Source organism: Piliocolobus tephrosceles, chromosome 17 (assembly GCF_002776525.5).
Source record: "Piliocolobus tephrosceles isolate RC106 chromosome 17, ASM277652v3, whole genome shotgun sequence".
NCBI lineage: Eukaryota > Metazoa > Chordata > Mammalia > Primates > Cercopithecidae > Piliocolobus > Piliocolobus tephrosceles.
In genome coordinates this window covers 31754462-31824075 of record NC_045450.1, presented here as the reverse complement: position 1 = coordinate 31824075, position 69614 = coordinate 31754462, and the positions used below count along the sequence as shown (strand labels likewise).

The following is a 69614-nucleotide window of genomic DNA, read 5'->3' as shown; positions in this document are numbered from 1 at the left end:
TTTTTTGAGACAGAGTATCGTTCTGTTGCCCAGGCTGGAGTGCAGTGGTGCCATCTCAGCTCACTGCAAGCTCCACCTCCTGGGTTCACGCCATTCTCCTGCCTCAGTCTCCTGAGTAGCTGGAACTACAGGCGCCCACCACCACGCCTGGCTATTTTTTATATTTTCAGTAGAGACGGGGTTTCACCGTTTTAGCCAGGATGGTCTCGATCTCCTGACCTCGTGATCCGCCAGCCTCAACCTCCCAAAGTGCTGGGATTACAGGTGTGAGCCACCACGCCCAGCCAATTTTTCTGATTTTTAGTAAAGAGGAGGTCTCACTATGTTGCCAGGCTGGCCTTGAACTCCTGAGCTCAAAATTGGCCTACCAAAATGCTAGGATTACAGGCATAAGCTACTGTACCCAGGCCATAGTGTGTGTGTGTGTGTATACACACACACACACATATACATATACACACACACACACATATATGTGTGTGTGTATATATATATATATATGTATTTTTTTTTTAAGACAGAGTCTTGCTCTGTCATCCAGGCTGGAATGCAGTACAATGATCATAGCTCACTTCAGTCTCCTGGGCTCAAGCGATCCTCCCACCTCAGCCTCTCAAGTAGACAGGATTACAGGCATGAGCCACCACACTTTAATTGATACATTCTTATAGACCGACTTTCATTTCGACAAACATTGCTAAACCATTTTTTTTTTTAAAACGGAATCTTGCTCTGCCCCCCAGGCTGGAGTGCAATAGCAGGATCTTGGCTCACCGAAACCTCCGTCTCCCGGGTTCACGTGATTCTTATGCCTCAGCCTCCGGAGTAGCTGAGATTACAGGCACCCACCACTACTGCCGACTAAGATTTTAGTAGAGACAGATTTTCACCATGTTGGCCAGGCTGGTTTTGAACTCCTGACCTCAAGTGATCTGCCTGCCTCAACCTCCCAAAGTGCTAGGATTACATGCTAAGCCTATTTTTAAATAATCCCTTTAGTGTCTCTGAGTTGGCTATATTGCCACAATAATTCAACTTCAGACTTGCAACATCCAGAATCATCAGACTCACGTGGGTCACATTCTGGAGCTTCCGGAATCCAGAGGATGTTTCATGCAAATAACATGCATCAAACCCAGCTAGTGAACTTTTAAAAGGCTTTCAAAATACTTTAATAGTGGATGTGCATATGGCAAAACACACGCAATTGCCTGAAGGTCTGTGCCCCACCCAAACTCATATGTGGAAACCTAATCACCAGTGCAATAGTATTAGGAGGTGGGGCCTTTGGGAGGTGCTGAGGTCATAAAGGTTCTGCTCTCATTAATGGGAATCATGCCCCCACCCCTTTTTTTTTTTTTTTTTTGAGACGGAGTCTCGCTCTGTCACCCAGGCTGGAGTGCAGTGGCCGGATCTCAGCTCACTGCAAGCTCCGCCTCCCGGGTTCACGCCATTCTCCAGCCTCAGCCTCCCGAGTAGCTGGGACTACAGGCGCCCGCCATCTCGCCCGGGTATTTTTTAGTAGAGACGGGGTTTCCCTGTTTTAGCCAGGATGGTCTCGATCTCCTAACCTTGTGATCCGCCCGTCTCGGCCTCCCAAAGTGCTGGGATTACAGGCTTGAGCCACCGCGCCTGGCCAATCATGCCCTTTTATAAAAGAGGTTTGAGAACTGTTTGTTCCTTCCATTATGGGAGAACACATAAAAGGCACCATCTTGGGCCGGGCGCGGTGGCTCAAGCTTGTAATCCCAGCACTTTGGGAGGCCGAGACGGGCGGATCACGAGGTCAGGATATCGAGACCATCCTGGCTAACATGGTGAAACCCTGTCTCTACTAAAAAATACAAAAAACTAGCCAGGCGCGGTGGCGGGCGCCTGTAGTCCCAGCTACTCGGGAGGCTGAGGCAGGAGAATGGCGTGAACCCAGGAGGCGGAGCTTGCAGTGAGCTTAGATCCGGCCACTGCACTCCAGCCCGGCGACAGAGTCTCAAAAAAAAAAAAAAAAAAAAAGGCACCATCTAGGAGAAACAGAAACTAGCCCTCACCAGACACCAAATCTGCCAGCACCTTGACCTTGGACTTCCCAGCCTCTAGGGCTGACAGCACATTTCTATTGTTTATAAATTATCCAGACTATGACTGGGCATGGTGGCTCATGCCTGTAATCCCAGCTTTTTGGGAGGCCAAGGCAGGTGGATTGTCGGAAGTCAGGAATTCGAGACCACCCTGGCCAACCTGGCGAAACCCCATCTCTACTAAAAAAACACACACACAAAATTAGCCAGGCATGGTAGCGCACACCTGTAGTCCCAGCTATTTGGGAGGCTGAGGCAGGAGAATCGCTTGAACCCGGGAGGTGGAGGTTGCAGTGAGCTGAGATCAGGTCACTGCACTCCAGCCTGTGTGGCAGAGGAAAAAAATAAAAATAAATTACCCAGTCTAAAGTATCTTGTTATAGTAACCCAAACAGACTAAGACAATATAGATATAATATAAAGAATATAATGCCTTTAACAGACAAAATTATATTTGTGGAGAATGGTCAGAAGGATACACACCAAACTGCTGAAAGTAGTTATCTCAGGAATTAGTCACAGTGTGATAAGAAGCTGGAGGCAGAGGCCAGGGAGTGGGGAAAAGGGAACTTCCACTGTTAGGATTATTCGTTTATTTATTTATTTGAGACAAGGTCTCACTCTGTCATTCAGGTTGGAGTACAGTTATGCAATCTCAGCTCACCACATCCTTGGCTTCCCAGGCTCAGGTGATTCTCCCCTCCCAAATAGCTGGGACTACAGGTGTGCACCACCACACTCAGCTAAATTTTTGTATTTCTTATAGAGACAAGATCTCACCATGTTGCCCAGGCTGGTCTCGAACTCCTAGACTCAAGTGATCCTCCTGCCTCAGCTTCCCAAAGTGCTGGGATTACAGGTGTGAGCCATTGCACCCAGCCAGGGCTCTAAAAATTTTGTACTATTTGAATTATTTACAACAATATTATAATTTATAATACTTGTGTATTATTTATTAAAAGGCAAAAAGTATAAATAATGTTCATCGCTTACAATCCTTTGAATCAAAACAGTCTTCTAATGTCTACTCTAATTTCCTAGTCTAGAAATGCATCCATTTCTTCCACATAGGTCCTGACATATAGGCCATTTCTTCCACATAGGTCCTGAATTGAAGCCAGGGTCATGCAGATTTGTGATGTTTTTATGTTGCTTGTTTTATTTTGTAAGAAAGAGTCTGACTTCACTTTTTGTGTTTGGCTGCTGCTATCTTTTGCTCCTACCCCACATCTGAGCAAGCTAAGAAAGCAGGTGCTCCCTCCCTTGGTTCAAACACCACAGGGAGACACCCTGGCCCCACTCCATAACCATTAAAAAATCCCCAAGCCACCCTCCTGCCACTGATCTCTCAGGTCATTTTCAGACCATCTTGGGAAGCCTGCCCTGCTCTCTTCAGAAACACTATGTGAGCAATAAAATGTTCATACCCTCTTGTGGTGTGTGTGCGTGTGTGTGTGATATCATCAGTCATGATATCCAAAGCAAATTTAGGGTAGGGGGCCGTTCTGCCTTTTTGAAATTGCCACAACATGTTTTAAGGCCAATTTTCCTATACATTTAAAAGAAAAAGCAAACTCGTGCTTCCTCTCTATTCTACCACCATTCTCAACACTTTCGGAATTTCCATTCCGACGCCAGTTGTGTGCTGGTTTTCCCATCCCAACCAGTTCCCCAACTCTCTGGACACAGGTGACCAAGGATACAATTATGATACTAACTACCTGCAGTTAGCAGATCCCATGGGGCAAGGGCTCAGTCCCACAAGACTGCCCTCACATACATCAGTTCCCAGTTACCCACACTTCTGTCCAATTTGGCTACAAATCAGAGATTCCCAACAGCCCCCCTCGGGTTTTACCATTTGCTACTGTAGCCTCCTGGGCTCAAGCGATCTTCCCAACTCAGCCTCCCAAGTAACTGGGACTACAGGTGCCCGCTACCATACCCAGCTAATTTTTTGTAGACATGGCATCTCACTTTGTTGCCCAGGCTGGTCTCAAACTCCTGGCCTCAAGCGATGCACCCACCTCTGCCTCCCAAAGTACTGGGATTACAGGTGTGAGCCAGTAACCCTAGCTGACACACTTATGTAATGTTTACTAGTTTATTATAAAGGCTATGATAAAGGACACAGAGGACCAGCCAGCTGAAGAGGTACAGGGGACAAGGTCCAGAAGGGTCTGGGGTGCAGGAGCTTCTGTCCCCGTGGAGCTGCTGTGCGCCACCTTCCCATAACTTGGATGTGTTCACTGACTAGGAACTCTCTAAACCCTGTTTTACCCTTTGAGACTGGCTTCTTTCCATATACAAAACCAGCATGTTTTTACTTTCATAATGCGTTTGGATTCACTCGTGCTGTGTGTGTCCCTAGTTGTTGTTGTTTTATTGTTGAGCAGTATTCTATAGTATGGTTGTGCCATATAGTTAGTTTAACCATTCATCTGTTAAAGTCCTTTGGGGTATGTATGGAGGCTTCATTGCACAGGCATGATTGATTAAATCATTGGCCACTGGTGGTCAACTCAACTTTCATCCCCCTCCCCTCTACAGAGATGGGGATGCTGAAAGTTCCCACACTCTAATCACATGGTTGGTTCCCTGAACACCAGCCCCAATGTTGAGGCTCTCCAGGAACTTCAGGCCACCAGTCATCTCACTAGCATACAAAGGCCCTTCTCACTTTAGAGATTCCAAGGGTTTTAGGAGCAGTGTGCCAGGAAAGGTGGGCAGAGACCAAATATTTATTTCTTATTATGTCACACACCAATTGCAGGTTTTTTTAAAAAAAGGCATATAGGCCAGATGCGGTGGCTCATGTCTGTAATCCCAACACTTTGGGAGGCCAAGGTGGGAGGTTCACCTGAGGTCAGGAGTTCAAGACTAGCCTGGCCAACGTGGTGAAACCCCATCTCTACTAAAAAATACAAAATTAGCTAGGCATGGTAGAGGGTGCCTGTAATCCCAGTTACTCAGGAGGCTGAGGCAGGAGAATCACTTGAACCCAGAGGCAGAGGTTGCAGTGAGCAAGATTGCACCATTGCACTCCAGCGTGGGCGACAGAGTGAGACTTGGTCTCAAAAAAAAATTTTTTTTAAATTCGTGTGTACTATAATTGACTCGTTTGGTGTACAGTTCTATACATTCCAAAGCAGGTGTAGATTCATGTCAGCACAGTAGCAATCGAGATGTAGAAAGGTCCATCACCCCCCAAATTCCCTCAGGCTGCCCCTTTGTAGCCAAACCCTCCCTGCCACCTTAACCACTGGCAAACACTGATCCACCCTTCATCTCTATACTGTTGCCTTTTCCAGAATAACATATGGAATTATGCAGCATTTAACCCTTTGCGACTGGCTTTCAGTAAAGAAAAACAGCATGTTTTTATTTTCATAATGCATTTCCGATTCACTCATGCTGTGTGTGTCAGGAGGTTGTTTTTATTGTTGAGCAGTATTCTATTGCATGGTTGTGCCACAGTTAGCTTATTCATTCATCTGTTAAAGGATATGTGGATTATTTCCAGTTTTGAGCAGTTATGTTAGAAACACTTGTATTTGCTGTTTAAACAATAAACTTCTTTTTAAGAGATTGGAGTCTCATGATGTTGCCCAGGCTAATCTCAAACTCCTAGCCTTGAGCAATCCTCTTGCCTTGACCTCCCGAAGTGCTTTGGGATTCTAGGTGTGAGCCACAGCACCCAGCCATAAGATATCAACTTCTATAAGCACCTGTGTTACCAGCTGAGGGTGTCCAGGTTCTTGGCATTTTGAAGAAAGAATTGGACAAAACATACAAACAAAGCAAGGAAAGAATGAAGCCACAAAAGCAGAGATTTATTGAAAATGAAAGCACACTCCACAGGGTGGGAGCGGCCCGAGCAAGCGGCTCAAGGGCCCGGTTACAGAATTTTCTGGGGTTTAAATACCCTCTAGAGGTTTCCATTGGTTACTATGTAAATGAAGACAATGAAGTTACAAAGTTATTTACTCTGTGCCCGCCCTATTTAAATGAAGAGAATATTTCCTGTCACAGCTGAAGTGTTTCCATTTGATCTAGTTCTAGGAAGTCCTTAGGTTTGCTGACTCCAGACCCTATTTTCCTGCCTTACTTGTATACAGGTTTTTATGGTCAATATGAGCTTTTATTTCTGTAGGGTTGAAGTTGCTGGGTCATATGATTAAGTATGTGTTTAACTTAATAAAAGCTATCAAGCCATTATGCAAAGAGTTTATACCATTTTGTACTTTCACCAGCAATGTATGAGAGTCTAGTTGGACCATATCCTTGCCAGCACTTGGTGTTGTCACTCTTTTTATTTTATTTCATTTCATTTCATTTTTGAGACTGGGTCTTACTCTGTCACCCAGGATGGAGTACAGGGGCATGACCACAACTCACTGCAGCCTCAATCTCCTAGGTTCAAGTGATCCTCCTACCTCTGCTTCCCGAGCAGCTGGGACTACAGGTACACCCACACCATGCCTGGCTAATTTTTGTATTTTTAGTAGAGACTGGGTCTCACTATGTTGCCCAGCCTGGTCTCAAACTCCTGGACTCAAGCAATCCTCTTGCCTCAGCCTCTCAAAGTGCTAGGATTACAGGCGTGAGCTACTGTGCCTGGCCAAGGTGTTGTCACTCTTTTACCTTTTTTGCTTTGGGGATTTTCTTGGGAGACGGTTTTGGTTTTGGTGTGTACTAGTATCTCATTGTGGTTTTACCTTGTATTTTTCTACTTTTTTCTTTTTTTTTTTTAAGACAGGATATCACTCTGTTGCCCAGGCTGGAGTGCAGTGGTGTGATCAAGGCATATTGTAGCCTTGACTTCAGCCTCAGATGATCCTCCCACCTCAGTCTCTCAAGTAGCTGGGATTACAGGTGTACACTACCACACTTAGCTTTTTTTTTTCGTACAGACAGGGTTTCACCATTTTGCCCAGGCTGGTCTCCAACTCCTGGGCTCAAGTGATCCCCTTGCTTTGGCCTCCCAAAGTGCTGTTGATGGCAGTGGCTTCTGCCATCACGCTGGCTGCAGCAGGAAGGCATAGCTGGGGCTGCACACTCCCTGGAGCCGGTGGGAGCCCCACCCCTTCTAAGGTGTAATGGGAGCTCCCTGGGTGCGGCTGCAGCCACCCAAATGGAGGCTGCAGACCTAGTCCTCCTGCTCTACTCCCACAATCCTAGGTGTGGCTACAGCCAACCAAACTGTGGCTGTGGATCCGAGCCTCCTTGTGTTCTTGGAGGGGGCCGGGAGCATGCAGGGTCTACCCTCCTCTGTGCAGCTGCAATACCTGACCCTCGGCTGCAGACCTGTGCCTCCCACTCCACGGAGCAGGCAGGAGCTGAGGAAAAGCAGGAATCCCCCCCCCACTTCCAAGTTGGCAGGCGGGAGCTCCCAGGGTGCAGCTGCAGCCACTCTCCCAGGTGCAGGACCGGGGAGTCTCTGCAGCCTGCGCCCTTGGGCTGGGAAGGTCCCCCACCCCCTTCTCTGCAGGTTCTGGCTGTCTGCTTCCACTGCCTGGCCCTTTTCCTTTTAGGCACCTGCTCTGATCAGGGAGTGGGGTTGGGGTGGAGCCCTGAATAGCAAAGGTAGGCCTGGGTGGAAGGAGGCGGATCCAAGGTAAGGCCCAATCTTCAGACCAGGGAGGGCCTGAAGGCTGGGAATGGGGCTGCCAGTTTCTTTGACCAGAGTGGGGACTCGGTGTGCCTCTTCTGGGCCCGCCCATGGCCGCCTATGGACCAATCAGCATGCACTGCCTCCCTTCTGAGGTCCATAAAAGCCCTGGGCTCAGCCAAAAGCAGGGCAGAGGAGAGCCAGCAGAGGAAAAGGAAGGGGAGGGGTACCATATCTGCTGAGAGCTGTAGAGCAGACCTGCCGTCAGAGAGTCACTCTCGCCAGGGCCTGCTGCAGAGAGGAGCAGAGATCACCTGCCAGCAGAGAGGAGCCACTCTTTCCAGGGCCTTCTCTCCCCAAGGGCGGCATTGAGACAACCACTTGCAGAGAGGAGCTACCCTCTCCAGATCCTCCTCCCTGCTGAGAACTGAACACTCCACAGATGATCTACCTACGGAGAGGAGCTATACACACTGCGGGTCTCCTCTGAGCTGTTATAACACTTAATAAAGTTCATCTTCGTCTTGTTCACTCTTCACTTGTCTGTGTACCTCATTCTTTCTGGAAACCTGACTACCAAGTCCAAAATCAACACCCTAAATTGACACCCCAAAGATCTTGAAACACTGGATATGAGGCATGAGCCATCAAGCCCAGTCTTGTATCTGTCTAATGACAAAGGATGTAAGCATCTTTTTATGCACTTATTTGGACATTCGTATACTCTCTCTGGTTAAGGATCTGTTCAAATTTCTTACCCATTTTTAATTGGGTTATTTGTGTTCTGATTTGTTAATTAGAGGTCTTTATATATTTGGATGCAAGTTCTCCAGAGATTTTGCCTTTTGAAATGGGAAGAAATCTAAAGTCAAGAGCTTTGGGAAAGGGATGGTAGTTCCAAATAAATCTACATTATTTCTGATGAGGCTTAAAAAAATTGTGACTCCATAATCATAGATCAAAAGAACTATTATAACACAGGTATTAGAAAGCAATATTTGAATCTGAACTATAAGCTTCCAGCATCACCATATACAGTATAGATTACCATATACAGTAGATTACAGTATAATTACCAGTATACAGTATCTACTGTATACAGTAGATTAAAGTATAATCTATACTGAGCATAGAAAGATCCATTATGACCTTTTTACTATAACTTAAGTGATCAAATTTGCATTCTATTTTGACATATATGCTTGAAGACTTTCAAATAAAGGACCACATTTTTTAAAAAGAAAATAAATACAAGCCGGGTGTGGTGGCTCACGCCTGTAATCCCAACACTTTGGGAGGCCAAGGTGGGCGGACCACCTGAGGTCAGGAGTTCAAAACTAGCCTGGCCAACATGGTGGATCCCCATCTTTACCAAAAATACAGAATTTGCCAGGTGTGGTGGTGTTCGCCTGTCGTCCCGGCTACTCAGGAGGCTGAGACAGGAGAATTGTTGAACCCAGGAGGCAGAGGTTGCAGTGAGCCGAGACTGCACCACCACACTCCAGCCTGGGTGACACAGAAAGACTCTTTGTCTCAAATAAATAAATAAATAGAAATCATTATTGAATTATAATATGTATTTAAAAAGCACAAGAAAAAAATAAAAAGCACAGAAGCAGATGTTTTTGAGTAGAACTCTATTATCACTTGCAGTGTGTGTGTGTGTGTGTGTGTGTTTAAACATTAAAAACCTTCCTGTTTTTAATCCTTGTTAAAAAACAAGGATTTTTAAATAAACTGATATGGAAAATGCTTGGGAACATAATATATTCAGAAAACTTCATTTATTCAGCAAACATGTATTCAGTGTCTACTCTGTGTCAGGTTCTTTGCTAGGAGATAGAGAAATAAAGACGAAAGCCACAAACCCTACTCAAGGAGCCTGAAGTTGCACATATTCCAGTGTGGGAAGTGCTAAGCTGCACAAGTACAAAAGTCAAGACATTGAACAGGGCATGCTAGTTTGCACTTTTTCCAGGAAGTCTTATATTTTTGCTTTGCATATATGAACACTGTTTCAATACAACATACTGAGTATGTTTGCAGATACAACTCAATATCAACCGTACATGCATTTGCCCACACTCACCCTTCAACTCCTGTGTTTCTTTCACATCAGATCTATAAGCTGTTATGTTCTGTGTTGCATCCAGAATACATACAGAATCCAGCCACTGCTAAATATGTCTAAATATGTTGTACCACTACCACCCTGGACATCTCTTGCCTGGATGATTGTAGTAGCTTCCTAACTTCTGCACTTACTGCTCTTCAATCTATTCTCAAAGCAGCAGTCAGAGAAACCTTTGAAAATGTCTATCCTGTCACATTACTTCACTGCTCAAAATTCTAGAAATGTCTTCCCATCTCACCCTGGGTAAAAGACAAAGTCTGTACAATGCACAGAAAGCTCTACATGGCCAGGCATGGTGGCTCACACCTTCTAGCACTTTGGGAGGCTGAGGCAGGCAGATCACTTGAGGTCAGGGGTTCAAGACCAACCTGGCCAACATAACAAAACCTCATTTCCACTAAAAATACAAAAAATTAGCTGGGTGTGGTGGCACGCACCTGTAGTCCTAGCTACTGGGGAGGCTGAGGCAGGAAAATCGCTTGAGCCATGGAGGCAGAGGTTGCAAGGAGCCCAGATCATGCCACTGACCTCCAGCCAGAGTGACAGAGCGAGACTGTCTCAGATAAAAGAAAAAGAAAGCTCTACATGACCTGCCTTAACTTACCTTTCTGTCCTCGTCTCCTGCTCTACTTACAAGAGGCCTGCTTCTGTCTCAGTGTCTGCTCACCTGTTGTTCCTTCTGCTCAGACTGGCATGCTCTTTCCCCAGATATGTTATAGCTCCCTCCTTCACTTCCTCCACGACTTTACTCAAACGTCACCATCTTAGAGAGATCTCTGGCCACCATATCTAAAATTTTAATAGCATGGATAAACTTGTATATCCCTCCGCCAATGTTTCCTATTCTTTCCTGATATTTTTCCCCTTAGCATTGATCACTATCTCATTATATACTTATTGTTTACCAATAAACTCCATGAGGGCAGAGATCAAATACAGATGTGTTTCACTGATATGTCCACCAAGTGCCTAAAACTATATATTTAACTTAATAAATTTCATAGGCCAGGCAAGGTGGCTCACACTTGTAATCCCAGCACTCTGGGAAACCGAGGCAGGCGGATTGCCTGAGCTCAGGAGTTCGAGACCATCCCGGGTAACATGGTGAAACTCTGTCTCTACTAAAATACAAGAAATTAGCCGGGCATGGTGGCAGGTGACTGTAATCCCAGCTATTCGGGAGGCTGAGGCAGGAGAATCACTTGAACCCAGGAGACGGAGGTTGCAGTGAGCCGAGATCGTGCCACTGTACTCCAGGTTGGGCAACAGAGTGAGACTCCATCTCAAAATTAATTAATTAATTAATTCTGTGGAATGAAAAAATGGAAGAACACAAAAATACTTTATACAAGGAATTTGTTTATTCAATCCATAGATATTTACTGACTGCTTATTATGTACAAAGCACTTTTTAAAGGAGAGGAAATAAGAAAGAAATAGTTTGCACTTCCATGAAACTTACAGAAAAGTGAGAATGAATCTTTAAACAATTTTCACACTCAGAAAATTTACTGCACAACAGGACATAAAAACCTAAGTTCTTTAGCCAGGCATGGTGGTACATGCCTGTAGTCCTAGCTACTTGGGGGGCTGAGGCAGGACGATCACGTGAATCCAGGTGTTTGAGGTTGCAGTGAGTTATGACTGTGCTACTGCATGTCAGCCTGGGTGACAGAGCTAAGACTGCCTCTTAAAAAAAAAACACCTAAATTCTGCACACATCTATATACCCTTACAGACTGTCTTGAAACCTAACAATTTATGTAGTATTGTTTATCACCTATCTCTAAAGAGCAATGAAATCTTATTAGTGGTAAACCACACTTACTTCTCAATGTCTATCCAAATCTGGAATCCAATCGCTGTAAAACACTGGCAGTGTTGAAAGTTGCCTTCACTGTGCATGGGGCTTGGAGGAAAGAGACCATGCCTATTCTACAGTGCCTGGCAAATAGGGAATTTATTATTGTATAATAAATGTGAGTTGTTGACTTGCTCAGCAAAGGAGAAGAGCCACAACATGTGGCCTTCCCCAGAGTGGCATTTAAAAGAGTAGTCACAACTAATACTTAGAACTTCATTAGCCCTGCTGAGAAGAGAGATACAAAAACTCATAAAGAGTTCTTGCAGAAGTTGAGGCATGCTGCTTCACTTAAGGCCACCATTAAACGATGGTTTTCTAGATAAGGAGGGCTATTCATTCCTCTTAGTCAGTCCACCAATCTGGCAGGAAAAGAGTATGTAAATGGTTTAGCTTTAGTTTGCTGAAAGAAAATTTCAGAATGCGATCTTTTTCCCAAGGAGAGACAGACTTACACTACAATCATTTCACTGTGCTTCATTCCTCATGGAGATCTTTTTTTTTTTTTTTTTTTTTAAGACAGGGTCTCACTTTGTCAACCAGGCTGGAGTGCAGTGGCATGATTACATCTCACTGCAGCCTTGACCTCCCGGGCTCATGTGATCCTCTCACCTCAGCCTCCCAAATAACTGGGACTATAGGCGTGCACCATCATGCCTGGCTAATTTTTTGTATTTTTTGAAGAGACAGGGTTTCACTGTGTTGCCCAGGCCGGTCTTAAACTCCTGGACTCAAGTGAAGCGATCCGCGCACTTTAGCATCCCAAAGTGCTGGGATTACAGGTGTGAATTACCACGCCCAGCTGAGATCTGTCTAAAGACTATTTTACTGTTCTTTCTTTCAGAAGAAAATAGGGCTTCCATTGCCAAGGCCAACAGTCTGGATTTCTGTGTATTTTTCCAGCTGGACCTGAGTAGCTTGTTTCTTTAGTAGGGAAAATCTGCCAGCCAAGTTCACAGCTAACCACAGCTAAAGTAATGTCTCCATTACTTTGACCTAGAAACTGTAATTCAATGCTACTGTTCTTACGATTTTGAGGTATCTTTTCCTGAATCATAGAAGAAAGCTAATGACTTCGAGCTCAAATGGCAAGTACTGATGCTGATGGCTGCTGACTAGATAGTCCACCGGGAGCTCTTTAGTTCTGCAATAATTTGAAATTAATTCCTTCTGTTCTAAAGAAAATTCAAAATTTTTTGATTAAAGCAACTTTCTTTAAAAATTAAATTATTAAAAATAAATTCAGAATTTGATTCAGCTTTGCAGAAGACCCCAGTGAATTAGATCCTGTTTCTAAAAGCTGGGAGATAAAGAATAACTTCTAAGGGATTTTCATCTCTGGAACAGATACATATCTTAATTACCAGATAGCAAGCTAAGTGCCTAGCAATAAAGAATGGATTAAATAAACCATGGTACATCTTCACAATGCATGTTGCTATTTTTTTTTTTTTTTTTTGAGATGGAGTCTCTCTCTGTCGCCCAGGCTGGAGTGCAATGGCGCCATCTCCGCTCACTGCAACCTCCGCCTCCTGGGTTCATGCCATTCTCCTGCCTCAGCCTCCCGAGTAGTTAGGACTACAGGCGCTCGCCACTACACTCGGCTAATTTTTTGTATTCTTTAGTAGAGACAGGGTTTCACTGTGTTAGCCAGGATGGTCTTGATCTCCTGACCTCGTAATCCGCCTGCCTCAGCCTCCCAAAGTGCTCGGATTACAGGCGTGAGCCACCGTGCCCGGCTTGCTATTTTTTTTTTGAGTGAATAACAACAAAAAAGAATGAGAAAAACTTCGATGTACTAATATGAAAAGATTTTCAAGATTCATTAAGTGAACGAAGCCAGAACAGAACAGTGTATATGCTACTTTTGTATTGGGGATAAGAATATAAATGTTAAGGCTGGGCACTGTGGCTCACGCTGGTAATCCCAGCACTCTGGGAGGCCAAGGCGGACAGATCACCTGAGGTCGGGAGTTAGAAACTAGCCTGGCCAACATGGTGAAACCCCGTCTCTACTAAAAATACAAAAATTAGCTGGTCGTGGTAGCAGGCACCTGTAATCCCAGCTACTCAAGAGTCCGAGGCAGGAAAATCGCTTGAACCCGGGAGGCGAAGGTTACAGTGAGCTGAGATCACGCCACTGCACTCCAGCCTAGGCAATAGAGGGAGACTCCATCCCCACCCCCTATCCCCCAAAAAGAAACAATGGAAGAATAAATAAGAACTATGCAAAAACTATAAGGGTTAGGGTGAGGTCAACAGGGGTGGAGAAGACAGGGGTGGGATCAAGATTTATCTTTGTATAATTTTTATATAGTTTAGACTTTTGAATCATATAAATGTGTTAAATAATTTTTAAAATCTTAATTTCCTTTGAAAGCAAGATGTCTGGATTCTTATGGTCATAGGTCTAGGAAATATTCAACATGAGATAAAACTATGAAAAATAAGTTGATCTTGAAAGTCATTTAGTGTCATTTTTCTAATGTAGATTAAATCAAGATATTTTGTTTGCTTTCCTTTTCCATTTAACTGATAAATCCTTCAGATCCAGAAATTTAGAGAGAAAGTATTGGGACAAGACTAGATTAGAACTGGAAAAATATCTGATATATTTTAATATAATTCAAGTTTTGTAATAAATCATCCTTAGGGTTTGTGCAGCCAGATCACACTAGATTTGAAACTGTTTCAAAGCAATATTGACTGGTACTAGCACAAGCTATAGTCCTTATGGACTGGGTCCAAAATTATCACAAGCCTGAAAATCTTGCTCCATGTCCTCTGGAATTCACTGTCTATCAAAATCCTAATAGCTTTAATTTCTCTGTTCAAATGGAAACCTACAGCCTTCTCAAATTGTGACTGTTTTCCCTTCAGAGAATTAGGGTGACTTCAACCAGTCCCCAGGCCTTGAATGCCACCCTAGAGTAAGTGCTGCAAAACCTATCTCCCGGCCCTGACCTCTTCCCTGAGCTCCAAGTGATTAGGTCCAATTCCTTAATCTACATCTCTACTTAGACATCTAAATTTCAAATGTAACTCAGCCAACATAGACTTTTTTTTTTTTTTTTTTTTTGAGACAGGGTCTTGCTGTTACCCAGGCTGAAGTGCAGTGGTGCCACCATGGCTCACTGCAGCCTCAACCTCCTGGGCTCAAGCGATCCTCCCACCTCAGCCTCCTCAGTAGCTGGGACTATAGGCATGTACCACTACACCCACTAATTTTTTATTTTTTGTTGATACGGGGTCTCCCTATGTTGCCCAGGCTGGTCTCAAACTCCTGGTCTCAAGAGATCCTCCCACCTTGGCCTCCCAAAGTGTTGGTATTACAGGCATCAACCACCACACCCGGCCCCAAAATAGAATTCTTGATTCACACAACCACCAAATCTGCTCCTCCTCCAATCTTTTTCAACTCTATAAATGACTCTACCACTGGCCTGCTACCTCAAGTGAAAAATCTGGAAGTTATCATGATTTTTCTCCTTTCCAACACCCACATCAAATCCATCAGCAAGTCCTATAGGATCAAGACCCATAATCTATTGATAGTACCACATTCTCACTAAAATCCCACTGTCAAACATTATCATCTCTTCCCTTCGCACTCTCAAAAGTACTTGCTCTCATTCTCACCAATGGCCTCCACTTTGCTAAGTCCAATCCTGATGTAGTTGAAGGATTGCTGGAGTCACAATATTAGAGGGAGTGGAAAGGTAAGAGGTAGAAGTCAGATAATGAGATTAAGGAGGGTTTGACAATGACAAAATTATATGATCACGGAAATGAATAGCTGAGGAGTGTAGGACGAGATCACTGGATATGAGTTGAAGGAAGAGAGAGGTAAGAGTGTTGGAAGGACCATTTACATATATACTGAAAAAGCCAAGAATTAAAACAGGAATGGAGTTGGACAGACAGTGAGGCAGAAACCAGTATTTCTGAGAAAGCAGGAGTGACTTTGGGGGAGTTGAAAAATTGACAATGCAACAAGAGATAGTCGGTGGTATATTCTAGTGACCTGAGAGTAAAAGCTATACGTTTTTAGAAATGTGAGAGGGTGAAATATCTGAAAACAGCAATAAGGATCAGATATCTCATCTCCAGGCTTTAATAGACTTCTAAAATATAGTCCAAATCCATCGATTCCTCCTCATTTTCATGTTTGCTATCCTAGTCTAAGCTGTATATCTTCATCTGTCTCTCTTGTCTTCATCTGGACCCCTGCAATCGAGCTTCCTAATTGTTTCCTTGATGGTTGATTTACCAACATTTTATTTTGTGTCTCTTTGATACTGTGATTTGTTTTAACCCAATAAAATCCACTAAGGAAAAAGTGCCTGATACAAAAAAACTAAACTCCAGATTGTGACTACCTTCACGACTAATTCAGAGGTGAAGGAGCTTTCTGTATTTCATTCATTTTTTTCTCTTTCTTAGCTATGATTTCTTTCCTTTTTTTCTGATTAAGCGATATTGAGACCTCTTAGTGTTAGAGCTAGGAGAAAGATTTGGCACTGAAAATGTCACTGCAGAGTTAGATGATTGTTCTAATGCTTAAGGCATGGAAATTTTATTAAGCAAGTTTATTCTGACTTTTTTTTTTTTTTTTTTTTTTGAGACAGGGTCTCACTCTGTTGCCCAGACTGGAGTACAGTGGCACAATCTCGGCTCAATGTAACCTCCACCTCTCAGGTTCAAGTGATTCTTATACCTCAGTCTCCTGAGCAGCTGGGATTACAGGTGCGCACCACCACGCCCGGCTAATTTTTGTATTTTTAGTAGAGACAGGGTTTCTCCATGTTGACTACATTGGTCTTGAACTCCTGGCCTCAAGTGATCTGCCTGCCTCAGCCTCCCAAAGTGCTCAGATTACAGGCGTGTGTCACCATGCCCAGCCTATTCTGACTTTAAAACAAATATTTTAGGCAGGGCATGGTGGCTCATGCCTGTAATCCCAGCTCTTTGGAGGCCAAGGCAGGTGGATCACCTGAGGTCAGGAGTTTGAGACCAGCCTGACCAAGTGGAGAAACCCCATCTCTACTAAAAATACAAAATTAGCAGGGCGTGGTGGCACATGCCTGTGAATGTGGCGGCACATTCAATGGATGAATGGAAAAGAAAACGTGATACACACACACACATACACACACACACACACACTGGAATACCATTCAGTTATTAATAAGAGGGAAATTCTGCCTTGTTTTTGAGATGGAGTCTTGCTCTGTTGCCCAAGCTGGAGTGCAGTGATGCAATCTTGGGTCGCTGCAACCTCTGCCTCCCAGATTCAAGCAATTCTCCTGCCTCAGCCTACCAAATAGCTGGATTTACAGGCACGTGCCACCACAACCAGATAATTTTTTTGTTTTGTTTTTCCTAAGATGGAGTCTTGCTCTGTCACCCAGGCTGGAGTGCAGTGGCGTGATCTCCGCTCACTGCAACCTCCGCCTCCCGGGTTCAAGCGATTCTCCTGCCTCAGCCTTCCGAGTAGCTGAGATTACAGACGTGTGCCACCATGCCCAGCTAATTTTTGTATTTTTAGCAGAGACAGGGTTTCACCATGTTGGCCAGGCTGGTCACGAACTCCTGACTTCAGGTGATCCACATGCCTTAGCCACCCAAAGTGCTGGGATTACAGGCCTGAGCCACTACACCCGGCCTAATTTTTTTATTTTTAGTAGATATGGGGTTTCACTGTGTTGGCCAGGCTAGTCTTAAACTCCTGACCTCAGGTGATCGGCTTCCTTGGCCTCCCAAAGTGCTGGGATTATAGGTGTGAGCCACCATACCCGGCCAAAAAGGGAAATTCAGTCATTTGCAACAAAAGAATTGAACCTGGAGAACATTATGCCAAGTGAAATAAGCCAGGCATAGAAAGACAAATACCACATGATCTTGCTTACATACGGGATCTAAAAATCTTATGGAAGTAGAGTATAGTTGTGGTTATCAGAGGCTGTGAGGAGAGGAGGAATGAGGAGATGTTGACCAAAGTGTACAGTTTCAGTTTGACAGGAAGATACGTTTTAAGATCTGTTGTACAACATGGTACCGTAGTCAACAATAATATATTGTATATTTCAAAATTGCTAAAAGAACAGATTTTAAATGTTCTCACTACAAAAAAAATAAGTATGTAAGGTGATGGATATGTTAGTTTGGTATAATCATTCCACAATGTATATTATATATATATTAAAACATTGGACTGGGCACAGTGGCTCACACCTGTATCCTAGCACTTTGGGAGGCTGAAGTGAGCACATCACCTGGAGGTCAGGAGTTCAAGACCAGCCTGGCCAACATAGTGAAACCCTGTCTCTACTAAGAAATTACAAAAATTAGCCAGGCATGATGGCAGGCGCCTGTAATCCCATTACTTGGGAGGCTGAGGCAGGAGAATCCCTTGAGCCCAGGAGGCGGAGGTTGCAGTGAGCTGAGACCACACCATTGCATTCCAGCCTGGGTGACAAGAGTGAAACTCTGTCTCAAAAAAAAAAAAAAAATATTGTATGAGTTTGAGACCAGCCTGGGCAACACAGCAAGACCCTGTCTCTACAAAACACAAAAATATTAGCCAAGTGTGTGTTGGCACACACCTGTAGTCCCAGCTACTCAGGAGGTTGAGGTGGGAGAATTGCTTGAGCTCAGGAGTTGCAGGCTGCAGTGAGGTATGATCTTGCCACTGTACTCCAGCCTGAGTGATACAGTGAGACCTTGTCTCAAAAATAAATTTAATTTAAAAAATTTCTTGGCCGGGCACAGTGGCTCATGCTTGTAATCCCAGCACTTTGGGAGGCCGAGACGGGCGAATCACGAGGTCAGGAGATCGGGAGCATCCCGGCTAACAGGGTGAAACCCCGTCTCTACTAAAAATATTAAAAAATTAGCCAGGCATGGTGGTGGGCACCTGTAATCCAAGCTACTCGGGAGGCTGAGGCAGGAGAATGGTGTGAACCCGGGAGGCGGAGCTTGCAGTGAGCCGAGATCAAGCCACTGCATTTCAGCCTGGGCGACAGAGAGAGACTCCATCTCAAAAAAAAAAAAAAAAAAAATTATCCTTGAATGTTAATAAATTAACATGAACTTTTATTTTCATACTGCCCTCATTCCTGCCCAACATCTAATTCTATCAGTTCAAAGATGAAAATATATTCAGAAGCCGATTCCTCGCCAACTGAACCTCTTCTATCTTGGTCCAAGTCACCTCTCACCTAGGTTTTATGACAATAGGTTCCCAACAAAGCTAACAGATTGATGTGTTTAAAATGCACGTATGTCTCTCCTATAATCAAAATCCTCTAATAGCACAGCCAGGAGCGATGGTTAACACATGTAATCCCAGCATTTTGTGGGACTGAAGCAGGCAGATCGCTTTGAGCTTAGGAGTTCTGAGACCAGCCTGGGCAACATGGCAAAACCCTGTCTCTACAAAAAATACAAAAATTAGCCAGGCGTTGGTGGCACATGCCTGTAGTCCCAGCTACTCAGGAGGTTGAGGCTGGAGAATCACTTGAGTCCAGGAAGTGGAGGCTGCAATGAGTGGAGATGGCACCACTGCACTCCAATCTGGGTGACAGAGCAAGACTCTGTCTCAAAAAAAAAAAAAAAAAAAAAAAAAAAATCAAAATCCTTTAACAGTTTCCCGGCTCACTCAGATTAAACATCACAGTCTTTATAGTGGACCTGATTGAGTCCCTGATGACCTCTCTGATGCGAGCTCTTTCCAAGATCTCCCCACCTTGCTGCTACCCAGCCATACTGGCCTCCTTCCTCTAACAAACCAGGCATGCTCTGCCTTAGGGCCTTTGCAGGCCCCTACTGCCTGAGAAATTCTTTTCTCACATATCCTCATGGCCCTGCTTCCTCAAGATCACTGTTTGAATGTCACCTTCCTCAAACACCTTAAATAAAAATGGTTCCCAACCCCAATACTCTGTTTTTCTCAACAGCACACACTACCATTGATACACTATGTATTTACTTGTTTACTGCCTGCCTTCCCCACTAGATGTACATTCTGTAAGGGTAGCAATTTTGTTTTGTTTATGGCTGTCCCCTATCCTACCAAACAGTGCCTACCACAAAAGAGGATCCACAACACATATTTGTTGAATGAATGAATCTATAGATAAGTGGAAAAAACTCAGATTCTCGCACTTGACAAGTAACACAGACAACTTTTGTGACCAAATAAGTGGGGATTTCTCCCCACCAACAAGCAAGTAATCAATTATACAGTAGACCCCAAGTAGGTGACCTCCAACTCCATTCTGACACTACCTACTTGGTAGATTCAGATCCCACATGTTGAGGGCTCAGTCCCCCAACTTCTGATACCAATAGCAAGTCCCAGGTTGTTTCACCTGTGTCTCTGACCAGCTGGCTAGAAATTAGGGTTCCCAAGAACCCTTTCTTGGGTTTGATTAATTTTGCTAGAGTGGTTCTGGGAAACACATTTACCAATTTATTATAAGGAATGTTACAAGGGATACAGATGAAGGGATGCACAGAGCAAGGTATGAGGGAAGGGGCTCAGAGCTTTTATGCCCAGGTGCCCCACCCTCCAGGAACCTCCATGTGTTCAGCTATCCAGGAACTCCAACTCTGTCTTCTTGGGCCTTTTATGGAGACTTTAATGGACAGGCATAATTGACACATGTAAAAATCTGACTGGACAAAAAGGTATGATCTAATATTAACAGACTGAGTGGGGAAACCCAGCAAGGCCTGTCTGCTGAGATTCCTCATGGCCTCTCTGTATAGCACTCCCTTCTTGAGGATATGAGGCAGGACCCCTTCAGAAATGGAAGTCTCATGACCTACAATCAGACAAGATAGGTCAGAGAATTTCTTCTCTTCTCATAATTAAAAGTATTTTTTTAAAGATAGGGTCTCACTCTGTCACCCAGGATGGAGGGCAGTGGCACAATCATAGCTCACTGTAACTTTGAACTCTTGGGCTCAAGTGATCCTCCCACCTGAGCCTCTCGAATAGCTAGGATGACAGGTGCACAACACCTAGCTAATTTTTTCTTTCTTCTTTTTTTTTAGAGATAAGATCTTGCGGGCCGAGCACGGGGGCTCACACCTGTAATCCCAGCACTTTGGGAGGCCAAGACGGGCAGATCGGTACAAGACCAGCCTGGCCAACATGGTGAAACCCCATCTCTACTAGAAATACAAAAATTTGCCGAGCATGGTGGCAAACACCAGTAGTTCCAGCTACTCGGGAGGTTGAGGCAGGAGAATCACTTGAACCTGGGAGGCAGAGATTGCAGTGAGCCAAGATCGTGCCACTGCACTCCAGCCTCGGTGACAGAATGAGACTGTATAACCCCCCCCCCCCCGCCAAAAAAAGAAAAAAAAACTCGCTATGTTGCCCAGGCTGGTCTCAAACTATCCTACCACCTCGGCCTCTTGAAGTGCTGGGATTACAGGTGTGAGCCACCACTCCCCAGCCCAGCTTATTTTAAAAAAGTTTTGAAGAGATGGGTCTTGCTATGTTGTCCAGGCTAATTGAATTTTTTTTTTGGTTTGAGACAGAGTCTTACTCTGTTGCCCAAGCTAGAGTGCAGTGGCATGATCTCTGCTCACAGCCAGCTCTACCTCCCGGGTTCTTGCCATACTCCTGCCCCCGCCTCCCGAGTAGCTGGGCAGGTGCCCGCCATCACACCCAGCTAATTTTTTGTATTTCTAATAGAGACAGGATTTCACCGTATTAGCCAGGATGGTCTCAATCTCCCGACCTCGTGGTCCACCTGCCTCGGCCTCCCAAAGTGCTGGGATTACAGGCGTGAGTCACCATGCCCGGACTTTATGTATATTATGTATATATTATAGTGGTAATATGAGGTGTGTGTGTGTATATATATACACACATATATGTGAATATATATAATTCATATTCATATCCCATCACAATAGACATATCTTCTCCACTATTTTTCCCACACTAATTGTTAGATGGCCAAATTTATTGGGTCGATTTCTCTGCTTACTATACCATTGCAATTATATAAGCAAACTGAACCTTTGGAAAATGCTAATTAATGAGGCAGGGTTTGACACGACTGAGTTTGAAAGGCCAGCAACAGGGCTAGAAACACCACATACAACTGTGCTGCCCCATCACTGAATAATCTACTTTAAGCACTGAAAGAAATTCAGAGATTATTCAGTGATCCAAGTCCCACAATTTTTTCCTTTTCTTTTTTTTTTTTGAGATGGAGTCTGGCTCTGTCGCTCAGGCTACAGTGCAGTGGCCGGATCTCCGCTCACTGCAAGCTCCGCCTCCCGGGTTTATGCCATTCTCCTGCCTCAGCCTCCCAAGTAGCTGGGACTACAGGCGCCTGCCACCTCGCCCAGCTAGGTTTTTTTTTTTTGTTTTTTTTGTGTTTTTTTTTTTTTGTATTTTTTAGTGGAGACGGGGTTTCACCATGTTAGCCAGGATGGTCTCGGCTTCTGACCTCGTGATCCACCCGTCTAGGCCTCCCAAAGTGCTGGGATTACAGGCTTGAGCCACCGCGCCTGGCCCACAATTTTTTCTTTCCAGAGCGCTAACAATCATCAAATGACGTGGTCCTGACACCCTCATAACAAGAACCATTATTACCTTCTTCTGTATTTCCCCAAAATATTTTAACCTGCATCACTTACTCTATACATTCAAACCTAGTTAAAGGCAGAAAGCAAAACCACTTTCTGAATTGCCTGAATGATATATCTGGAGTTGTCTAAGTAATAGATTACACAGTTCCCAATTACTTGTGAACAGTATGAATGGTCTTCAAAAATACTACAGTTCCTATACCCCCTGCCCCAGTCCATATCCACCTCCTCTCCACCCCAACCCCTCACAATTACACAAGCATACTAAATCAAAATAAAGGAATTGAACACCAATATAAGCCTGGCAGAAATCTGAAATCACTGCTGCCTCAAACTTTAGATCATTGCAGCGCTCAGGTGCACTGTGACTCAGCATTTTACAGTGCCTGAGACATGAAATGAGATAAAGGTCCTTTTCCCTTCATAGCATTGGCTAAATATGAAGCCAAAATAAATATGCTACCTCAAAAGAGTTAGTGGCTGAAACATTACAGTGACACAGGTTTACCTCAGTCTCTGATTCTTGGGAGAAGAGCCTGTGTCAGTTTAAGCACACAAAGCTCTTCTGAAATAACTCAAGCCATAAAATTAGCAAATTATGCTGATTACAATTAATACTCAGAAGTGGAGAAAATATTGCAAAGAAATGAAAATGAAATTCAAAAATAGTTACTGTGGTTACTGGTCTAGTCAGGTAAAAACATAACAACAATAATAACAAGAAGAAAAGAGGGAATTTACCCAGCTACTCTTCATTACAATATCAGAAGCTAAAATGGCATCAAGAGAGAATTTTTTCCCCTTGGAAAAAAAACAAACAAAAACTGAGTAAAACTGAAACAAATAGGAAACTCCAGCCCTTTTAAACTGTTCACGGGCAGAAGGAAAATAAGATAAAACAATATGAAACAAATAAGATAAATTAATATGAAGGTTGCAATAAAGACAGATTTTCAGTTCATATTCTCACGTGGAGCAGGAACTAACAGAGAAATGAGACTGACAAGCAAGGAGATCTGGGAAGATGAGGTCATGAAAAGGAACAGACGGGCATTTCCCATAGGTAATGGAGGAAGTCAGGGAATCACAGTAGAAAAGCCAGAAATTTAAATAAATAAAGACAATGTAAGCAAATAGGCCAAAAACAATAGTTAATACTTACTTGGTTTTAGCTTCTAAGTAATTTTTAAAATTTTAATTATTTAGTATTTTGAGACAGGGTTGCACTCTGTCACCCAGGCTGGAGTGCAGTGGTGTGATCTTGGCTCACTGCAACCTCCACCTCCTGGGCTCAGGGGATTCTCCCACCTCAGCCTCCCGAGTAGCTGGGACTACAGGGGTGCACAACCACCCCCAGCTAATTTTTGTATTTTTAGTAGAGAGGTGGTCTTGCCACGTTGGCCAGGCTGGTCTCAAACTCCTGACCTCAAGTGATCCATTCACCTCAGCCTCCCAAAGTTCTGGGATTACAGACCACGGCGCCCAGCCCTAAGTAACAGAAATGTATTAACTCTTTTAAACCAACGATATAAAAAATAATAAGCCCCATCTTACACCTGAGGAAACCACCTCAGAAAAGTTAACTTGTTGAAGGTCACATTATTCCTAAATGGCAGAGTCAGACTACCAACCCACACAATCTAACTTCGCCACAACTTTACACCTTCTCTTATGAACATCTCAAAATGTGAAAAGTAGAGAATGGATTTCACAGCCATGCATGAGGATGATGTCAGCATTTACACGGCAATCGCGGTCCGCAGAGGCAGTGGCTCAGGCCTGCAATTCCAGCACTTTGGGAGGCCAAGATGGGTGGTTCATTTGAGATCAGGGGTTCGAGACCAGCCTGGTCAACATGGTGAAACTCCACCTCTACTAAAAATACAAAAATTAGCCAGGCATGGTGATGGGCGCCTGTAATCCCAGCTACTCGAGACGCTGAGGTGGGAGAATCATTTGAACCCGGGTGGTGGAGGCTGCAGTAAGCTGAGATCGCGCCACTGCACTCCAGCCTGAGCGACACTGTCTCAAAAAAAAAAAAGAGTTCGGGATCCTAACACATTGTTGCACATTTTTTGTACCACAAAAGGAATAAACGAAGGGTGGTGGGAACTCGAATGAGATAGCAGTGTTCACCAGTGTCCAATCAAGGAAGACTTCACAGAGGGAGCAGGATTTCAGATGGGATTTGAGGAAAAGGGTTTAAGGACTATCAATGACTTATCACTGATTACTCTTAGGGTTTTCGGGCTAAATTTCAGAGTCCTTATCATGGCATTCAGGCCCTCCACAACTAGGTCAAGGGGAACGCCAAGGAAGAAACATTATCCTGAGTGAGATGCTTATGCTGAAGTCTTTGCTATCAGTTCAGGTTCCAAGGGATCAGAAAAATCTTACTTTTCTGTCTCCATAAAGGGTAAATGGGTTGAAGGCAGGCACTTTTGTAACACTCCTCTCTCCGGACCAGGCCTCTGTACATCATAGCACGTGGTAGATGCACAGCATTCACTTTCTGAGCGAAACTAAAACGAATGTAAATCAAGTCACCTGGTGGCCAGAGTTGCCTTACACCATCTAAACCTCTGGTATTAGCTAATTTTAAAGCTATCAAGAGGCTTAAACACGTGGTCCAGATGAAACATGTGGACCCTGGTTTGGACTGGAATGCCACAAACCAATTGTAAAAAGCCATGCGATCATTTGAAAAACCTAAATATAGACTGGGAATTAGATTAAGGAATTGTTAATTTCATTAGATGAGATTACGTCGTCATGCTTTTAAAAGTTGTCTTAAATATATACAGTCAGGGTATTTATGAATGAAACGGTTTCCCTGAAAACACTAGAGATATATGGGGGAGCGAATGAAACAAAATTGGTAAAATGTAGCTAACTGCACTACGGGGAGTCTGCTTTTGCTGAATGTTTCATTATTCCCATAACATAAAACATAACATACACACACACGCTCCCCAGTTTTTTTCATCGTAAGCCCCGAGGGAGCCAGACCCAGAGGGTCCACCGACGTCCTGGATTCTGAGAACGATTTCTGCGCGTCAGGCGGGCCTCCTGCATGAGCCGGGGCCCACTTTCTTTCCCGACTGACTCGAAGCTAACGAAGCTGCCGCGCAGGCCTGTTAATCTCCTCAGTACCCAGTGCGAGGTTAAACACGCGACCTCGCAACCATGGTCTTTGAGAGGAAGCTGAATTGCTGGGGTGGGCCGTGTAGAGTTCATTTCCTACGTCGGCCCTGCACAACAACCTGCACCCAGAGATCAGAGAACCGGCCACACGCTCCACTACCCTTACCCAGTGGCCGCGCCTCGGGCGCTCGGGGGCGGGCTCCGCACTGAGACGTCACGGCGCACCGTGCGCCCGGTCAAAGTTCAGCCCCGCCCCCGCTTCCCCCTCGCTGTCTCCCTCGGCCTGTGCCGCTGCCGACGCCGCTTGTGGGCCCGGCTCCTCTCAGTCTGCTCCGCCACCTTCTTCCTGAGCACTGCCCGGCCGGCCGCCATGGCTAACGTGGCTGACACGAAGCTGTACGACATCCTGGGCGTCCCGCCCGGCGCCAGCGAGAACGAGCTGAAGAAGGTATCCGGGAGCGGGCCGGGCGGGCGGGTGTGAGGGGCGCGGGGCCTGCGCGGCCGGGGATGTCTTCTTCAGCCAGGCCGCGCTACTGGGCGGCCCGCGAGCCGGCGCCGGCAATGAAGGGCCCGGGCTGGGGATCGGCGGCGGCGGCGGCGGCGGGACCGGCCTTTCAGCAAGCCGCGCACTCCGGCCTCGGCTGACCTTGGGCCGCCGGCCCCGCCCGCCGGCAGATGCAGCAAATAAAACTCACTCCTGCGCAAACACGACGGTAGCCCTTCCTTCCTCCTCGGGCGAGCGCCGGGGGCCGGTCTCCCCCAGGAGGCAGCAGCTCGCCCGGCTCTCCGCGTCGAGGTCACCACCCCGGAAAAACAGGTTGGACCGAGGTGCTCAGCGCATCCCGGCCCCGGGAGAGAAGCTGTCCGCCCCGCGGCCGTCGGCCCGGGGTCTGGTGCTCCGCGGGGAAAAACGGCGGGGAGGTCCGGCGGGGAGGTCGAGGCCGCCCCCACAGAGCGCCTCGGGCAGATGGGGTTGTTTCCTGGGATCCCCGGCTGCAGGCTGCAGGCTGCGGGAGCTCCTCCCTCTCTTCCTCCCTCGCCCATTGACCCGGAGGTAGCGTGGGTCTGTGTTTGAATGCATTGTTCTGTGGTCAGGTAATGCTAATGCCCTGTACCTGCTTAGGAATAAGCCGTGGTCCCAGCCAAACGCCTGAGTGTTCAATAAACATGAATAGAAGGCCTTTTATCGCTGTTTGCAATGCTGCGATATCTTTGAAATCTCAGGATTTCAAAGCACACGAGGCGTTTAAGCCCCACAGCATCCTCACCGGGCTAAGAGCATCCGGATTTGTAAGCCGAGAAAAATGAGAATGCTCCTTAGGCAGTGAGAAGAGTGCAGTGGACTTCCTGTTACCTTACCGGAAATGCTAGTCTGTATTATATAATTCACGCGCCTCCGTGAATGAAGATTTAAGTGCTGTAGGACCCAAACACCTCGTTGAGAGTGTGCAACTTTACTACCACCAAAGTTGCCACCACGACCCCAGTTAACCACCACGTGCAAATAAAACACCTAAAAACACTACCTAGGACCACCTTGACTTTTTCATGTTGTTACAGTTAGAAGGAAGGCATGAGCCATTGGGAGCAGGAATTGTGACTTTAGCTTGATTTATAGTAATGTTTTGCAGTCCGTAAAGCTTAACAGTCATTTATCTCGAATTATTAGGGTGGTCTTGGTCTGGTTACTTGGCAATCAGACACTTGACGATAGGGAAAATATGGATAATGTTTGAACGTTTTGTTTTTCCCTATGGCATTGCTTCATTGTTTTATCTGGTTTTCACGTCCCTGTAACTATTTTGAAGTATAACTACAGTCTACTTGGTTATATTACATTAGTAAACAGTATCGCGAGAAAATGCCAAAGAATACAAATAGAAAATATTTTTGGAAGGTTGTAACTCTAGAACATTACTTTTCAGAAAAGTGGATATTAAGTTGTTACAAAACTTTAAACTGGTGTTTAGTTATAACCTTCTTTGTTTTTATCCATTTTCAAAGGCATACAGAAAGTTAGCCAAGGAATATCATCCTGATAAGAATCCAAATGCAGGAGACAAAGTAAGTTATTTGTGATTTTTTTATTCCGGGGGTTTTAGTTTTAACTTAAATTGCCCTCCTTGAAAGAAAAGGAATATTGCAGGAAAAAAATCCAACTATGCCCACACAGCCACATTTTCATAATGTCAAAGAGTATTTTAGTTTTAGAATAAGAGTACTACCATTCTGAGGAGTGGTGGGTGGTAAATAGAAGCAGAATCAAGTCAAAGGTAACTTGTCCCTTTTATTAGAATTAAATGGATTCTGGATTCCCATAGCCTCTCCCCACTCTTCTACTTGAAAATGCAATTATTTTTATTTTTACCTTTTCTTTATAGTTTAAAGAAATAAGTTTTGCATATGAAGTACTATCAAATCCTGAGAAGCGTGAGTTATATGACAGATACGGAGAGCAAGGTCTTCGGGAAGGCAGCGGCGGAGGTGGTGGCATGGATGATATTTTCTCTCACATTTTTGGTGGGGGATTGTTCGGCTTCATGGGCAATCAGAGTAGAAGTCGAAATGGCAGAAGAAGAGGAGAGGACATGATGCATCCACTCAAGTGAATATCTTGTTTTGTTGTTTTAAAAAATTAGGTACTTTTTGTCAAGTGGAATATTGACTCAGTAGAAGGAAAAAAACTCATAGAATGTTCTGTCCTTCATTGGAAAAACTTCCATGTGCCTTCTCTTCTTTTGGTGACTAAATAGAATTTGATTATCTGACTGTTTCTGTTTTGCTGTAGCTCTTAAAAAGGATGGTAGATATTTTTTAACGAGAGGAAGGTGGTTTTATATGGTTCTGAGGCTGCATGTTATTATAGGACTTAAAATTTCAAGTGTGAAGATCATTTTCTTTTTTCTTTTCTTTCTTTTTTTGAGATGGAGTTTCGCTTTTGTTGCCCATGCTGGAGTGCAATGGCACAATCTCAGCTCACTGCAACCTCCGCCTCCTGGGTTCAAGTGATTCTCCTGTCTTCAGCCTCCCGAGTAGCTGGAATTACAGACGTGGCACCACACCCAGCTAATTTTGTATTTTTAGTAGAGGTGGGGGTTCCTCCATGTTGTTCATGCTGGTCTGGAACTCCCAACCTCAGGTAATCTGCCTGCCTCGGCCTCCCAAAGTGCTGGGATTACAGGCGTGAGCCACCGTGCCTGATCTTTTTTTTTTGAAATGGAGTCTCACTCTGTCGCCCAGGTTGGAGTGTAGTGGCACCATCTAGGCTCACTGCAACCTCCGCCTCTCAAGTTCAAGCAATTCTCCTCCCTCAGCCTCCCAAGTAGTTGGGATTACAGGCACCTGCCACCATGCCGGGCTAATTTTTGTATTTTTTTAGTAGAGACAGGGTTTCGCCATGTTGGCCAGGCTGGTCTTGAATTCCTGAGCTCAGGTGATCTGCCCGCCTCAGCCTCCCGAAGTGCTGGGATTACAGGCATAAGACACTGCACCTAGCCTATTTTCTTTGAAGTATATGAATCTTCCAAGTTACCTTTTATTTAAAAACTAAAAATGAGTGACTGTCTGCCTACTTTGTGTACATGTTAGAGTCACTCATTACTTGATCCTCAGTGTGAACTCTCCTAAGTTGGTTTCCATGGAGCTTGCTGGCTTCCAGCCTGACATTAACCTGCCAACACATGAATGGTGCCTGACCTTGATCTTAGACTATGAATCCACAAGCCCTCTCCAGTATGAAATTAGCTATTTCGCTTTGCAAAATCTGGGAGGTCTTTTTTCCCATTCTTTTTTTCGTGAACCGATAAGTTATTTTATTAGCAAATATCAGTGGCTGAAATTCAGGTACTTAAAATATTTCATAATATCCTAGTTTATACACCTGAGTAAATTAGAGGAAGTCATGTTATCTGTTAACTTGAGTCTCATTAAATCCTTAAATTTGTTTTTTAAAAGAATTTACCCTCAGAAATTAACATTTGGATACCATTCCAATGGTAATATTTGTGCAGTGCAGGTTAATTCGTTTATATTTTTCTTTAATATAGAAATGGTCTAAAAGGAAAATAGGATCAAAAGAGTGCTGTCAGTACTTTATAGTTCTTCATGTTTAAAGAAATGTTATGCTATATAGTAAAACAGTTTTCTGCTGTTTTAACATTTCAAATTTTCCTGTTATTACAAATACTGTGTTTATAATACTGCATTCCATGATTTAATCATTTACCTTTTATATAGGGTATTGCCAGGTTTTTTTTTTTCTGTAATAGATAGTGCTGCTATGAGTATCTTTATGTAGAGCTTTGTTTCTCCTTGGCAGAGATTCCCAGGCAGGCATGAGTGTTTTGAGGCTGTTAAATACAACTAAATTGCCTTGCAGAGGGATTATGCCAGTTTAGGCCCCACTAGTGGAGAGTGCCAGCCCTACCAAACCATTACCTGCATTTTTCCTTCCTTGGCCGCCTTTGTTGAAATGTATATTTTTTTCTGGCTTAGGGTACTGGTTGTGCATATCAATTGTAATTTAATATGTAGGGGAAAAAAGCCGATTTTTAAAAAATGATTTGTTACAGAGAGTATACAAGATGCAACAGGCTTTTTTGTCTAAGACTCAGCTGTAGATAGGTCATTATTTGACGGTGTTGTTGGTAATGTTTTGTCCTTACATGTGGTATTCTTACCCTGTCTATAACAGTTTTAAGTTTCTGAGAATAACAATTTTGAGAAAGTTTGAATATCACAAAATAGTGTAGGTGCTTTGTAAAATACTTTTAACTATTTTTTTGTTCCTGTAACTCCCAGGATTTTAAAGCAAATCATTACAGGATGACCATTCCTAATCTGAAATCTGAAATGCTCCAAAATATGAAACTTTTTGAGCACCATCATGATGCCACAAGTAGAAAACTCCACACATAAGTACTTGTCTCACTCTGTCCTCCAGGCTGGAGTGCAGTGGTGCGATCTCAGCTCACTGCAGCCTCAATCTCCAGGGCTTAAGCAATTCCCCTGCCTCAGCCTCCTGGGTAGCTGGGACTTCAGACATGCCACTATTCCTGGCTAATTACTTTTTATTTTTTGGTAAAGATGAGGTCTCTCTAAGTTGCTCAGGCTGGTCTTGAACTCCTGGGCTCAAGCAGTCCTCCCTCCTCGTTCTCCTGAAGTGCTGGGATTATAGGCATGAGCCACTGCACCTGGCATGAAAAACGATTCTTTCCCTCCTTTCTGTCATACTATTGGTAGGGCCACTTTTATTTTTTTTTAAGACGTATGCCATCTAAGTGACTCTCTTAAGCTGAAATATAACTTTGTACCCTTTCTAAATTGTCCATGGAGGAAACAGGGACTCTGGAGCCAGACATCTATGTGATCTTGGGCAAGTTACTTGACTGTTCTGTGCCTCAGTTTTATCACATAAAATGGGAATAATAATCGTACCTCTTCTGAAGGGTTTTTCTTAGGAGTTAGGTGGAGGGCTTATGCCTCAGAACAGAAGGTTGCGATGTTTGAGTTTGTGAAGTCATCAGCTTTATCAGAAAGTCCACCACAGCAAATTGTTGGCCTGATGCTATAGGCTCTGACTTTGAGTATTGTATATATACTGTCTGTAGTCATAAAATATTTCTGTTAATTTCAGCCATAAAATAAACCTCAGTTGAATTGATTTAATGTGAGATTATGAGGTATTTTTGAATTCTGTTTTAAAAGTTGATAATGAATTTGCTGTATCAGCTGTTATTTATATCTTGTATTTGAGAAAATGTGGCAAAATTTGATTGAAGCTGATTATTTTCTTTCCAGAGTGTCATTAGAAGATCTGTATAATGGCAAGACAACCAAACTCCAACTTAGCAAGAATGTACTCTGTAGTGCATGCAGTGGGTAAGTGTGTCCTCTGGTTTATTGGGTACATTTTGTCTGTTCTTTAAGTGTCACACTGAATGTCTGTACCAGGTAAAAATTGTTATGAGTTAAAACTTACGGCCGGGTGCAGTGGCTCACACCTGTAATCCCAGCACTTTGGGAGGCTGAGGTGGGTGGATTACCTAAGGCAGGAGAATCACCTGAACCCGGGAGGTAGAGATTGCAGTGAACCAAGATTGCGCCACTGCGCTCCAGCCTGGGTGACAGAGTGAGACTCCATCTCAAGAAATAAATAAATAAATCTTAGCAGAATATTTTCTGATGCTTCTGAAAGTCAATTTGTGTGGGGTTGAAGATAAGGTAAAAGCACAATTTCTGTGTGTCATAGCTTATTGGAGTGGTCTGTGGACAAAAACCTAATGCATAACTTGTGTTTGCTTTAGCCAAGGCGGAAAGTCTGGAGCTGTCCAGAAGTGTAGTGCTTGTCGAGGTCGGGGTGTGCGCATCATGATCAGACAGCTGGCTCCAGGAATGGTACAACAGATGCAGTCTGTATGCTCTGATTGTAATGGAGAAGGTATGTGTGCCAGTACTTCTCTGCTTTTATGTTGAAATGGATTGAGAATTCAGATATTGGAGAGGTTTACAATTTTTTATTTCAAAGGGTATTTGTTTACATCTTATTAAAGAAAAAAGAGGCTGGATGCGTTAGCTTATTCCTATAATTCCAGCACTTTGGGAGACAGAGGTGGATTGTTTGAGCCCAGGAGTTTGAGGCCAGCTTGGGCAAGATAGGGAGACATCATTACTATAGGAAAAAAAGTGTAGAAAAATATGTAATCAGGGGCTCAGGGCATGTCTGTGGTCCCAGCTGCCTGGGAGGCTGAGGCGGGAGGATTGCTTAAGCCCAGGAGTTTAAGGGAGCAGTGAGCCGTGATCATACCAGTGCACTCCAGCCAGGGCGACAGAACAAGACCCTGTTGCAAGAAATAAAAGCGTGAAAGTAATTACTCCATTATGCCTAAGCCCAGTGAACATAGAGAAACAGTAGATTTGTATTGTGTTAGTGAAAGGTGACTCCTTAATTCTTTTCAAAGAGGGGCAAGGTGATTATTTGTTCCTTTGCTATTTTCTTCTTTATCAAATATAACCTTTTATATACAGTCTCTGTAGAAATGACCACCATGGGAGGACTATCTCCTTTCTCAAACAGAACCTTTTAAACTACAAAGGGACAAATAAATAATAAATAACTAAACAAGTAATTGTTTAGTAAACAAGTGGAAGATTTTACTGTAACCTTTAGTTAGCTTTAAAGAATTGATCTTGAGATTGAAACTGTCCTCATGGAAGTAAATAATTTAGTCTTTGTGGGCCAAATAGTTTTTGTCACAACTACTCACCTCTGACTTTTTAGTGCTTTTATAGCCACAGACAAACGGGTATGGCTGTGTTCTGATTAAAATTTTAATTATAAAAACAAGTAGCTCCTCCCACCCCTGCCATTCTAGAGCAGTGCTATCCAATAGAATTTTTTTCTGTGGTGATGGAAGTGTTCTGTATCTGCAGTGTTCAGTACAGTAGCCATTAATCACCTGTGACTACTGCATACTTCATATGTGGCTAGTGTGACTGGGGAACTATTTTAAATTTGAATTAATTTAAACATAAACTTAAGTAGCTACAGGTAGATAGTGGCTACCACATTAGACAGTATAGTTCAAGAGCATCCTTTTCCACATTGCTATTGGAAGTGATGAGATAATTATGAGAAGCTACATATGATGTTTCCTTCCTGGAGAATCTTGGCATTTTACTTTATTTTTTAAAATTATTATTTTTGGAGATAGGGTTTTGCTGGAGTGCCGTGGCGCATTCTCAGCTCACTGCAGCTTCCACCACCCACGCTCAAGCAATCCTCCCACTCAGCCCCTCACCCCACAATTAACTGAGACCACAGGTGCTTGCCACCACGCCCAGCTAATTTTTGTATTTCTTGTAGAGATGGGGTTTTGCCATGTTGCCCAGGCTGGTCTCGAACTCCTGGATTCAAGCAGTCCTCCTGCCCCAGCCTCCCAAAGGGCTGGGATTACAGGTGTTAGCCACCACTCTTGGCCTCCTTTTATTTTATTAAAATTGCTAACTCCCACTATCAAGAAACCAAAGTTAACTGAAATCTTTTCTCATGTACCATTACCTTTTTTTTTTTTTTTTTTTAATGTGAGACAGAGTCTTGCTCTGTTGCCCAGGCTAGAGTACAGTTGCACGATCTCAGCTCACCGCAACCTCTGCCTCCCTGGCTCAAATGATTCTGCTGCCTCAGCCGCCTGAGTAGCTGGGATTACAGGCGCCCACCATGACACCCGGCTGATTTTTGTATTTTCAGTGGAGACAGGGTTTTGCCCTGTTGGCCAGGCTTGTCTCAAACTCCTGACCTCAGGTGATCCTCCCACCTTGGCCTCCCAAAGGGCTGGGAGTACAGGTGTGAGCCACCATGCCCCGCCACCATTACCATTTTGAAGAACTGGTGTTTTGCAGAACATACTTTGCAAAAGTACTGTTACAGAAACAGCCCCTAAATAGTTATACACATCTTTCTAAGCCTTCAAATGTGCCAGTAATTAGCCATTAGAAAGTGACGCAATTTTTTCACACTATACTATGTATAATTGCAGTTTTGCTTTTTATACCATAATTAAATATTTCAGAAGAGTATATAGAAGAGAAAAGCTGTGTTGCCCTAAACATGGTATGGATACATTACATTCTGAAATAGTGGGAAGCTGAGTCCTTCAGGCAATCTGCAGTAGTAAGATGTAAGTTTTTGTTATTCAGAATAATGTGTTTTTTTGTTTTGTTTTGTTTTGAGACGTGGCCTCACACTGTCACTCAGACTGGGGTGCAGTGGCATGAGTATAACTCACTGCAGCCTCGACCTCCAGCAGTCCTCCCTCCTCAGCCTCCCGAGTAGCCAGGATTACAGGTGTGCACTACCATGCCGGCTAACTTTTTTTATTTGTAGTAGAAGCAAGGTCTCACTATGTTGCTAGGCTGGTCTCAGATCCTGAGCTCAAGTGATCCTACCACCCTGACCTCGCAAAATATTTGGATTGCAGGCTTGAGCCACTATGCTTGGCCTCAGAATGCTGCTTTGAATAAAAATTTAGGTAGCGATTAAAAGAAGTTCAGAAAGTTTATTTAAAGGATAAGAATATTAAGAGTACAGTATAGTACTCTTGCTGAAAGTTTCAATGACTTCTTTTTCCAGGAGAGGTAATTAATGAAAAAGACCGCTGTAAAAAATGTGAAGGGAAGAAGGTGATTAAAGAAGTGAAGATTCTTGAAGTCCACGTAGACAAAGGCATGAAACATGGACAGAGAATTACATTCACTGGGGAAGCAGACCAGGCCCCAGGAGTGGAACCTGGAGACATTGTTCTTTTGCTACAGGAGAAAGAACATGAGGTGATTTTCCTTTTTTTAGTTTTTTGTGTTTTGTTTTATTCAGAAGTACTTCTTGCTTGTGAGAAATAGGTTAGATCTGTTTGGAGTCCCTGGAGCAACACTGCACACTGGAGAAGTTAAGGGAATCATGGCAAATTCCTAAGACAGGCTTGTGTAAGAAAGACTAACAAGGCAGGTGCAGTTAGAAGCACTGTAAGTGTCAGTTTTAGTCCTGGCTAGGTCCCCCCCACCCCGAGATGGAGTTTCACTGTTGTTGGAGTGCAGTGGCGTGATCTTGGCTCACTGCAACCTCTGCCTCCTGGGTTCAAGTGATTCTCCTGCCTCAGCTTCCTGAGTAGCTGGGAATACAGGCGCGCACCACCACTCCTGGCTAATTTTTATTTTTAGTAGAGACAGGCTTTCTCCATGTTGGTCAGGCTGGTCTTGAGCTCCCGACCTCAGGTGGTGGGCCTGCCTCAGCCTCCCAAAGTGCTGGGATTAAAAGTGGGAGCCACTGCACCCAGCGTTGGTCTTTTTTTTTTTTTTTTGACAGTTTTTTTGACTGCACCCAGGCTGGAGTGCAGTGGCGCAATCTTGGCTCACTGCAACTTCCACCTCCCAAGTTCAAGCGATTCTCCTCTAGCTTGGTCGTTGACTAGCACTTTAACCGTAGGTAATCTTACTGTCTCAGTTTCTTTGTTTATGAAAATAAGGGCATTGGCCGTTGGACCAGTTGGTCTAAGGCAGCCTGTTTTTTCACTGTGAAACTCTGCTGCTCTGTTGATTTGGTTTTTACTTATTGGGTAGCCAAGTGAGCTATCCTTGAAAGAGTTCTGGGATTTAAAAAAAAAAAAACAAAAAACATTTTTTTAGAAGTTTCTGAAGAATGTGGTCACTAGTGTATGTTTTGGGGGGGTTTTGTTTTTGAGATGGTCTTGCTGTGTTGCCCAAGCTGGAGTACAGTGGCGTGATCTGGGATCACTGCAACCTTTGCCCCTGGGCCCAAGCAATCCTCCTACCTCAGCCTCCCAAGTAGTTGGGACAACTGATGCACCATCATGCCCATCTGTTTTTTGGGGTTTTTTGTTTTGTTTTGTTTTGTTTTTGTATTTTTAGTAGAGACAGGGTCTTGCCATATTGCCCAGGCTGGTCTTGAACTCCTGAGCTCAAGCAATCCGCCTGTCTCGACCTCCCAAAGTGCTGGGATTACAGGTGTGAGCCACCATGCCCAGCCTAGTGTATGTTATTTTGATTTTAGCATTGCGCTTGTGTATTTTTAATGTCCATATTGTATACTGTAGACCTTACTCATAAAGAGTATATCTGGAGCTATTCATGAAAAACCCCTCCAGTAATCACCTAAATTCTTTAATGTTAGAAGCACTTGATAGGACTCTAGCTTTGTACTTGATCACATTTACTCATGCTTTCCTCTGAAAGTCATTACATCACAGGTTAACCGCCTTTTTAGTTTGCCCTAAAATTTTCTCCTATGCATAAGCCCGGTCAACACAGAGAAATGGTAAATTTGTATTATGTTCAGTGAAAGGTTATTCTTTTTAATTCTAAAAAGGTGGGTAAGCTGATTATCCATTTGTAATTTAAAGGTTATATATTTGATGAAGGAGATCATCCTTCTGTGGTGGTCATTTCTTCAAATAGAGTAAATGTTAAAAATCACTTTAAGAATCCAATAGAGAACAACAAAGCCATATTGAGATCCAGGTTTTAGAAATTTGGTTGTAATCCCTCACAAGGTCAGACTTGATCTGGACAATCAGGGCGTGCTAGTCAGCTTTCATGACTCAGCAAAGCTACAAATTATGTATTTTGGCTTTTTGTGGAAATTGCCAACCCTACAAATAGCAGATGTCTCCTAGGTTGTCAAAAAATAAGAGTAGTTTTTAGAATTCTGCCTTTGGGTCTTATAGGATGAAATATTTACAAGATTTGCCATTTGTTAACATTTTAGCTACTTCCTTGTTCATTCAGTCTTGCTGCTGTGCACAGCACCATACCAGGAATATGAAGGAGAAAACTAGCATGACAGCTAAATAATTGGGAATTCTGCTTGGATGTAGGTTAGACTGTGTTGTAAAATGGTACAGACAATGCCTAGGCATTTTCATTGATAGAATCCTTGGAGTAGTTTGGGGTTCATTGTCAAATGATGTCTGGCAGGGCAGCAGCACGGTAGTGAGGAAGTGAAGAAGGAATGCTTATTTGCAGAAGAAAGATGATTTTTTTGGTTTGAGGCATGTCAGACTGATGGTAAAACCTGTTTTTATTCCTAAGTTTAGTTTTTAATGTTGCTGCATAATAAATTGGGTTTTTAAAAGTAGATCATTGGATTTCGAGGCAAAGGACTTAAGGTCTGGGCCCCATTTACTAGCTTTGGCTTCCCTGGACTTTTCAGATATTAAAGAGTCAAATGAGATTATGAATAAGCTTCTTTCTTGGGGCCTGTGGGGAGGTGTTGGGAAGTAAGTAATCTCTGAAAGTTGTTGGCAGCAGTGGAATTGGCATGGAATTTTCAACAGAAGGCAGATGTAACTAGTTGTCTAAGGTAGAAAATAGAAGGTGGTAAAGGTTAGAATGGAAGTTTGTCTGATTCCTTCTTGGGAGTGCTGTATCATCTATAGTCATCATCTTGCCATGTCACTTGTCCGTGTGCCCGTTTGTGTGTCTCGGTGGTCTGATTACCATAGTGCAGTTATACAGCATCAACCTACAGAACCTGGTGATGTTAGTCACGCCTCTATAAGCTGTGCTTTTGTTATTCAGAAATTATGACTTTTAAGTGTTTTCTGGTCTAGTGCTTTGGTAGTCCCTCCTCATTAATTTTGTTTTTCAGAAACTCTCCGGCATTCTTGCTTGTTTATTCTGTTTAAACTTTTAGCATCCAGTTGTTTAGCTTCTCCCCCTCCACTGCAACAACTATCCTGATAATCATTTTTTATTGAAATCACTTTCAGTTGAACTCTCCTGTACAAGAACATTATACGTATCTCTTCCTGTTCCCTATTCTTTTTTTTTTTTTTTTAAGAGACAGAGTCTCACCCTGTCCTCCAGACTGGAGTGCAGTGGCGCAGTTGGATTTTTAGTAGAGACAGGGTTTCACCATATTGGCCAGGCTGGTCTCAAACTCCTGACCTCAAGCGATCTGCCCACCTCGGCCTCCCAAAGTGCTGGGATTATAGGTGTGAGCCACCACGCCCTGCCCCTCCTTTTTATTTTTATTTTATTTTTTTTGAGACGGAGTCTCACTCTGTCACCCAGGCTGGAGTGCAGTGGCGCAATCTCTGTTCACTGCAACCTCCACCTCCCAGGTTCAAGCAATTCTCCTGCCTCAGCCTCCCAAGTAGCTGGGACTACAGGCCTGTACCACGACACCCGGCTAGTTTTTGTATTTTTAGTAGAGACAGAATTTCGCCTTGTTGACCAGGACCTCAGGTGATCCACCTGCCTCAGCCTCCCAAAGTGCTAGGATTATAGGCATGAGCTACTGCTTCCGTCCTAAAATAATACGACTTTAAGAAAGGATATTTGGTAAGATGGTTCTTAGAACACTTGCATTTTACAGTATACTTAGCATTTTATTTTAAATTTATTATTATTATTTTTAAGAGACAGGATGTCTTGTCATCCAGGCTGGAGTGCAGTAGCTGGATCATTGAGGAGGGACTACTACCGCAGGCTCCAACTCCTGGGCTCAAGGGATCATCCTGCCTCAACTAGCCTATTTTATGTTTTAATTTTTTGTCTCCCTATGTTGCTGTTTTGAACTGGCCTCCCAAAGCTCTGACCCTATATTTAGCTTTTTAAAATTTTTTTTTTTTTTTTTTTAATTGAGACAGAGTCTCGCTCTGTCACCCAGGCTGGAGTGCAGTGGCGCGATCTTGGTTCATTGCAGTCTCCACCTCCCAGGTTCAAGTGATTTTCCTGCCGCAGCCTCCTAAGTAGCTGGGACTACAGGCGCCCACCACCACGCCTGGTTAATTTTTGTATTTTTAGTAGAGATGGGGTTTTACCATATTGGCCAGGCTGGTCTCGAACTCCTGACCTTGTGATCCACCTGCCTTGGCCTCCCAAAGTGCTGGGATTACTGGCATGAGCCACCGCGCCTGGCCTACTTAGCATTTTTAATGCGTTGAAAAATCCTGTATTAAAGAAACTATTGGTCCCGTTGTGAGGAACACTTGAATAAATGTGCATAGATAATATACCTTTTTGGATCTTAAACTAGCACACGCAAGAATGCCTGGAGGGCTTGTTAGGACTACAGATGCTGGGTCCTGCCTGCCTTGTTTCTGGCAGGAATGGAAGTGGGGCCCAAGAATATGTGTTCCTAACAAGTTTCCTGAAGCTGCTGGTCCAGAACCACACTTAGAGAATCACTGGTTAAGGTAATGGTTTAACTTTGTTTAATGGGTAAATTTAGGAGAGTAACATAGGAAAAGAACCTGTCTACCAGATTTTCTATAAGTGAACCAGCCAGGATTGTTCTTTACAAGAAGAGTGACCATTGTAAAATCTAAGCAAAAATTGCAGATTGGGCATGTGAAATTGGATATATTTTTCCTACACATTGAAGGCCGAGAAACGTTCTTTGTGCTTATTCTCAATACCTTTTGCATTACCTAGTCCATAGGCTTATAGTGTAATATTGAATGAGCCAGTTCTACATTTTAGTGAGATATGAAACTTGTTGGTACGTGTGTGGAGCGTGGAATTGAGCCACTTGACTTTGCTGGCTGGGTGTTACTGGTTGAGGTTTTTTTACGTTAACCTTGGACCCTCCCCCCTTCCCTGTTATGATCATGTCTGGGGAGCACTCCAGGATGAGCTTGTTCTGTAGAAGCCCTCTGGGCTTTCTATACCTTTTTCACCAGAGACAGAGTCTGAAAGTGGGCCATAATTGCAGAATATACCTGGCCCTGTTTTGGGGGCCTCAGTTCTGTTGCTCTTATATATGCCATTGTTTACCAGTTCCAGTACACCTTCCTCATGGAAGTTTCTCACGTACTACTTTGCAGTGAGTGGTAGAAATAAGGTTTGGAATTTAAGTCAACGAACATAATGCCGCAGGGTGTAGCTCCATAATTTTTAAGAAAATGTATTTCTTTTGTGCTTTATTTATAGGTATTTCAGAGAGATGGGAATGATTTGCACATGACATATAAAATAGGACTTGTTGAAGCTCTATGTGGATTTCAGTTCACGTTTAAGCACCTTGATGGACGTCAGATTGTGGTGAAATACCCCCCTGGCAAAGTAATTGAACCAGGTAAATCTTGATTTTGTCCGATTCTGGTTTTCAGGTATTCTTACAATTTGTAATTTTTTTATACTGCATAACTCTAAAAACAAATGAACACCTCTTTTGGATAAAATTATTAATCATTTCCTCTTAATAGGATGTGTTCGTGTAGTTCGAGGTGAAGGGATGCCCCAGTATCGTAATCCCTTTGAAAAAGGTGATCTTTACATAAAGTTTGATGTGCAGTTTCCTGAAAACAACTGGATCAACCCAGACAAGCTTTCCGTAAGTGTTCTTTAAACAACAGTTGACTTCCAAGTTTGGGGTTTGGTTTTTGGTTTTTTAGACAGGGTCTCTGTCGCCCAGGCTGGGGTGCCGTAGTGTGATCATGGCTTACTATAGCCTCAACCTTCTGGGCTCAAGCGATCCTCTCACCTCAGCCCCCCGAGGAGCTGGGACTACAGGTGTGTGATGCCACGCCTGGCTAATTAAAAAAAATTTTTTTGGAAACACAGTCTCACTGTGTCACCCAAGCTGGAGTGCCGTGGTGCAATCTCAGCTCACTGTACCCCCCGCCTCCCAGGTTCAAGTCATTCTCATGCCTTAGCCAACCAAGTAGCTGGGATTACAGGCATGAGCCACAATACCTGGTAAGTTTCTTTTTCTTTTTCTTTCTTTTTTTTTTTTTTGAGATGGAGTCTCGCTCTGTTGCCCAGGCTGGAGTGCGGTGGCCAGATCTCAGCTCACTGCAAGCTCCGCCTCCCGGGTTTACGCCATTCTCCTGCCTCAGCCTCCTGAGTAGCTGGGACTACAGGCGCCCGCCACCTTGCCCGGCTAGTTTTTATTTTGTATTTTTTAGTAGAGATGGGGTTTCACCGGGTTAGCCAGGATGGTCTCCATCTCCTGACCTCATGATCCACCCGTCTCGGCCTCCCAAAGTGTTGGGATTACAAGCTTGAGCCACCACGCCTGGCCTTTTTTTTCCTTTTTCTTTTTCTTTTTTTTTTTTTTTTGAGACGGAGTCTCTCTCTGTCGCCCAGGCTGGGGTGCAGTGGCACGATCTCAGATCTCAGCTCACTGCAAGCTCCGCCTCCTGGGTTCATGCCATTCTCCCGCATCAGCCTCCCAAGTAGCTGGGACTACAGGCACCCACCACCACGCCCTGCTAATTTTGTTTTTGTATTTTTAGTAGAGACGGGGTTTCACCATGTTAGCTAGGATGGTCTCGATCTCCTGAACTCGTGATCCGCCCACCTCAGCCTCCCAAAGTCCTGGGATTACAGGCGTGAGCCACTGCACCCGGCCAAGTTTCTTTCTTTTTAAGAGAGTCTCGCTCTGTTGCCCAGGCTAGCGTGTAGTGGCATGATCATGGCTTGCTACAAGTGTGCTCCACCACACCCTGCTAATGCTTTTCAAAACTTTTCGTAGAGGTGGAGTCTTGCTATGTTGTCCAGACTGGTCTCAAGCAATCCTCCTGCCTCCCGAAATTCTGGGATGGCAGTTGTGAGCCACCGTGCCCAGCTGACTTCAAGTTTCTTAATAGTCATGTTACATTCAATTTTAAAGTATATTTGTGTGATTAGTAGGCTTTCCTAGTTGTTAGGAAATGGAGTATTGCTGGTGTAAATGTTGATGGGGCCAAGCAGGGAATTGTAGAGAAGTAAAGTAGACCCGGTGTGGGTGGTGGTGAGGACTAGTACTCCCTGAAGAGAGCAGATTCTTCACTTGCAGAGGGCGGGACCACTACCCCCTTCTCATCAGCTGGTGTCCATGCCGGATGCAGGAAGGCGTGTCTCCTGTAGAAGTTTTCTAATGTTTAAGTATTGGCAGCTAATGACCTTTTTTTTGGTTCTTAAAGCAATAGGTTACAAAAGATGTCTAGATTTGGCCTGTGAGTGATGAGTTTGTGATCTCTTACTTAGAGTTCAAAGTCCAGTCCACATTCCTTTTTTTAACTTTTTTTTTGAGATGGAGTCTTGCTCTGTCATTCAGGCTGGAGTGCAGTGTCACAGTCTCAGCTTACTGCAACCTCCACCTCCTGGGTTCAAGCGATTCTCCTGCCTCAGCCTTCCAACTAGCTGGGATTACAGGTACCACCACCATGCCCGGCTAATTTTTTGTATTTTAGTAGAGACAAGGTTTCACCATGTTGTCCAGGCTGGTGTCAATCTCCTGACCTCCTCATCCACCCGCCTCGGCCTCCCAAAGTGCTGGGTGGGATTATAAGCATGAGCCACCACGCCCAGCCCCTTTTTTAACTCTTAAAGAAACAACACTGGATTGTATACATCGAAAGGAAAGGTGATGAAACTGTTACAACCAACCTGGTTTTTGTTTGTTTTAATAAAGGAACTAGAAGATCTTCTGCCATCTAGACCGGAAGTTCCTAACATAATTGGAGAAACAGAGGAGGTAGAGCTTCAGGAATTTGATAGCACTCGAGGCTCAGGAGGTGGTCAGAGGCGTGAAGCCTATAATGATAGCTCTGATGAAGAAAGCAGCAGCCATCATGGACCTGGAGTGCAGTGTGCCCATCAGTAAACTCTGCAAACAGATTGCACAGGTGGATTTTCTTTCCACATTTGCCTGATTTGTTCTCAGCAATCCAGCTGGAGTGTCTTATCAATCCAGATGAACTGAGGGACATCTGTTGGTCTATGTATAACTTTTAAAATTGGTATAGTATCTACAGAGTGTATAATTTAAACTAACCACAAAGCTTTACATCTTCATTTCGACTGTTCCATAGCAGAATAAAGCACTTGAAAGGAAACAAGACTCCCTTTCACATGTGGATATTATAAGTTTCAATCCTGGTATCTGTGCTTGATTTTTATCAGTTTTGTGTAGATTTTTATGTTTCATATTTTAAATTTAAATCCCACATTGTAAAGTTTGTATAATTTGTCCTGAAGCTTTGTGTTTGGCTGCACTTGCATAAGCTGCTACAAATAGAATAAAGAATTTCATAGCCTGTATCTATCATTTAGATGCATGGAAAAAAATGGGCTTTGCACACGATGGGTTTGGAGCTGACTGGGAACAATGGAAAAAATTACATTAGCTGTGGTTGTAAAGTTTTTTTGTTTTTGGGGTTTTTTTTGTTTCTTTTTTTTTTTTTTTTTTTTTTTTTTACCATCTTGTGAAAGGTTTCTGAAACTCGATAATAAAAAGCAGTTGGTGTAAATTATTCTTTTGTGTCACATTTTTAGAAGGGAAAAACATAAAGAATGTATCCTTAGTACTGGTTCTTAAACAGCCCATAAAAACCCATTGGCCTGAAGCTTGTATCTCAGGCCTGTGCCCATCTTATAGTCTTGGTAGACAAAAGGCTGGTAGAGACAGTCTTCAGTGGCTTCAGATGCTCTCTAGAGGCCAGGGTGTCTTGAGTGCTGTAACTCCTGAGCACTGGGCTAGCCTGACTTCTGTATCTCCCCACCACCACCCCCTTAAAAAAATAAGGTAACAGCAAATCTATAGTAAAACCATGTCTGCATAGAACGTCTTCAAATCCTGTTTTCATTAAATGTAGAAGACGCTCTGTCTCCATTACGTTGAATATTTAGAATTGGAGAAGCCATTGATTATTATTTTGATTTTCTTTAATGTTTTATAGAAAATATGCTTATTCAGAATTTAAGAATGAAGGCAACTGAAATATGCATTGTTGTAGTTATTTATATTTCAAACTAAAGAAAATGAGAAAAATCAGTTAAAATTGATGAAAAGGATGTTGTGTTTCTCTTTCCATTATCTGGTTTTTATCATTTCACTCTCAGTAGGTATTTATAGAACACATTTATTTGAGGGAAGATGCACATTTTACATTTATAAAGGAACAAATGGGGAAAACTGAAAACGAAAGAATTTTAATGTATTAAATGCCATCCCTGAGCCTAAATCTAGTATTTGTAGTTTATTTCTAGGTCTGCTAGAAGCTGAAAACCTGAATGAAAAAGGTGTGCTGACACTAATCAAGGCCTGTGAGGTTTAAATTATTGACCTATCCACTCTACCTCCATTGTACAAAAAATATTTTACAAGCCTGGGCAAGATTCAACAGCATAATAGTTTTGTATCCAAGGTTACTTCCCCACAACCACTTTAAACATAAGAAATGCGGTGGCAATATAAAGTTTGTAGCCTTTCCAATAAAGGTTTATAAAACAGTTGTTCAGTGTAGTCTGTCTTTCATTTCTACCCAGGTGTTTTGACTGTAGGCAAGAAAACTATTTGGAAGAGAGTTGCTGTTAAGGTGTGTTATTTCACTTGGTCTCCTTGCTCTAGTTTGTAGAGCACCTGCCTAGAGAACCAACCATACAGTGTTACCAGCACAGATAATTTTGTGTAACAGCTTTATTCAAGATATGATTTGCATACCATAAAATTTACCATTTTAAAAAATTTGCCACAATTCAGTTGATTTCAGTATATTCAGCCATCTCCACTAATTTCAGAACATTTTCATCAAAGAAGAAACCCCCAATCCATTAAGTCACTTTCTGTTCCATTCTCTCCTCAACTCCTGGTGTAATCACTAATAGCTAATTCTGTTTCTAAACATTTGCCTATTTTGGACATTTTGTATAAATTAGATGAAAATACATGACCTTTAATGATGCATTCACTTAGCGTAATGTTTTCATGGTTTATCCTTGTTGGCAGCATGGATCTGCACAGTAACAGCAGGGATACATTCTGAGAAGTGCATGGTTAGGCGGTTTCATCATGCGAACAGGGTGTACTTGCACGAACATAGGTGGTGTAGCCGACTGTACACCTATGTGGTGTAGTGTATCGTTCCTAGACTACAAACCTGTACAGCTTGTTACCGTAAGCAGTTGTAACACAATGGTAAGTAGTTTTCTGTTTACCTTTTGGTACAGTAAAAGTACCTTATATGAGAAAAGGGCCTGGCGTGGTGGCTCACGCCTATAATCCCAACACTTTGGGAGGCCGAGGTGGGCCGGATCACCTGAGGTCAGGAGTTCAAGACCAGCCTGGCCAACATGGCTAAGCCCTGTCTCTACTAAAAATACAAAAATTTGCTGGGTGTGGTGGCATGATCCTATAATCCCAGCTACTCGGAGGCTGAGGCTGGAGAATCATCCCAGAGGCAGAGGTTGCAGTGAGCCAAGATTGTGCCACTGCACTCCAGCCTGGGTAACGGAGTGAGACTCCATCTCAAAAAAAAAAAAAAAAAGATGGTACACTTGGATAGGGCTCTTACCATGAATAGAGTTGGCAGGACTCGAAGTCCTGATTCGGTTGAGTCAGTGAGTGAATGTGAAGGCCTAGGCCATCACTATAGAGATTGTAAGCACTGTACACTTAGGATACACTACATTTGTAAAACCTTTTTCTAAAATAATAATTGAGGCTGGGCATGGTGGCTCATGCCTGTAATCCTAGCACTTTGGGAGGCCCAGGCAGAAGGACTGCTTGAGCCCAAGAGTTCAAGAACAGCCTGGGAAACATAGAGATCCCATCTCATAATTTATTTTATTTTATTTTTTTTTTTTGAGACGGAGTCTTGCTCTGTTGCCCAGGCTGGAGTGCAGTGGCACAATCTCAGCTCACTGCAACCTCCACCTCCTGGGTTCAAGCGATTCTCCTGCCTCAGCCTCCCAAGTAGCTGGGACTACAGGCACATGCCACCATGCTCAGCTAATTTTTGTATTTTTTAGTAGAGGCAGGGTTTCACCGTGTTAGCTAGCATGGTCTCGATCTACTGACCTCAGATTATCTGCCCGCCTTGGTCTCTCAAAATGCTGGGATTGTAGACATGAGCCACTGTGCTCGGCCATCAAAAGTCTTGTAATTAATCTTCAGTTGCAAAAGATTTGGTAAAATTAGGAAGCCTACATCACCTGGCACAGACTTCTAGGGAACATTTTAAGTAATGGTTGGTTGTTTTTAATTTCCAAAAGTTCAGTTAAATCTCTGGTCAAAGTGAACCAGTAGCCAGTGCCACTATGAGTCAAGCTAAACACGTTAGAAAACCTGACTTCTGCCAGGCACGGTGGCTCACCCCTGTAATCCCAGCACTTTGGGAGGCCAAGGCAGGCAGATCACGAGGACAGGAGATCAAGACCATCCTGGCTAACATGGTGAAACCCCATCTCTACTAAAATTACAAAAAATTAGCCAGGTATGGTGGCACGCGCCTGTAGTCCCAGCTACTTGGGAGGCTGAGGCAAGAGAATCGCTTGAACCCAGGAGGCGGAGGTTGCAGTGAGCCGAGATTGCACCCCTGCACTCCAGCCTGGGCGACAGAGCGAGACTTTGTCCCAAAAAAAGAAAGAAAAAAGAAAACCTGACTTCCTAGCTATAGGAAGAAAAGAACCTGAGAAAGCTTATACCAGCAGTGGGTTGAGAATCTTCAGTGATAAAGCTTAACATTCTATGCGTGAATAGGTATCCCCTTCCATAATCTACAAATAGTGTACAAATTATTTTTTTCTATTAGGAAGGCAATACATGATCATGAAAAAACAGAACTATCGACTTTAAAAAATTAATCTCCCCCCCATCCAAATCACTTGCTCATGAGACTATCAATGCAAAGTTGTTTTTTTGTTTTTGTTTTGTTTCATTTTGTCTTTTTCTTGAGACAGAGTCTCCCTGTCTCCCAGGCTGGAGTGCAGTTGTACAATCTTGGCTCACTGCAACCTCTGACTTCTGGGTCCAAGTGATTCTCCTACCTCAGCCTCCTCAGTCACTGGGACTACAGGCATGCACCACCACGGCTGGCTCGATTTTTGTGTTTTTGTAGAGACGGGTTTTTCACTATGTTGGCCAGGCTGGTCTTGAATTCCTGACCTCGAGTGATCTACCCGCCTTGACCTCCCAAAGTGCTGGATTACAGGTGTGAGCCACCACGCCCGGCCTTGGTCTTTTTTTTTTTTTTTTTTTTTAATACATATAGAAGTAAATTTTCCAACCTATTTGCACATGCAATCACTTTTACCAATTTCTCACGTGTGTGTATGCAAAAATGGGATAAAATAACTTATTTTTACAACTTTTGGTCTTATTATTCCTTTGACATATTTGCATACTAATACATAAAGATCTATTTTTAATGATTTTAAAGTTCTGTTGTTTAAATGAACCATTTCCTGCCTATTGATAGATGTTCGAATTGTTTCCAGTTACACAAACAATTCTGTGGATAACAGCTTCATACATATCTTTGTGAATTTGTACACAATGCATCAAACCAGGTTACAAAGTTAAGCTTCTAGTGCATAGAATGCTGGCATGTAATAGAACCTAAATAAATATTTATGAATGAAGGAAGTGCTTCTTGACCTCTTGAACCAAATCTAAGATCTGGAAGATCTGAAATAATGATCTAAATCCCTGCAAAAAACTCTAGAAAAAACAATACATCCCTGTTAGCATATGAGGATTAGGGGACAGAACCAAAATATATTTTACAAGAATATAGTGCAACACGGGTGGGCACTAGTGATTTCTTCTTCACCACCAAGGACCTCATGCAGAAATATTTTGCTTGGGAAACATGTAATGATTACTTACATTTTTACTTTTTTTTTTCTTTTAAGAAGACAGGGTCTCATGCTCACCAGACTGGAGTGCAGTGACACAAACAAATCTTACTGCAGCCTCGACCTCCTGGGTTCCAGTGATCCCCTTGCCTCAGCCTCCTGTGTCACTGGGACCACAGGTGCGTGCCGCCATGCCCGGCTAATGTTTTTACCTATTTAGGCACAATTTTAAGTCCTGAAAGCTATGATGTGACTCACAGCAAAATCAAGCCTATAAAATGGGGGTCTGTATTTAAAGGGGATCTACTTAATTCTAGAGAATACAAGATTCAGTGAAGGAGAATGCCTGTATAGACACCTCCTGAAAACATACAGGTATTCTTGTAGGGAAACATCCACCCGAAGACAACCCAGTACCAAGCTTTATGTGCTAATTCTGATGTCATTGGGAAGCTGGGTTCCCCTGCTGGCAACTGATTCCAGCTGGACTCATCTACAATGTTCTGGCCTTGCCCAGGCATCTAAAGCTGGATTCCAGAGAACTCATCAGGAGAGTTGAGCTAATCCCTCTGAAGGTGCATAGCCTGTCCCTAGCCCCAAGCCCTCCTGATTCCCAGGCTTTCCAAACAAGCCTGTTAATGTGAGTAGCAGCGGCATAACAAAACAACATGGTGAAACTCCATTCAATTCTTTTTTTTTTTTTTTTTTTTTTTGAGACGGAGTCTCGCTCTGTCGCCCAGGCTGGGGTACAGTGGCCAGATGTCCGCTCACTGCAAGCTCCACCTCCCGGGTTCACACCATTCTCCTGCCTCAGCCTCCTGAGTAGCTGGGACTACAGGCGCCTGCCACCTCGCCCGGCTAGTTTTTTTTTTTTTGTATTTTTTAGTAGAGACGGGGTTTCACCGGCTAGCCAGGATGGTCTCGATCTCCTGACCTCGTGATCCGCCCGTCTCGGCCTCCCAAAATGCTGGGATTACAGGCTTGAGCCACCGCGCCCGGCCCATTCAATTCTTTTCTCACCTCATTGGCTCAGGGACATGTCTCATGGCTGAAACTCACTAGGTTCTAGGTCCTAAGATCTGATCTTAGGACCAGAGACCTCTGAGCTAGAGAGGTCTGGCATGATCCTGGACACCGGTCAGTAGCTGGATACCCAGAATCATCCTCCCATGAATAACAGAGAAACAGTGTTGGATCTTCCATGTGTATCCTCACAGTTTAGAGATGTTCATGACAATGGCTTCACTACAGAAGTTTAGGCTTTGAATGCTTCATTACTTGCTATCAAAGAAAAGAGATTCAATATTTTTAAAATTTTTTATTGACTGATTGAGATGGAGTTCTGCTCTTGTAATCCAAGCTGGAGTGCAATGGCGCGATGTCTGGTCACTGCAACCTCCTCCTCCTGTGTTCAAATGATTTTCCAGCCTCAGCCTCCCAAATTGCTGGGATTACAGGCACCTGCCACCATGCCCAGCTAATTTTTGTATTTTTAGTAGAGACAAGGTTTCACCATGCTGGCCAGGCTGGTCTCAAACTCCTGACCTCAGGAGATCTGCCCGCCTTGGCCTCTCAAAATGTTTGGATTATAGGCGTAAACTACCACTCTTGCTCTGTTGCCCAGACAGAGTACAGAGGCTCGATCCCCTGGGCTCACTGCAGCCTCCGCTGTGGAGTGCAGAGGCTTGATCTTGGTTCACTGCAGCCTCTGCTTCCCAGGCTTAAGCAATCCTACCACCTCAGCCTCCTGAGTAGCTGGGACCACAGATGCACACCACCACACCTGGCTAACTTTTTTATTTTTAAATAAAGATGGGGTTTCAGTATGTCACCCAGGCTGGTCTCAACTTCTGGACTCAAGCGATCCTCCTACCTCAGCCTCCCAAAGTGCTAGGATTCCAGGCATAAGCCACCGCCCCCAGCCTCCTTTAGAAACCCTCTGACGGCCGGTCGCGGTGGCTCACGCCTGTAATCCTAGCACTTTGGGAGGCCGAGGCGGGCGGATCACGAGGTCGGGAGATCGAGACCAGCCTGGCTAACACGGTGAAACCCCGTCTCTACTAAAAATGCAAAAAATTAGCCGGGCGTGGCGGCAGGCGCCTGTGGTCCCAGCTACTTGGGAGGCTGAGCCAGGAGAATGGCGTGAACCCGGGAGGTGGAGCTTGCAGTGAGCCGAGATCCCGCCACTGCACTCCAGCCTGGGCGATTGAGCAAGGCTCCGTCTCAAAAAAAAAAAAAAAAAAAAAGAAACCCTCTGACTCTGACTCAGCCGGGCGTGGTGGCTCATGCCTGGAATCCTAGCACCTTGGAAGGCCAAGGCAGGTGGATCACGAGGTCAGGAGTTCAAAACCAGCCTGGCCAACATAGTGAAACCCCGTCTCTACTAACAATACAAAAATCAACCGGACATGGTGGCACGTGCCTGTAATCCCAGCTACTCGGGAGGCTGAGGCAGGAGAATTGCTTGAACCCAGGAGGTGAAGGTTGCAGTGAGCCGAGATCGCGTCATTGCACTCCAGCTTGGGCAACAGAGTGAAACTTTGTCAAAAAAAAAAAAAAAAAAAAAAAAGGTCGGGCATGGTGGCTCATGCCTGTAACCCCAGCACTTTGGGAGGCCAAGGTGGGTGGATCACCTGAGGTCAGGAGTTCGAGACCAGCCTGACCAACATGGAGAAACCCTGTCTCTAATAAAAATACAAAATTAGCCAGGCATGGTGGCACATGCCTGTAATCCCAACTACTAGGGAGGCTGAGGCAGGAGATTCACTTGAACCTGGGAGGTGGAGGTTGTGGTGAGCCGAGATCGTTCCATTGTACTCCAGCCTGGGCAACAAGAGCAAAACTTCATCTAAAAAAAAAAAGGAAGGCGGCTGGGCATGGTGGCTCATGCCTGTAATCTCAGCACTTTGGAAGGCCGAGGCATGCGGATCATGAGGTCAGGAGACCGAGACCATCCTGGCCAAAATGGTGAAACCCTGTCTCTACTAAAAAAAAAAAAAAATTAGCCGGGCATGGTGTTGTGTGCCTGTAGTCCCAGCTACTTGGGAGCCTGAGGCAGGAGAATCACTTGAACTAGGGAGTCAGAGGTTGCAGTGAGCTGCAATCACGCCACTATACTCCAGCCTGGACAACCGAGAGAGATTTTGTCTAAAAAAAAAAAAAAAAAAAAGGTAAAAAGAAACGCTCTGACTCCTCACCTTTAGGGTGGCTTAGAACTCAAAGACTTTATCCACAATTTCCTTATCTTCCTTATATTGACTCACAGAGGACCACTGACTACATTTGCCCAACACAAGATCCCTCAAACTAATATTTGGTCAGCATGAAATCTTTAGCATTCCTTTGCCAATGCTATATTGGCAAAGTTTTTATCTGACCAAGACATTCTAAAGCATGAGTATACAGTGGTTCATTAACATTCTGCTAACATTGATCAGTACATACTTACATCTAAGACATCTTGTGAATCCAGTGAATAAAAGCACGCCCATCATAACAGCAGTGAGGCACATCTGGAAGGTGAGGAATCCGTAATGCATTATCTTGTATCATTGAAAGTCCAATGATCTTGAATCATGGACAATCACAAATCCAGAGTTAGAGCCGGACACAGGGGCTCACGCCTGTAATCCCAGCACTTTGGGAGGCCGAGGCAGTTGGATCACGAGGACAGGAGATCGAGACCAGCTTGACCAACATGGTAAAAACCCATCTCTACTAAAACTACAAAAAATTAGCTGGGCATGGTGGTGCACACCTGTAATCCCAGCTACTCAGGAGCTACTGAGGCAAGGAAAATCGCTTGAACTCGGGAGGCAGAACTTGCAGTGAGCCAAGATCGCACCATCATACTGCAGTCTGGGTGATAAGAGCAAGATCCCATCAAAAACAAAAACAAAAAAAAATCCAGAGGTTGGCCTAAGAAATTAGAGTGGGCACAGACGTAAAGCCTCAGCACATGAGCTCCCCAGCATGTACCATACTTATCTTTAAGGTCCTGGGCTTAAACCCCTGATATACTAAATAGATCCACAGAGAGAAACAACTTTGTTTCACCCAAATAAACTGGATCCCCAGACCAGACTGGTCACCTCATTTCCCTTTGTTTGCTTTAAGAGGACAGAAAAGATTATGCCAGGAGAATTTGGAGCTTAACATGGGCGTGCTTTTTGTATTTTTGCCACCTGTGTTCAATTCCCTTTCTTTCGGTAATTGCATTCTGATTTTCCTCTAAAGTCAGGGGTCAGCAAACCACAGCCCATGGGCCAAGTGCAGCCTACCCTCTGCTTCTGTAAATAAATTGTATTGGAAAACAGCCATGCTCATTCTTTTACATATTTACTATGATGCTTGCATGCTATGATAGCAGGGTTGAGCGGCTGCAACAAAACCGTATGTTCTGCAAAGCCTAAAATATTTACTATCTGGCTCTTTATAAGGAAAGGTTTAACACTTCTGCTCTAGAGGACCACAACCTCACTGACTCTCAATCCTTGTGAATTAGAACTAACCTACAATTTATCCATTAATACATTTCCTCTTCTGTTTGAGTTAGGTTTTCTGTCACTTGGCAAACAGTTGAGTCCTACCTGATACAAGGTTGGCTGAGCAGAAAGCACTCTTTCTCCTGGCCTGGCTTAAAAAAACACCCACCCCGGCTGAGTGCGGTGGCTCACGCCTGTGATCTCAGCACTTTGGGAGGCCGAGGCAGGCGGATCATGAGGTCAGGAGATCGAAAACATCCTGGCTGACACGGTGAAACCCTGTCTGTACTAAAAATAAAAAAAATTAGCTGGGCGAGGTGGCGGGCGCCTGTAGTCCCAGCTACTCGGGAGGCTGAGGCAGGAGAATGGCGTGAACCCGGGAGGCAGAGCTTGCAGTGAGCGGAGATCGCGCCACTGCACTCCAGCCTGGGTGACAAAGCGAGACTCGGTCTCAAGAAAAACAAACAAACAAAAAAAACAACATCCGCCCAGAGAAATGGCATCATAGATGGGGAGGAATTATGTTCCTTTCCCCAGAAGCTGCAGCTTGTTTCCTGCTAACGCAATCAAATATTTGAAATAGGAAGTTTCCCAGAAAATGTCAGGTTATGGTCACCCTCTGGTGATGCCTCATTTATGTACTGATAGCAGAAAAGGACAAGTGTGTGTGTTTGGTGAGGGGGCAGTAGCGCTATGGACCAGCAGGTGGAGCAAGAGATGGATACTGGCTGCCTCCACATCTCGGGGTGTGGACTGTGTCGCAACAGCCAGCCAGCATCATGGAATAATTTGTCTGTAGCAGGCTCAGCACTTAGTGTTTTACACGTGTTATGTCACACAAAACCTACAACAACCCTGTAAGGCAGAAATTATTACTGTCCCAGTTTACAGATGAGGAAGCCAAATATCTGAGATATTGGCCGGGCGGTGGTCCACGCCTGTAATCCCAGCACTTTGGGAGGCTGAGGTGGGAGGATCACCTGAGGTCAGGTGTTTGAGACCAGCCTGGCCAACATGGTGAAACCCCATCTCTACTAAAAATACAAACTTAGCCGGGTGTGGTGGCACATACCTGTAGTTTCAGCTACTTGGGAGGCTGAGGCAGGAGAATCACTTGAATCCAGGAAGTGGAGGCTGCATTGAGATCATGCCACTGTACTCCAGCCTGGGCAAGACAGAGTGAGATTCCATCTCAAAACAAACAAACAAACAAACAAACAAACAAACAAACATCTGAGATACTGAGGAATTTGAGAAAGGTCACATGGCCAGGAGGTGATCAAGAGGGGATTCCAATTCAAGTCCAAACTCCAAAGCTCATGTGCTTCAACACAATACTTTACAACCAAGTCAGCAAACCCTGAAGAAGTAGCAACTCTTTTCTCTCCACTTCAGCAAAGGTCCTGGGTAGGGTCTTATTGGTCTGGTGTGGGTTTTGTGCCATCCTTGCACCAGTCACTGTGGTTAAGGTGCACAGCGTGCATTGAATGGCAGGGCCTGGGTCACATGCCCAACCGTGAGGCTGAGGTGGGCCTATTCTCTTCTAAATGATCTGACAGTGGCAGTGCCAGCCTTTCCATGTAAAAGGGGCTTGGGACTTGAAGGACACAGCAATTTATGCATTGGAGAAACAACTATTGTCCACATTAAAGAATGCAGCAAGGAGGGGTAGGGTTTCAAAGACGAAAGGCTCTGTTGAGCATTTCTGGATGCCAGGTACTGTTTACGAGCTGTGTGCCCAAGCTGAAACTGCTAAGGTAGAGCACTGGTGCAGTAATGCATGCCTATAATCTCAGCATTTTAGGAGGCCAAAGCAGGCGGATCACTTGAGGCCAGGCGTTCCAGACCAGCCTGGCCAACATGGTGAAACTCTGTCTCTACTAAAAATACAAAAATTAGCCAGATGTGGTGGCACACACTTATAGTTTCAGCTACTTGGGACGCTGCGGTGGGAGGATCGCTTGAACCTGGGAAGGAGAGGTTGCAGTGAGCAGAGACCGTGCCACTGCACTCCAGCCTGGGCAGAGTGAGACCCTGTCTCAAAAAAAAATTTTTTTTAACCCCCACAGCACTGTAGGTAGGGATCACATGGGTGACCAGCTCCCCCTGGTGCTTAAACAGTTTTTCATCCAGAAGTTTCCTTTTTAGACTTTTATCATGGGGAAGTATGGCTGTGCAACAAGATTGAACACAAGAATGGTTACTGAAAGATTGTCAATAATGGTGAGAAGTTGGAAATAACCTGAACATCTCCCGCTTAATTTTGTTATGTCCATTCAATGCATATTATGTAGTTATTAAAAAGCAACATTGAGACCCTGTGTGAAAAAAACACAAAAAAGCACAGAGTGGCTGAATGGATAAAGACGTAAGCGAAGAGACAACTCAGAGTGGAAGAAAATATTGCAGACTGTCCATCTGACAAAGAATTAATACCCAGAGTGTATAAAGAACTCAAATAACTCAATCGCAAAAAAAAAAAATTATTTAAGAAGGGCAAAAGATCTGAATAGACATTTCTCAAAAGAAACCTACAAATGGCCTACAGGTGTATGAAAAAATGCTAATTACCAGTCATCAAGGAAATGCAAATCAAAACCACAAGGAGGGCCAGGTGCAGTGGCTCAGGCCTGTAATCCCAGCACTTTAGGAGGCCAAGGCGGGTAGATCACTTGAGGTCAGGAGTTCAAGACCAGCCTGGCCAACATGGTGAAACCCTGTCTCAACTAAAGATACAAAAAATTAGCTGGACATAGTGGCACACGCCTGTAATCCCAGCTACTCAGGAGGCTGAAGCAGGAGAATCACTTGCACCTGGGAGATATATTTCAAGACAGCTAAAAGAAAATAATTCAAAATTCAAACTTTTCTTTTCTTTTTGAGACAGAGTCTTGCTCTTGTTGTCCAGGCTGGAGAGCAATGGCACGATCCCAGCTCACTGCAACCTCCACCTCCCGGGTTCAAGTGATTCTCCTGCCTCAGTCTCCCGAGTAGCTGGGATTACAGGCGCCTGCCACCATGCCCTGGTAATTTTTCTATTTTTAGTAGAGATGAGGTTTTGCCATGTTGGCCAGGCTGGTCTTGAACTTCTGACCTCATAATTCACCTGCCTCAGCCTCCCAAAGCGCCAGGATTACAGGCGTGAGCCATCACACCCAGCCTATTAATTCAAACTTTTCTAGTGTAAAGACTTTTCTTTACATCCAGTGGCCTAGAATGGTGGCTCATGCCTGTAATCCCAGCACTTTGTGAGGCTGAGGCAGGAGGATTACTTGAGGTCAGGAGTTTGAGACCAGCCTGGGCAACATGGCAAGATCCTGTTTCTATAAAAAATAAAAAAAACTTAACTGGGTGTGGTGGTGCACACCTGTAGTCCCAACTACTTGGGTGGCTGAGGCACGAGAATTGCTTGAACCTAGGAGATGGAAGTTGTAGTGATCCGAGATCATGCCACTGCACTCCAGCCTGGGTGACAGAGCAAGACTATGTCTAAAAAAAAAAAGATTAAAAAAAGACAAATATTGAAGGTGATGGATATCCCAGTTCCACTGGTTTGATCTTTACAAATGTAAATCATCACAGAGATCCTGAAGACATGAACACCTATTATGTATCAATAAAAAATATGCCCGAGACTGGGTGCGGTGGCTCATCCTTGTAATCCCAGCACTTTGGGAGGCTGAGGCGGGCGGATCATGAGGTCAGGAGATCGAGACCATGCTGGCTAACATGGTGAAACTCTGTCTCTACTAAAAATACAAAAAAAATTAGCTGGGCATGGTGGCAGGCGCCTGTAGTTCCAGCTACTCTAGAGGCTGAGGCAGGAGAATGGCGTGAACCTGGGAGGTGGAGCTTGCAGTGAGCAGAGATTGTGCCACTGCACTCCAGCCTGGGCGACAGAGCGAGACTCCATCTCAAAAAAAAAAAAAAAAAATTATTATAAAATTATACACAGATTGGGCACGGTGGCTCATGCCTGCAGTTCCAGTATTCTGGGAGGCTGAGGCAGGCGGATCACTTGAAGTCAGGAGTTTGAGACCAGCCTGGCCAACATGTTGAAACCCTGTCTCTACTAAAAATAGAAAAATTAGCCGGGTATGGTGGAGGGTGCCTGAGGTCCCAGCTACTCGAGAGGCTGAGGTGGGAGAATCACTTGAACCGGGAGGTGGTTGCGGTGAGCTGAGATCATGCCACTGTACTCTAGCTTGGGTGACAGAGTGAGACTCAGTCTCAAACACTAAAAAAAAAAAAAAAAATTATACACAAATGTAGAGAGAATAATGTAATGAACCTCTATACGCCCATTGCCCCAACTGATTCATTAATTATTTCTTATTTTGCCACACTTGTTTTATTTATTATTATTATTATTATTATTGTTTTTGCAAACTGTCCCCTCTCTCTTGAAGTATGTTGTTCATTTAGAGACAGGCTCTCACCTGTCGACCAGGCTAAAGTACAGTGGCACAATCTTGGCTCACTGCAGCCTCGAACTCCTGGGCTCAAGCGATCCTCCCACCTCAGCCTCCCAAGTAGTTGACATTACAGGTGTGGGCCACCACACCGGCTAATTTTTGTATTTTTTTTTTGTAGAGATGGGGTTTTACCATGTTGCCCAGGTTGGTCTCAAACTCCTGGGGTTCAAGTGATCCTCCTGTGTTGGCCTCCAAAAGCACTGGGATTATAGGAGTGAGCCACTACCCTGGCTTGCAAGTATTTTTTTTTTTTTTTTTTTTTTTTTGAGACAGAGTCTCACTCTGTCACCCAGGCTGGAGTGCAGTGGTGCAATCTCTGCTCACTGCAAGCTCCACCGCCTCCCGGGTTCACGCCATTCTCCTGCCTCAGCCTCCTGAGACGCTGGGACTACAGGCACCCGCCACCATGCCCGGCTAATTTTTTTTGTTTTTGTTTTTGTTTTTGGTATTTTTAGTAGAGATGGGGTTTCACCATGTTTTCCAGGATGGTCTCGATCTCCTGACCTTGTGATCCGCCCACCTTGGGCTCCCAAAGTGCTGGGATTACAGGCATGAGCCACCATGCCCGGCTGCTTGCAAGTATTTTAAAGCAAATCCTACACCTCACTGATTTTTATCCCTACATAATGTCAACATGCATCTTTTTGAAGGACATTTCTTATGTGTTTCTGATGTCGTTATAATACGACAAAATAAACAATAAACGCTTCGTATTCCGCGCTACTTAGATTATTTCACATTTTCATGAGTGATTTTCCCTTCTTTTTCTTATCTGCATTTTCTAATTTTTTACAATAAACATAACATACATTATTAAAAAGCAACAACTGTTCAAAAATTAGCCCAGCATGGTGGTGAGCACCTGTAGTTACAGCTATTAGGAGGCTGAGGTGGGAGGCTCCCTTGAGCCTGGGACTTCAAGGCTGCAGTGAGTTGAGATTGTGCCACTGTACCTGGGTGACAGAGCAAGAGCCTATCCCAAAAAATTAATTAATTAATTAATTAAAAGCAACAATTAAAATTCTTTGATGTACTTTTTTTTTTTTTTTTGAGACAAGGTCTCACTCTGTCACCCAGGCTGGAGTGCAGTGGCATGACCTCAGCTCACAGCAACCTCCCCGTTTCCACTTCAAGCAATTCTCCTGCCTCAGCCTCCCGAATAGCTGGGAGTACAGGCGCCTGCCACCACACCTGGCTAATTTTTGTATTTTTAGTAGAGACAGGGTTTCACCATGTTGGCCAGGCTGGTCATGAACTCCTGACCTCAAGTGATCCACCCATCTTGGCCTCCCAAAGTGCTGGGATTACAGGCATGAGCCACCCTGCCCACCATTTAACAATCTTTCTCTTTTCTTTTCTTTCCTTCTTTCCTTCCTTCCTTCCTTCCTCCCAGCCTCCCTCCCTTCCCTTCCCTTTCTCTCTCTCTTTCCTCCTCCTCCTCCTCTTCCTCCTCCTCTTCTTTTTTTTTTTTCTTTTCTGAGACAGGATCTCATTCTTTTTCCCAGGCTGGAGTGCAGAGGCACAATCTTGGTTTGCTGCAAACTCTGCCTCCTGGGTTCAAGCGACTCTCCTGCCTCAGCCTCCAAAGTAGCTGGGACTACAGGCGTGTGCCACCATGCCCAACTAATTTTTGTATTTTTTTGTACAGATGGGGTTTCACCATGTTGGCCAGGCTTGTCTCAAGCTCCTGACCTCAAGAGATACGCCCGTCTCGGACTCCTAAAGTGCTGGGATTACAGGTGTGGCCACCACACCCTGCCAATTTATCATTTTTTCATTCCCACCACCCGTAAGTATTTCGATTGCTCCACATTCTTGTGGACAAAAAACGTTGTCAAGCTTTCTCATTTCAGTCATTTCGGCTGGTCCCTAGTGCTCTGAATTTGCATTCTTTTTCAGTTCTACTGATGTTGAGCATCTTTCCATGCTTCTATTTAATTTTTTTACATGTCCCTGACTTGAAGCTCAGGTATTTCCACAGTCTTACTGATCCTGTGTACATATTCTCTTATAAAGTGTCTGTTCAAGTCTTTCCCCTATTCTTTTTTAAACTGTTTTGTTTTGCTTATTAAGAGATAGGGTTTCACTCTGTTGCCCAGGCTGGAGTTTAGTGGCGTGATCACAGCTCACTGTAGCCTCAAACTCTTGGACTCAAGTGATTCTCCTGCCTCAGCCTCCCGAGTAGCTGGGACTGCAGGTGCACAGCACTGTCAGGGGCGTTCAAACTAGGGGGACTCCATCTTGAATGGGGGCTGGGTAACATGAGGCTGAGACTTGCTGGCTGCATTCCCAGGAGGTTAGGCATTCTGAGTCGCAGGATGAGACAGGAGGTCGGCAAGACTGGTATCACAAGACACAGGTCATAAAGACTCTTCTGATAAAACAGGATGTGGGGAAGAAGCGGGCCAAAACCCACCAAAACCAAGATGGTGACAGAAGTGGCCTCTGGTCATCCTCACTGCTCATTATACCCTAATTATAATACATTAGCATGCAAGAGACACTTCCACCAGTGCCGTGACAGTTTACAAAAGCCATAGTAACATCAGGAAGTTACCCTATATGGTCTAAAAAGGGGAGGAACCCCCAGTTTGGGAAATCCTCACCCCTTTCCTGGAAAACTCATGAATAACCCACCCCTTGTCTAGCATGTAATCAAATCGGCCAGGCGCGGTGGTTCATGCCTGTAATCCCAGCAGTTTGGGAGGTCGAAGCAAGTGGATCACCTGAGGACAGAAGTTCAAGATCATACTGGGCAACATGGTGAAACCCTATCTCTACTAAAAATACAAAAATTAGCCTGGCATGGTGGTGTGCACCTGTAATCCCAGCTACTCAGGAGGCTGAGGCAGGAGAATCATTTTAACCTGAGAGGCGAAGGCTACCAGTGAGTTGATACTGCACCACTGCACTCGAGCCTAGGAGACGGAGTGAAACACCAACTCAAAAAAAAAAAAGAAGAAAAAAGAAAGAAAGAACCAAAAAATAGCCAACCAGCAGCTCTCTGGGCTGTACTATTTGTGGAGTAGCCATTCATTTGTTTCCTTACTTCTCTAATAACCTTGCTTTCACTTTACTCTGTGGACTTGCCCTGAATTCTTTCTTGCATGAGATCTAAGAATCCTCTCTCGGGGTCTGGATTGGAACCCATTTCTGGTAACATCACCACCACACCTGGCTAAGCTTTAAATTTTTCTGTAGAGACGAAGTTTTGCTATATTGCTCAGGCTGGTCTTGAACTCTTGGGTTCAAGCAATCCTCCTGCTTTGGCCTCTGAAAGTGCTGGGATTACAGGTTTGCAACACTGCACCTGGCTCTACAGTTGTTTTTCTTATTGTTATGGAGTTGTTGAAGTTCTTTATGTATTCTGGATACAAGTTCTTTATCAGATTGATGTTCTAAATATGTTTTCTCCCAGTCTGTGGCTTGTCTTTTCATTTTCTTGGTGTCTTTTAAAGATCAGAAATTCCTTCTTTTTTTTTAAGATGGAGTTTCACTCTCATCACCCAGGCTGGTGTGCAGTGTCGTGATCTCAGCTCACTGCAACCTCCGCCTCCCAGGCTCAAGCAATTCTCCTGCCTCAGCCTCCCGAGTGGCTGGGATTACAGGCATCTGCCACCACACCCGGCTAACTTTTATATTTTTAGTAGAGATGGGGTTTCACCACATTGGCCAAGCTAGTCTCTTGAATGGCTGACCTCAAGTGATCTGTCCTCCTTTACTTCCCAAAGTGCCGGGATTACAGGCGTGAGCCACTGTGCCTGGCCAGAAATTCTTAATTTTGATAAACTTGTTAATGCTGTCAGAATCAAAATGGAGTCACTAATGTTTGGGGGGGGGGAATCCCTGAGAAACAGGGCATGGTGGCTCATGCCTATTACCGCAGCTACTCAGGAGACTGAGGTGGGAGGATTGTTTGAGGCTAGTAATTCAAGAGCAGCCTGGGCAGGATAGCAAGACTCTCATTTCTGAAAAAAATGTTTAAATTTTTTTTTTTTTGAGGCAGAGTCTTGCTCTGTCACCCGGGCTGGAGTACAGTGGCCGGATCTCAGCTCACTGCAAGCTCCGCCTCCCGGGTTTACACCATTCTCCTGCCTCAGCCTCCAGAGTAGCTGGGACTACAGGCGCCCGCCACCTCGCCCGGCTAGTTTTTTGTATTTTTAGTAGAGACAGGGTTTCACCGTGTTAGCCAGGATGGTCTCGATCTCCTGACCTCGTGATCCGCCCGTCTCGGCCTCCCAAAGTGCTGGGATTACAGGCTTGAGCCACCACGCCCGGCTAAAATATTTTTAAGTAAAAAAGAAAAACCCTGACAAATGGAGCCAGGGAAAGTCATGAAGAGAGGGTTTCATGTTGGTATGCTTGATAACAAAAACTATCACAGGTGGCCGGGCGCGGTGGCTCAAGCCTGTAATCCCAGCACTTTGGGAGGCCGAGACGGGCGGATCACGAGGTCAGGAGATCGAGACCATCCTGGCTAACACGGTGAAACTTCGTCTCTATTAAAAACACAAAAAAAACTAGCCGGGCGAGGTGGCAGGCGCCTGTAGTCCCAGCTACTCGGGAGGCTGAGGCAGGAGAATGGCATAAACCCGGGAGGCGGAGCTTGCAGTGAGCTGAGATCTGGCCACTGCACTCCAGCCCAGGTGACAGAGCGAGACTCTGCCTCAAAAAAAAAAAAAAAAAAACTATCACAGAAGACAGCAAAAACCACAACCTTGCACAAAAGCCATCATGTTTTACACAACAAATACCTCTGCAAGGATGTCTACCTAGCAGCTGCCTGTCCAACCTCAGACTGGTATCAACCTTGTTACCGATATTTGTAGCCAGGGATAATTATTTCAAAACAAGTAATCATCCTCATTTTTTCCTTTAAAAGCTTTTGAATTTCTTTACTTCCCTGTATATGTACATAGTTTAGTGTGGCCTGTGTATTCCTATGGCAATGCTCTATTCCCAAATAAGTATCTTTTCTTTCAGAGAGCCTCTTTCTGTTTGTCATTTTGGTTAAGTCCAATTTATCAGTGTTTTATGATTTGTGCCTTTTTTTTTTTTTTTTTTTTTGAGACAGAGTCTCACTCTGTCACCCAGGCTGGAGTGTGGTGGCTCAATCTCAGCACACTGCCACCTCCACCTCCCAGGTTCAAGCAATTCTCCTTCCTCAGTCTCCCGAGTAGCTGAGATTACAGGTGCGCACCACCATGCCCAGCTAAGTTTTGTATTTTTAGTAGAGACAGGATTTCACCATATTGGTCAGGCTGGTTTCGAACTCCTGACCTTGCAATCTGCTCACCTCAGCCTCCCAAAGTGCTAGCATTACAGGCGTGAGCCACCGAGCCCGGCCAATTTGTGCCTTTTTGTCCTAAAAAAATATTTGCATGTCTCTTGACTGGGCGCGGTGGCTCACACCTGTAATCCCAGCACTTTGGGAGGCCAAGGCAGGCGGGTCTCCCGAGGTTAGGGATTCAAGACCAGCCTGGCCAACATGGTGAAACCGCATGTCTATTAAAAATATAAAAATTAGCCAGACATGGTGGCTCACACCTGTAATCCCAGCTACTTAGGAGGCTGAAACAGAAGAGTCACTTGAAACCCAGCAGCAGAGTTTGCAGTGATCTGAGATAGTGCCACTGCACTCTAGCCTGGGTGACAGAGTGATTCTGTCAAAAGAAAGAAAGATAGAGAGAGAGAGAGAAAGAGAAAGAAAGAAAGGAAGGAAGGAAGGAAGGAAGGAAGGAAGGAAGGAAGGAAGGAAGGAAGGAAGGGAAAGAAAGAAAGGAAAAGAAAGAAAGAGAAAGAAAGATTTGTGTATCTCAAAGTTGCAAAGATATTCTCATAGATTTTCTTCTAGAAGCTTTATAGTTTCAGCTCTTAAATTTTAGGTCTGCAATCCATCTAAAATATTGCATATGTAGAGGTAGGCATTGAGGCTTACTTTTTCCCCATATGGATACTTTAGCATCCAAGTATTTTAACACCACTTATTGAAGAGACTTTCCTTCCCCAGCTAGGTGCAGTGGCTCACGCCTGTAATCCCAACACTTCGGGAGGCAGGGGCGGGTGGATTACCTGATTTCAGGAGTTCGAGACTATCCTGGTTAACATGGTGAAACCCCGTTTCTACTAAAAATACAAAAACTTAGCCAGGTGTGGTAGTGGGCACCTGTAGTCCCAGCTACTCGGGAGGCTGAGGCAGTAGAATGGTGTGAACCTGGGAGGTGGAGCTTGCAGTGGGCCAAGATCAAACCACTGCACTCCAACCTGGGCAACAGAGTGAGACTCGTCTCAAAAGAAAAAGAGACTTTCCTTCCCCGTTGTGTTACTTTGGCATACTTGTCAATATAAGTGTGTGAAAGATATGTGCGTGTGTGTAACTGCATGCACACACATGTGTGGTTTATTTTACGCCAAAGTGATAAACGCATGGGAGTCTATTTCCGGACTCTATTCTGTTCCATTATTTGTCTACCCTTTCAGCAATACCAGACTGTCCTGAGTACTATGGTTTTATTTATTTTATTTTTGAGACAGGGTCTCATTCTGTCGCCCAGGCTGGAGTGCTGTAGCACGATCTCAGCTCATTGCAGCCTCTGCCTCCCAGATTAGAGTGATCCTCTCACCTCAGTCTCCCAAGTAACTGGGGCTACAGGCGCATGCTACCACACCTAGCTAATTTTTGTATCTTTTGTAGAGACACGGTTTCCCCATGTTGCCCAGGCTGGTCTCAAACTCCTGGGCTCAAAGGATCCAACAGCCTTGGCGTCCCAAAGTGCCACTGCACATGGCCTGGAACAGGCATATGTATATTGAATGTTGACGATACCAAAATGCTCTCTCAAAAAGTTGTATAAATTCCACCGGACATGGTGGCTCACACCTGTAATCCCAGCACTTTGGGAGGCTGAGGTGGGTGGATCACCTGAGGTCAGAAGTTTGAGACCAGCGTTGCCAACACGGTGAAACTTTGTAAATTAGCCAGATGTGGTGGCGGGCACCTGTAATCCCAGCTATTTGGGAGGCTGGGGCAGGAGAACTGCTTGAACCCGGGAGGTGGAAGCTGCAGTACCTAGGAAGTGGAGGTTGCAGTGAGCTGAGACTGTGACTGCGCCATCTCACTCCAGCCTGGCCAACAAGAGTGAAATTCTGTCTCAAAAAAAAAAAAAGTTGTATGAAGTCACACCGCTACTAACACTGTATCAGTGTTGGCTTCCCCTCTCTTACCAGCATGGGGTATTATCAACCTTATAAATTGTGGGACCATGTCTTATTCACTGCTGTGTCCCCATCACTTAACCCTGTGTCTGGTGCACAGCTGCTAAGCCAGTGTTTGATGAATGAATAACATGAGACTTTAGCATATCTGTAAATGTGCCAACACTCATTCAGATGTCCTGGTAGGTAACAAAGATGAGACCATTACACTCCAGGCAGTCAGGTGCAGTGGCTCATGTGCCCAGCCGCTCACACTTATACACCATATTTCCTTGAGTGAGTGGGGTTTTGACACCCAATGTGTGTCATGATGCTGGCCCAAAAGACCGGGGGCATTTTGCTTTAAAGCTTTAGTTTAGAAATGGCAAACAGCAGCTTACCTTAACCATAAAAGGACAAAGCCCCACAAAGGTCTTTTGGGGGAGGACTTTACCTTGTGTAAATGCCAAGAAGTCCAAATGGTCCTAGTTCCTAACTGGAGCCAACACGTCAACATAGATCTGCACCAAAAACAAATGTCCATGGCACCAGTCTTCATTAGACAGTCCCAATTAATTTATTTTTGGGTTTCTTTGTTCATTTGGTTAAAAGATGTGGTCTTGCTCTGTTACTCAGGCTGGAGTCCAGTGGTGCGATCATAGCTTACTGCAGCCTCCAGCTCTTGGGCTCAAACCATCTTCCTGCCTCAGGAAGTAGTCTCAAGTAGCTAGGACTACAAGTATGCACCACCATGACCAGCTAATTATTTTATTTTTGTAGAGACCGGGTCTCACTATGTTGCCCAGTCTTGTCTCAAACTCCTGGCCTCAAGTGATCCTCCTACCTCAGTCACCCGAAGCATAGAGATTACAGGCATGAGCCACTGTGTATGGCCAGTAGGTTCAATTTAAGAACATGTTTTTTGCAATTACAGTGTAACTGGATAAAAAAAAAAAAAAAAAAAAAAAAAAAAAAGGCAGACCAGGCAAGATGGCTCATGCTTGAATCCTAGCACTTTGGAAGACCCAGGTGGGAGGACTGCTTGAGCCCAGGAGTTCAAGACTAGCCTGGGCAACATGGTGACACCCTGTCTCTACAAAAAATTTAAAACTTAGCCAAGCATGGTGACATGAGCCTGTAGTCCCAGATACTCAGAAGTCTGAGGTGGGTGAGTCACTTTAGCCCAGGAGGTCAAGGCTGCAGTGAGCTATGACTGCAGCCTGGGGGACACAGCAAGACCCTGTCTCCAAAAAAATAAAAAGGAACTAAATAACTAAATAAAAAAATAACTAACCTGTGTATTTGTCTTACCAGAAAGGGGTCCCGATCCAGGCCTCAAGAGAGGGTTCTCTTGCAAGAAAGAATCTCCTGCCAGAAAGAATTCAAGGTGAATGCAGAGAGTAATGTGAAAGCAAGTTTATTAGGAAAGTAAAAAATAAAAGAACGGCTGCTCCACAGTCAGAGCAGCCCCAGGGCTGCTGGTTGGCTATTTTTATGAATATTTCTTGATTATATGCTAGACAAGGGGTGGATTATTCAAGAGTTTTCTGGGAAAGGGGGCAATTCCCAGAACTGAGGGTTGCTCCCCCTTTTAGACTGTATAGGGTCACTTCATGATGTTGCCATGGCATTTGTAACTGTCATGGCACTGGTGGGAGTGTTAGCAAGCTAATACATTATAACTAGCATATAATGAGCAGCGAGGACCACCAGAAGTCACTTTCATGGCCATGTTGGTTTTGGTGGGTTTTAGCCACTTCTTTTCTTTTTCTTTTTCTTGTTTTTTTTTGGACGGAGTCTTGCTCCATCACCCAGACTAGAGTGAAGTGGCGCGACCTTGGCTCACTGCAAGCTCCGCCTCCCGGGTTCAAGTGATTCTCCTGCTTCTCCCGCCTCAGCCTCTTGAGTAGCTGGGATTACAGGCGCCTGCCACCAAGCCAGGCTAATTTTTTTTTTTTGTATTTTTAGTAGAGATGGGGTTTCACCATGTTGCCCAGGATGGTTTCGAACTCTTGACCTCAAGTGATCTGCCTGCCTCGGCCTCCCAAAGTGCTAGGATTGCAGGTGTAAGTCACCGCACTCGGCCCTTAGCCACTTCTTTACTGCATCCTGTTTTATCAGCAGGGTCTTTGTGTCCTGTACCGTGTGCCAACCTCCTATCTCATCCTGTGACTTAGAATGCCTCACCTCCTGGGAATGCAGCCCATTAGGTCTCAGCCTTCTTCTACCCAGTCCCTATTCAAGATAGAGTCACTGCTTCAAATGCCTCTGACACTCTGGCTAGCAGAATATGTTCATGTGTTGGAAATGTTGGGAAATGGCCCTAGCTGCCCCTAAATATCATTTTCACAATGTATTTGGCATACTAAGGGCATATTTTTTCCTTCAATTTGAACATATGTTAAACACTTATATCAGCACTGCTCTAAACCAAAGATAATCAGCTAAGTGCTCAACAAACATATCTGCTTGCTAGGAACTATGCTAAGTTACGTCACACACACACACATGCACACACACACACACATTTTTTTCTCCCATTTAATTCTCATATTTATTCTATTTGTGTTTCTTTATGCTGAGACAGAGTCTTGCTCTGTTCCCCAGACTGGAGGGCATGCAGCGGCGCCATCTTGTCTCACTGCAACCTCTGCTTCCCCGGTGTGCAGGATCCTCCCACCTCAGCCTCCCAAGCAGCTGGGACTATAGGCATGTGCCACCATGCCTGGATAATTTTTGTATATTTTGGAAATAATACACTATGGGTCTCACTATGTTAACCCAGGTTGGCCTCAAACTCCTGGACTCAAACAATCCTCCCACCTTAGCTGCTTAAAGTGCTGGGATTACAGACATGAGCCACATGCCCAGTCACTCACACTTACTCTATTACCCAATGAGTGGGTGTTAGCCCCGTTTTACAGTGTTAACACTGAGTGATCCTACAGCTAGTAAGGGTTAGAGCCAAGGTGCACGCCATGGCCCACCTACCCTGGACGCTGCTCTTGGGACAGTCCCTTTGGTGTTCTGCCTCCCAGACCATGGTGAAGAAGAGGTGTCATGCCCTGGTAGGGAACACTGGCCTGGAAGAGTTCATGGTGTTACAGGTAGTTAGGGCTGAGTGGGGGCATCAGAGGGCTCTCTCCCACCCACTAGGAATGTCAGGTAATAACACTGCCTCTCTAAAAGGGATAAACTGGGAGCCCACGCCAGAGAGAGGCCATTTCCTGATGATCCACACCTGTTGCACTAAAGTGTTAATTGAATGCAGGCACCAACGAGAAGCAACTTCCCGGGCACGTGCATTAAGAGATAAAATGGCGGGCTGGGCGCAGTGGCTCACGCCTGTAATCCCAGCACTTTGGGAGGCCAAGGTGGACGGATCACGAGGTCAAGAGATCGAGACCATCCTGGTCAACATAGTAAAACCCCGTCTCTACTAAAAATACAAAAATTACCTGGGCGTGGTGGCACCTTCCACCACTAACAGTGGAACTGCTAAAAATGGCCTGCAGTGATCCTAAATACATGGGTGGGAAAGAGAAATACCCTCTTTATGTAAGAACGTTCCTTATACAGCATTATTTTATTATTATTTTCTGAGACGGAGTCTCACTCTGTCGCCCAGGCTGGAGTGCAATGGCGCGATCTTGCTCTGGCAACCTCCGCTTCCTGGGTTCAAGCGATTCTCCTGCCTCAGTGCCCTGACTAGCTAGGACTACAGGCGTGTGTCACCATGGCCAGGTGATTTTTTGTATTAATAGTAGAGACGGGGTTTCACTGTGTTAGTCAGGATGGTCTCGATCTCCTGAACTCGTGATCCACCCGCCTCGGCCTCCCAAAGTGCTGGGATTGCAAGCACGAGCCACCACACCTGGCCGGTATTATTTTAGAAACCAAGAACTATATACAACCTAAATGCTGGAAGCGCCACTAACTAAATGACAGTCATCCATGGAATGGCTGAGGCAGCCATAGAAACTGGCCACCAGGCTTTTTTTTTTTTTTGAGACGGAGTTTTGTTCTGTCACCCAGGCTGGAGTGCAATGGTGTGATCTCGGCTCATTGCAGCCTCTGCCTCCCAGGTTAAAGCAATTCTTCTGCCTCATCCTCCCTACTAGGTGGTATTACAGGAGCCTGCCCCTACACCCAGCTATTTTTTGTTTTTTCATCAGGCATTTTTATGAATATGTTGTAACATTCAAGGGGAAACAGGACCCTGAACTATGCACTCCCGTCAACCACACAAAAATGTTCTCAGGAAAAGAACAGGAAAGAAATAGTCCCAGAATGTTAGACTTGATTAACTCTGGTTAGAGGATCACAGTGGGTTTCACATTTTCTTTGACTTTTTCTGGTTTTTCCATATAAACATGTTCACTTTGATAAAATATCTTTTGAGAATTTCACACTTTTATGTTGTGTACCTTTTTATTGTCTGACTTTGTTCTAAACATTACTGGGACTCTGGGTTGCTTTTTGTTTTTGCTTTTAAGAGATAGGGTCTCTCTTAAAAGCCGTGGCACAATCTCAACTCACTGCAGCCTCAACCTCTGGGGCTCAAGTGATTCTCCCATCTGAGTCTCCGAGTAGCTGGGGCTACAGACATGTGCCACCATGCCTAATTTTTGTAGAGACAGGGTTTTGCCATATTGCCCAGGCTGGTCTTGAACCCTGGGCTCAAGCAATCCACCTGCCTCAGCATCCTGAAGTGCTGGGATTAGAGGTATTAAGTGGATTGGTTTTTATTTTTGTTGTTGTTGAGACGAAGTTTTGCTCTTGTCGCCCAGGCTGGAGTGCAATGGTGCGATCTCAGCTCACTACAACCTCTGCCTCCCGGGTTCAAGCAACTCTCCTGCCTCAGTCTCCTGAGTAGCTGGGATTACAGGCACCTGCCACCACGCCCAGCTGATTTTCTGTATTTTTAGTGGAGACAGGTTTCACCATGTTGGCCAGGCTGGTCTCGAACTCCTGAGTTTTTTAAAGAGAGATAGTTGATGTTTTTATTAAACTGTGTATGAATCCATTTTAAAAGTTTTGGCCGGGCGTGGTGGCTCACGCCTGTAATCCCAGCACTTTGGGAGGCTGAGACGGGTGGATCACAAGGTTGGGAGAGCGAGACCATCCTGGCTAACACGGTGAAACCCTGTCTCTACTAAAAATATAAAATAATTAGCCTGCCTGGTGGTGGGCACCTGTAGTCCCAGCTACTGGGGAGGCTGAGGCAGGAGAATGGTGTGAACCCAGGAGGCAGAGCTTGCAGTGAGCCGAGATCATGCCACTGCACTCCAGCCTGGGCGACAGAGCGAGACTCCGTCTCAAAAAAAAAAAAAAAAAAAAAAGTTTTAAAATGTAGTATCTCCAAAAGGAGTTTAAATGATGCCCCCAATATTTGCACTCAGAGCAAACACAGATGAAATTGGAGAGGAGAACCAAAAAGTCAGTATGTCTTTTTTTAAAGTGGAAAATAAAATCTCTATATGACTCTCCAGCTGACCTGTGCCTCCTAAGGAAGAGAGCTGATGGATGGCTGGTAGTAAGGTTCATCTTCCTTCTTCTTGGAGTTCTCCCGGCTTGGGGGGCAGAGTGACAGGATATCGGCAGACAGCACTAAGAGGGCAGGCGCCCATCAGTAGAAAACAGCATCATCCCCCCTCCCTTCTATGCATCACCCACATTCTTTTTTTTTTTTTGAGACAAGGTTTGGCTCAGTTGCCCAGGTTGGAGCGCAGTGACATAATCTTGGCTCACTGCCACCTCTGCCCCCAACACCCCACTTTTTTTAAAAAAGAGACTGGGTCCTGCTCTGTGGCTCAGGTTGACGTGCAGTGATGCCATCACGATTCCCTGCAGGCTTCAATGCCTGGGCATCAAGCGATCCTCCGGCCTTGGCCTCCTGAGTAGCTGGGACCACGGACATGTGCAACCACGCCTGGGTA

The 69614-nt window shown here is 44.5% G+C and overlaps 1 protein-coding gene across 1 annotated transcript; it reads left to right on the top strand.

Annotated features, from left to right (window-relative positions):
- Positions 1–25613: 25613 nt before the first annotated feature.
- DNAJA2 (DnaJ heat shock protein family (Hsp40) member A2) lies at positions 25614–44179 on the top strand. Its single transcript, XM_023189589.2, has 9 exons — positions 25614–25890; positions 27447–27506; positions 27824–28047; positions 31242–31322; positions 31748–31881; positions 34573–34769; positions 39891–40035; positions 40166–40293; positions 42358–44179. The coding sequence occupies exons 1-9, from the start codon at positions 25813–25815 to the stop codon at positions 42547–42549; spliced, it is 1239 nt and encodes a 412-aa protein (XP_023045357.1). The 5' UTR covers positions 25614–25812; the 3' UTR covers positions 42550–44179.
- The last annotated feature ends 25435 nt before the right edge of the window (positions 44180–69614 follow it).

Bases quoted from the DNA above. Each gene is read 5' to 3' on its own strand.
- DNAJA2 (XM_023189589.2), top strand. From the start codon at position 25,813: ATGGCTAACGTGGCTGACACGAAGCTGTACGACATCCTGGGCGTCCCG. The intron at 28,048-31,241 runs GTGAATATCTTG...TTTTCTTTCCAG, and splicing joins GACATGATGCATCCACTCAA to AGTGTCATTAGAAGATCTGT. The intron at 31,323-31,747 runs GTAAGTGTGTCC...TGTTTGCTTTAG, and splicing joins CTCTGTAGTGCATGCAGTGG to CCAAGGCGGAAAGTCTGGAG.